The 72089-nt window shown below is 41.2% G+C and overlaps 3 long non-coding RNA genes across 3 annotated transcripts in view; 2 read left to right on the forward strand and 1 right to left on the reverse strand.

Annotated features, from left to right (window-relative positions):
• The first annotated feature begins 23525 nt into the window (after window positions 1-23525).
• Window positions 23526-23948, forward strand: LOC143100816 (uncharacterized). The gene is made up of 3 exons (XR_012981945.1): window positions 23526-23548; window positions 23689-23815; window positions 23930-23948. It is a non-coding gene; the product is annotated as an uncharacterized LOC143100816 (long non-coding RNA).
• Window positions 23949-23951: 3 nt separating this feature from the next.
• LOC143100813 (uncharacterized) lies at window positions 23952-24982 on the forward strand. The gene is made up of 4 exons (XR_012981942.1): window positions 23952-23995; window positions 24397-24480; window positions 24614-24684; window positions 24811-24982. It is a non-coding gene; the product is annotated as an uncharacterized LOC143100813 (long non-coding RNA).
• A 45592-nt stretch (window positions 24983-70574) lies between these two features.
• The window catches only part of LOC143100814 (uncharacterized), a 1807-nt gene continuing 292 nt past the window's right edge, over window positions 70575-72089 (reverse strand). The window contains exons 2-4 of the long non-coding RNA XR_012981943.1: window positions 71919-72089; window positions 71577-71630; window positions 70575-71149 (exon numbers count right to left, since the gene is read on the reverse strand). The exon at window positions 71919-72089 is cut by the window's right edge and continues 112 nt beyond it. This is a non-coding gene — a long non-coding RNA (uncharacterized LOC143100814). The remainder of the gene's footprint in view (window positions 71150-71576; window positions 71631-71918) is intronic.

Raw genomic sequence — 72089 nt, forward strand, 5'->3', positions numbered from 1 at the left:
GGAGGAGCCTCCACCACTCTGAGAGCGGCCATCTGTTCTGCTGTCAATTTAGTCAATTAGAGACTTGCTAAATGCAGCTTGTTTCCTCTCATTCAGAGTACTGACACACAGCCCATTCTCCCCGGCACACACACACACATATATGTATAGGTGTGCCTCCGGAGGAGTCCATCACCACAGGCAGGAAAAAAACCTTCTTTACCCATTTCCTGGCTTTGTTCTTCCCCAAAAAAAAAAAAAAAAAAAAAAAAAAAAAGCTCTTGTGGGAGTAGGATTGTGGGGGTGGTGGGTAGAGAGGGTGGGAGGGGAGGGAGGTAGGGAAGGAGGAGGAAAAGGTGGATTGTTACAGACGGGCTTCCTGGCCTTCAGCAGACCAAACACACTAACGGGTGTCTCTGGCACATTCGGCAGAGAGCGCTGACTTCCACACACCAATGACATGCGGGCATTTAAAATAGACACAGTAACACGAAGGTAAACAAACACAAGCTCATGGTAAAGCTCCAGAGATTATACTTTGACAAAGCCAAGAGGATGTAGACCTACACTAGATCAATAATTTAATATTTTTATCACAGAAAGGAGAAAAAAATACGAATATATCACTCAACTTGGTGCAGTGTTGAAAGCAAAGCATTGGAAGCATGTGCGATATTGTATTCTGTGAAAAATAAAGGAACACAAAATCATGGGAGACAGAGACAAATCTACTTTTTGACAAATAGAGGCATCAAACAGCCTCACTTCTTTTTTTGTGGCCTTTTTATGCCTTTAATTTACAGGATAGTAGAGAATGACAGCCTCACTTCTGATAACTCCAGTAATACCTACCCAGTGGCCTCTTCAGAACAGCTTCAACAAAACAGAACGCTACGACCTCTCCCCGAGATGTCTGAGGATCTGAGAGGGGAACTTTAGGTACAATTGGAAAGCTCAGGGGAACTGTAGAGTCAAGGCCATGCAGTAGCTGTTGAAAGACATGAAAAAAAAAGCCTTGGCTCACTCTTCGAGGGGTGTGGTAAGCACAGAGACCCAGTCAAGCGAACTTCAAAAGATTGACAGGAAGGATGAGGAGTAGCTCGAAAGTGTCTATATTTACAGAGGAGGGGAAAAGAGCTTTTCAAACAGGGAATGGTGAGTTACAACAGAAGTGGACAACCCAAGGCATCTCGTACACCCATGCCCAGCAATCTGGCACTCTTGCACACACAGTTTCACATGTGCTGCCCACAGAGGGCCAAGGGGGTGGAGAAAGATGGAAGAGCTGCAGACAAGCAGCTCTCTCCTCAGCCAAGAGAAGTCAATAAGAAGTGAAGTTATGAAACCCTTCACTGAATCTGTTTGCCTGCTTTAGGTCTTCCTCTTGAGGCATATTTTCATGGAACACATGGCTTCCGCAGATTTTTAAATCTCATAACTAAAACCTCTCTCTCTCTCTCTCTCTGTGTGTATGCAAACAAAAACTTTTATTTATTATACATTGTGGTACCTGACAAGCGGTATACCTTCTTTACAGTCTGACTACGCCAACCCCTGATGATGGAGGACCCACAAATCTTCCCTGAATGTAGTGTGGCTAATTCTATATTTTCCCCGCAAAGGGACCGTTGACAAGAGGCAGATATGTAAATGTATTTCAAATGTATTACAATTTAGTACAAAAGGTGTAGAAAAGTTATTAGGATAGATCTAAAAAATAGTGGCATAAATAACTGGTGGATTTTCCCCAGTCTAGGAAGGTCGGATCAGCCAATGCAAAACCCTTGCTCAGGAGGACCCTGGTGAGACAGAAAAACAGGAGACAGCAACCCAACACCAGACGAAGCATGCAACACAGCAAGCACTACACACTCAAGATCTTCAGATACCACTACAAAATATCACACATGTTGTTCTGTTGCAGCAAGCACTACACACTCAAGATCTTCAGATACCACTACAAAATATCACACCGTGTTGTAGTACACAACCACGACAGTGTCTCTCCCAATGTGGTCCCTTGGGAAGAAGCATCAGTGTGGATCCGGCCATGTACAGGGATAGCCTAAGCAGAAGACATAGTTAGGGAGGAGAACCACCAGCATTAATCGCTCCACTAGTTAACGAACAATGCTACTGTGAATGATGCACATGGGTGGTAGGCCCAGAGGCAAAATCACACAAACAAAATCACACAAACAAACAAACAATGAAGAAATGCGTATTAATTACAGAAAAACAGTGGCTGGCCTGGTCCCTTTTCAGGAGAAAACAAGCATGTTAGTTGCCAGCCTCATTAAAGAGCATAGCATAGTCTACTCAAACATAGCTAGAAAATATAGGCCTACTTTTCAGCAGTGTTGTAGTCAAGTCACTATGCCTCGAGTCCGAGTCCAGGTTCCAGTCCTCAGTGTTCAAGTCCGAGTCAAGTCCAAGTCATTAAAAAAAAATTCCAAGTCAAGTCCGAGTCGAGTCCACTACTCATCCGAGTCAAGTCCGAGTCGAGTCACTATTGATCCACGTCGAGTCCGAGTCGAGTCCCTATTGATCAAGTCGAGTCCAAGTCCAGCACTAAAGTAAGCATAGCCTACATGTCGCTATCTCGCTTCTCGCGTCAGTCAGGGAAAACACTGCTCACCAAGTCACGATGATCAGCTATCCAGCAGCAGTGTGTGTTGTTTAGCCTAGGCTGAGTGTAATCTTAGGTAATGTTATGTCATGTATGAGAACTAATATTGCCTGGCAATAGCCTACTACATTGAAATAGCAGCGACCATATCTCCAGGCATTTTGGTGTTAAAGTTAACGTTAGTTTGCTTTGCATGTGAACATGATGTGACTTGCGATGTAGCCTACGACACGAAGCAGTAGCCTAACATTCCCTTGAACTAAAATTAGTATTACGAATAATTTAGATATTAAAATCATATAGCAAATTATAGCCTAATGACATACTACAATTATAGCCTTATTACAAAAAAAAGTCGAGTCCTCGACGAGTCATCGCGAGTGCGAATGCACGAGTCCGAGTCCAAGTTCGAGTCATCAGTGCTCAAGTCCAAGTCAAGTCACGAGTCTCTAAATTTAGCTAATGACTCGGACTCGAGTTCGAGTCTCAGACTCGAGTACTACAACACTGCTTTTCAGTATGCTGTCCCACAGCTCATGGACATATGAAGACAAAAGGTGAACGTTCTGTTGCTACGGACAGAGAAAGTAGTTTAAAACATGTTCCAATGCAGGTATAAAACATTCAATGGAAAATGTGCATATTAAGGCATTTACAAATGCAGCCCAGCAGCTCAGGTCACAATGAGGTGATCACAACAATGTTAAAACTCTATGGAGAAGCCTGTGTCCTCCGTGAAGAGTAGACACACGCTTCTAGAAATTACCCTGATAAAATGAAATAAATAAGTATTAATATTCAAATGGCAGTGATTAAACATGCCCTACCATGACCAACAGTACCTGCACCAGTACCTGAAAAGGGAGCCCAACAGTGTCCAGCACCAACACAAAGAGAATCTGTCTTGCAGCCAGCAAACACTTCTCACTTCCTAATTGGTCATGTGACTTCCCAAGACATCATGTGATCCTGGTGTTGTGTGAATGTGATGCAGCTATGTTGTGTGCCTGCCTGTGTAGATCCCCACAACATCATACATCGTCTACATATTAGGTACAAAAGAAATATTTCAATTCTAGTGGGTTCTAAGAAGGCTAGGATATGAAATTGGGGTGGTTCCCCTTTTCCTCTCCAATTTCTTAGCTCGTCTAGACTCTCTAAACCCTGCTGCCTGAATGGCCAAGTATTACTCTCTGCCCTCGTCATCATTTGCCCCATTAAAAGTTTTCACAGCACAGCACATGACTAGGTTCGACTGGTCATTCCTTCCAGCGTCTTTCTTCCCCAATGGTAAACAAGCACTGTAAAGAGCCTTGCCTGGAAGCAAACGTTCCTTTTTCGTTGCCCAGAGGAAGACCGTGGAAACTTCCGGCAGTGTGCTGCAATTAATCTGTCTCTGTCAAGCTAGAACAGTGCACTCCCTCCTTTTGACCTTCTTTTTTCAGACTGACAGTTTCTCTTATGCGCTGTGACCTTCTGCATGGGTTGTGCATTGGCTTTTTTCCCATCTGAAGTGGGAGTTGTGCGTGCTCATTTTTTAAAGCTCAGAAAAGAGACCTCAGTGATCCACACCCACACATGCATACACACAAAAATGATGTTATCGTTGGCTGGCACCACCCAAGATAAAACTCCAGAGGATAGGCTGTGCAGTTAGAATCATAATCGATTTAATTTTACAGCCAACATCAAAGTGTTTTTTTTCAATGGCATGCCTTACAAAAAGGACCAATGTTAGAGCAAAATATCCACATAAAATACCGTGGAAAGACTGGAACGGTGTTCTTGTGCGCTGTCGTAAAGAATAGAGCTTGTAACTAAAATGTATGTCAGCAACTTCAGCTCAGCATGAATGACTCACTCATGTATACATATAGGTTATGAGACTGCCTTTTTAAAAAATGTTTGGTAACACTTTAACTTTAGGTTTCTACATAAAAGTGACATGACACTGTCATAACCCTAACACTAAGCCTAACCCTAACTTGTCATGACAAAAACCGAATGACACTTGACAGAAGCGAGTGACAGAAGTGTTATGTCATAAACGTTTATGACTTGTTTATAATGTTTTATGACAGTGTCATATCACTCTTATGGGGATACCTTCAAGTGTAACCAAACATTTTATTCAGGGACATACGTAGGGTGACCAGACGTCCTCTTTTGCCCGGACATGTCCTCTTTTTGAAACCTAAAAATGTGTCCGGGCGGAATTTCAAAGTCGTCCGGGATTTTGTTATTCTAGCCTCAAACATGTTTAGATGCATGTTTGTGTTACCTGCAAAGCAGGCACTTATACGCGTCGGTCGCAAATAAAGGTGCCAACGACCTACAGGTAGGCTACACAATGTTCAGCAAAGCATCGAACGGCATCGAGGGGTGAGAGCTCATCAGCTAAAGTGAGTTTTCAGACCTTAACATTACTTCTCCAAAATCATTTTGATGGCACATAACCTCATAACCATAGACTGTAGAAAATATAACATGAAGAACGGCACTTCTGCCATTGTCTGAGCTATTTATTTAGCTGAACCTTTAAACTGCCTTTAAGGGATAGCCTGCACACTGACAACAGCAGATGTCAATAATCCTCTATCTACTGCAGCCTATATTCAGGTGAATTAAATATGTTGGCATAACATGAGGGATAGATGTAGGCCTATTTCTTTACAAAAGAAATATCTAATAATAATGGATTGAAAAGAGGTAGGCTTAATAATAGACCAGACATGATTGAATAGATATAAGACAATGGACAACATATCCACATCAGTCCCCATCAACACAACTGTTTTCAGCTACTGTAAAAGATTCATGTATTTTCAGAAACACCTTGGATCAAATTTAGAGATAGGCTATGCAATATTAAAGATGGGTCGCCATCCAAATGTATCTTGCGAGTATAGAGCTCAACAGCCCTGCTGTTATTGTAATTATTGTGTATTAAAACTTTCATGTTATCAAAATAGTCTTTTGAGGCCAGACACAAACCCCCCCCCCCCCCCCCCGCTGAAGTGTCCTCTTTTTCACAAACCCAAATCTGGTCACCCTAGACATGCGTATTTCTCAGGTGGCCTAGCTAAGCTTACTGGACAGGTTTGGTAAAAACATTATTATATGGAGAGTGGTGGCTTTGTCCTTTGTAGTGGTTCAGAAGGAATTAAGATGTTGAAGGGACAGGAAAAAGAAGGCAGATCATTTGAGGGAAACCAAAGGGTGACATGTGAAAAATACAATCAAGATGGCCGGAAATATGATGGGCCGATTTTCGCCCAGGGCGCCTGAAGTGTTTGTGTAATGAGGGCATGTAATAGAGTGGGTAGTAAATGGAACTGAGATCAGATCATGAGGACGCAGAGAAATGTGTTGTATTGTGGGCAAGTCTGGTAATAGTAATGCCTTAGGCCTGATGAAGAATCCATCCCTCTACCTGTTGTTTAGCATTGCTGGAAAGGTGTTGAATTACAAATAGTTTACCATTAGAATCGAAAACATATATTCCATGGAATAACAGAAGATATGCAATATACTGTAGACAACTCTGATCTCCAATGTTTGAAATGAAAGCATAGCAGACACTTTTTCATAACAACACAATAGTGGATGGGGGCAAACGTCTGCTTTTCTGTGAATACATTAAATGCTGCAGCCTAACATTTCATAACACAATAACAATCACGCGGCTTGCACCACTAGTGGTCAGCTATGGAACGCTTCTCAGACCACTGCAACGGTATGGTACAAGGGGCTTACGTAAACTTTGCCTATGATTCACTTAGCAGGCCTGTAGTATGGCGTGATGACAACTGTGTCAAGTGAAGCTGTTTTTAGAACACATGCACTCTGACCCACCGTGTCACAAACACTTTAGGCCTGCAGAACCGTGCTCAGGCAATTGAGCAGTAAATAAAGTCAGCAATGTAGAAATCAGTCCAGCCTGACAGATGAAGGCATGTGTGGGAGGTTTTCATACACTTCAAGCATGCCGCACGGCAGCCTGGATATAGGGAAGGTAGATAGCACTTCATAGAGAGGTATTTTTAGCATCTGAAAAAGAGAAATGTTCAACTCTGTGTGGCAGAAGATGGCATTATCATGGGAATAATGTGGGCAGGACATAATGCAATAGTCCAATATTTTTTTTTATCAAAAATATTACCATAGAGGTCTTTGATCTCATACTGTCATTGTTTCACCCCCCCCCCCCCCCACACACACACACACACCCACACACACCGCCCCTTGGACCCCCACCTCACACATTCCCAAGTCTACAGCAGGTGTATCCAATCGTCTATATTTGGCGAATACAAATACAGTCTTCAGCATTCTAATTTTAGACATTTTATCTTGATGGGATCCATTCATGCAATGGTTTTACCAAAGAAACACTGTAAAACTAAGCAAGATGGCCATAAAAAAAACAGATATCCTTGAGAGATTGCTGGGCTTCTTCAAGAAGACACCATGGCCAAAATGTGGAATGTTGCACATTGCTTTGAACAAAGAATATCTGTCCACAGGCGCACACACAAAAAAAAATCTTCTGTCTGAACCCTTTGACTCATAACCGAAATAAACGATGCCAACCTACAGTGAGACATCTGTTTTTGACAGTGAGTAAGGTTCTTAGGCAACCCATTGCACGATGGGCATATCAGCCCCACAGAATGGAACAAACAAAATAAAAAAACTGGAACGACAGAAATCAAAGCAATACTGGCCCCTCTCAGGGCTATAGCTTGAGAATTATTTTGTGAAGTCACCAACACCAGATAGAAAGAACTGAATGACCTGCCAGAACAACATCTGTCAGCAGCTTTGGCTCAGAGTTTGTTTTATGGCTTTGATGCAAGGTAAACACACAGCCTTTCTAATGGGGTCTAATGCAGTCAAACAGACATAGTTTAAGAGGCAAAGTAGCTTGGGGAAAGGAAGTCTGAAACTAAAGTATCTTTTTTCCATCACTATTTTAGGGGAAACAAACTATGAGGTGTTTTGGGAACACAGCACAGTGAAGACATGATGCTTGTAGCAGGCTGTAAGTCATAAGCAGTATAAATGGAAAGCATTAAAAATATATTAATATCATTAATTAATGAATTAATTACTTATTTATTATAATTATCAGAACAGAGAAAAAATCTCAACTTTTTAGACTAATTCAAGAAATGAATGTGTCAGTCTTTGAGTAAATATTTGGCAGCACACATCTAGAATTTTGATTAAAAATGTATTTCATAGAGATAAACAATGTGCTAGTAATTACCATAAATGGGAGGATAGGATCAATATTTATGCTCAATGACAAAAAAGTTCCATTTACAGTTAATATTTATTTCCCTAGTGAAATGCCAGAGGACAGAAAACAAAAACAAGAAAACAAATCACATCCATGTCCTCTAAAGCCCTGGATGGGGAAAGAAGAGGTTTGGTAAACAAGCAGATACTTCCTCCAAATGACAGGCAGGCTTTACAACACAACACAGAGTTGCTTTGCTGTCCTGCAAGTATGATTCCATCTATATGGCATAGGCCGCCTTTATATACTGTATAGCGAGGCAAAGCAGGATGATGATTAGAGCCACTTACCATCAGCTCAATTTGATGTTCCACACTCCTCTGATTATTGATTTCCCTATTAGGCCTATACCAACCCCACAGCAGAAACATGGAAAATCTACCATTATCCTATGTCACTGAACAAATGACATAACCACACAAACTTTTTTTTACATTCACTACAGAAAGAAAATCTGCTTAAGATAAGAAAATACACTTGAAATGCATGAATGATTATTAGGTCTTATCAGGTCCACTAAAACGGTACCTACATAATAAAAGACAAAGACGTCAAGTCTTCAAGATGTTTAATAATGATTGCCTTTGAGAAAGCTGACGAATGAGACATTAATGCATGGCTGAGTGAGGGCCGTCCTCTCATCTTCAGACACTAATTGCACTGCCACAATAGCAAGCAATTTTCAGCCTTCCAGCTCTGAGATAAATAAGTGGGATCCTTCATTATTAACTATGATCAACATCTGTGACAAAGCTGTCATGTTTTTTAGATAATACATAATTGTCTTGGGATAATTCTCTAGGATCCTTTCTGTGACTAAGAACATTATTAATCTAAAATCCACCTAATATCCTCCGAACATCAGAAACTACCTTGGTTACCTAAGATACACTGGCCTCATATGGAGATACATTCACTGATTCCAAAAGAAACATGACAAAAATGTATTTGTATAGATTCATAAAGAGAGGTGTAAAAAATGTATGCTGAAAAAGTCAAACTCATGCCTCCTGTACCTGTCTTCTGAGTCACATGTTTTCCACATGCCTCATTAGATGAACCACCATGTGCAAATTACCCATAGTCCAATGGATAAAATTAGAAGCTTGGTAGGCATCATCTTAATTCATATGCACAAGGTAACGAATGGCAACAAACCCAAGATATGGAGGCTCTGAAAATAGTGCATCACTGGCATATGAAATGCCCATGTTTATTTTGCCACACTCCTCTGATTATTGATTTCCCTATTAGGCCTATACCAACCACACAGCAGGTCACTTCAGCTCTTGACTGACCCTTTCACAATTGCATAATGAACTCCTTGTGTTTCCTGTTACATGCTCGGCTGTCGTACACAGAGAAGCAAACAATAGAGAGTGAAAGGTGTGGGAAAGAGACAGACTCCCCCTAAATGCCACTAATCAGAAAGAAGGCTGCGGGCACTCGCTTCCACTGCGGACATGCTCTCAGTGCTGATTCTGGGCAGTGGCCAGTTTGTGTGTTCCTGATAAGCAAGCCATTCGAGTAAATGGGATCGACTGGGGTTTCAATCAGTGAAGGATGAGGGAATTGAATACATATTTCAGCGATGATCAAAGCAATGATAGAGAGGGGGGGGGGGAGCAGTGCTTCATTTAAGGAAATGTAATGTTCTGCTTTCCCTCACTGCACAAACATGTCATTGATTCAGTGCAATTACACAGTCTAAAAAGCCCCAACATCAAGGCTAAAAAGGGAAAAAAGGGAGAAACCCAAACATAAATGTAAAATTTAAGGATTGGGAGAGACAGGAGTATGTTAGCGTTAGCGTGAGCGGAGATGCCGGCCCCTGGGGCCAGACGGGGGCCCCACTCTCTGCCCTTACCCCTGGCGCTCTGCTGCGACAGGCCCATTCTCCTGTGGATAATTTACGCCTGGCCCTGCAGCGTTGTTGTTGCAACCTGGCATGCCACGGCATACAAATGGGATAAACACGGCGAGCTGATTGGACGTTTCACACTCCAGGTTACACCTCCCACCCACCCATCCACCCAACACCACCTCACCCTCCACCTCCAGCCTCTGTGCTGCCATCACGTCTGGCTTAATCTGAGGCAATTGAGGGAAAAACGCATGATTGTGGAGTCAGTCGATTCCATTAAAGTCTGAGAAAAACCATGGGGACTGTTTCCTCTCATCACATGACCCCAAGTCCCACCCCATTCATCCTCTGTTTGATTTGAGCCAGGGCAAACAGAGTGAGCCCGGAGCGTTTACACACCTTCAGCTGGACATTTAATAACGGATCTCTCTAAAGACGCTGATACCCATGTAGAAAGCATTTGGGGAGCTGTGTTGTTTTGTATGATTTGATTTGCTTTAAAATGTGGCATGGCAAATCTCTGAACCGCAATGTTAAGAATTTACTTGAACATGTAAGTCATGGTTAGACTGTTTTTTTTTTCACTTGCCCTTGCTGTTTTTCTTGGGTCAATGCAAAGACATACATCAAGTTAAGTACAGTTATGTTAACAAGAAGTCGTGGGAATTCTTTTAAGTTGAGAAGTAGATTGATGCAGAGAAACTAGATTATGCAATTATATTTTCCTTTTTCCTTTGTATTGTGCTTAATTATTAAATGTCAGCATCTAAAACGTGTGATGGAGCAGCCATCTATTGGCTGAAATCCAAAGCAGAGGCTTTACTATCACAGACAGAGTATAATGCTGTACAAAGTTGACTGTGACTTAATACCCTGGGGGACTGTCAACCGGTGCAAGGCGAGGGGTAGTTCTCATGCTTTATTGCTTCATGGTATATCCGCGTTTTCTGCCTCTTATGTTTACTCCTGTGGGTACCATTACTATGACTTCCATGGGAATCCTACAGCAACCACTTGGAGAACATGCATATGCTATATCTAGGGGAAGAAACCTCTCCAGGACCGCTCGAGCTGGTAAAAGTGATTTAAAACAGACTGTATAAACCATATTAATGTATATAAATATTTAAAAGATAAATTAAATAAATTGATAAATACATACATACATACAGCACTTACATACATACATACTGTACATACATACAGTACATACATACGTACATACATGCATACATACCGTATTTTCCGGACTATAAGTCGCACCGGAGTATAAGTCGCACCAGTCAAAAAATGAAGAGAAAAAAAAAATATATATAAATATATATATATATGTTGCACCTGAGTCGCAGGACTGGCCAAACTATGAAAAAAAGTGCGACTTATAGTCCGGAAAATACGGTATATGCATGCATGCATTCCATGTATGGATACATGCATACATATTACACATTTATAATCAGTGTTGGGAGGGTTACTTTCAAAACGTATTCCGTTACAGAATACAGAATACATGCCCAAAAATGTAATCTGTAACGTATTCCGTTACGTTACTCAATCTGAGTAACGTATTCTGAATACTTAGATTACTTCCGCATTGAATTGCATTTTATAAGTGTAGGAATGCGGCCATCAAATCCTGCTTAGGCTTAGTAAACAGACCTATTCTGGTGTGTTCTTCTGTTCCAAATGGCTGAAGTGTTAGGCCCACATAGAAGAATGTAAAGTCAACTAAGCTTCCTGATACAACTTTAAAATAGCAAGGTGACCACTAAAACTACAGCAGGCAACTAGGCTAATTAAAACAAACTAAATAAATAGGCTACTTTAAGGGCGTACTGCAAAGGAATGAAATGCCCGCACTCTGCTAAAACTCCCATATATTTAATGTGTTGCAACGTTTCGACCCGACTGGGTCTTCCTCAGGCAGCCTACTTTAAGGGCGTAGCCAGAAATTATAATTAAGGTGTGCCTGTGAGATTTTTCGGTGGTATCAACCCAGTACAAGTGAGGATATGACAGGTGGAACGCAAATGACCTGTACATGTAAATATGGGCTACTGTATATCAGTGCTCTCAAAATGAACGTGATCGCTTAATAATGACAATCAAAAACCGTTAACGTTAACGTTAAAATATGCTAGGCCTACTCGCAAGAATAATTCTTCAGAGGCTGCACCATATAATTAATTTTAAAACGTAAATGTAGATCGATCTAATTAGAAAAATAATAATCCATAAAGCTATTTTAAGTTAGAATAAAAAACGTAGAATGCAGTGCCTATTTTAGAGATTGGTTTTATTGTAGGTCTGAACTAGGCTTTGCTTAGGCCTATTGCTTAGCAAACTGTGTAACCGATTGGCTGAAGTAGCCTGAGCTATTAATACTTAGGAAAATATCCTTTGAACAGACATCATGAACCACGATCAGTGAGGAACAGGAGTTACCTCCACTTACTTTACTCCTAATTTTCTGTGCAAACAGTCATTTCAGGGTCTCCGATGACGCGTCCATAATGCGCGCTGGCTGCATTTTGAGGCTAGTGCAAGACGGCGGGGCTTGGATTTAAACATGTAAACAATTTCATCATAGATTGCTTTCAGGAGCTTCTGAGTTGCTTTAATTCATTTAGAGAGTGAGCAAACTTATGAAACAGAGAAGTATCGTCATGTAATCCATTGATTTCAACAATGTAACTGTATTCTAAATACCAACTATTTAACTTGTAACTGTATCGGAATACAGTTACTCATAATTTGTATTCTGAATACGTAACGCCGGTACATGTATTCCGTTACTCCCCAACACTGTTTATAATGCACAGAAAGTACTTGTACTTAGTACAAATGTCAGTACAGTAGGAGTAGTCAAGACAAAAGTCAAGAGATAAATGGTAACTATGGCAATTATTTAGGAGTGAGTAAGAATAATTACCTAGAAATTCACAGCAAGGATCATCAGTTACAGAATTTTATGGGGCAGAATAATGTAATGACATTCTGGAATCAGTATGCAGCGTGCTGCCTGCCGTGGCCCTGCGACACTCATGCAAACGCTCAACGACTTCCTCCTGACATTGAGACAAAAGAATCTGCGGCAGCAAAAATGCTTACCTCAACATTTGCCTGAGTCTTTGTATTCCCTCTCAAGTCCCTTCCCTGCAGATTTATGAGGACAGGTACTGGGTTCATGCTGAATTTTGGTGTGTGAATGTGTGTGTGTGTGTGTGTGTGTGTGTTTGTGCGTGGGTGTGTGTGTGTGTGTGTGTGTATGTGCGTGGGTGGCTGTGGCCAACTGATATTCATCTTGATCAGACACTTACGGACTTTTAACTTTCAAGGATGTTCCAACAGGGGGAAAAAAAATCATATTAAAAAAAAAAGTTGTACAAAATTTGCTACATGGGCTGTCGGTGTGCTCTTAAATGTCCTCTGTGACCTGTGCCTTGGTAGGGAGCATTGAAGATAACCCAGTGTTCTTCCAAATCTGTGCGTTTTCCCTCAAGGGTACCCAGGTATCTACCTAGACAACCCATTAAAACAATGTGTAAGATGTGTGTAACTCAATCTTCATCTTTATGCTGCTATGTGCCCCCTTCACTGTCAAAACTCAAAGCAGATTTGAGGACAGACCAAAGTAATTGCTTTAATTGGAGGCATTTCTGCTGGGTCAGTGTGAGTTTATAGTGAGGGCCTACCCCTTCTGTTATGAACAGTGTGGGGCAAAGATAATGATAAGCATCCAAAAGTATATTCTTTGACAAGATTTAATGAGCTGTGAATGAGCACTGTGTTCACGTTTATAAAACGCTATGTTCACACTGTCTAAAAAAATCTTCTCTTCTGGCCTTCACCCTGAAATAAAGGTTAAATAACTAAAGGGCACCTTCATAACTTTTTCTTAGAATTATGGATTATTCATGTAAATGTTTATGTTTGTGTTCTTTAAGTAACCATCAGCAAATCGTCTGAATCCTACTAGCTGACATGCAGTACTTCTAGGTTATGTGAAGCAATTTTAAACAGATTTCATGAATTAAATCATTATTATTTTTAAACCTTTCCCAGCCCATAGAAGAATAGACGAGGACCATTTACATCCTTCTGTAAATAAAGATGTCATTTCCTCTCGATTATCACTTGTGTGTTTGACAGTTACAATGATGCACAACAGCAGGACTCTATTTTTAAGCTATTGAAGAATACAATAATAAACACTAAGTCCACCACAATTAAGAATGATACAACAATGGTTTACTGTGGCGGGTAACTGTGTGAACTCATGGGGACATTCATTCAGTTCAGTAATGACCACTGAGGGGACAGCAGAGTAAGGAAGATGCCCACATGTCGGACACAGAGCCCTAAGCAGATAATCATAGTACCTCAGCATGTGCTACACATGTGCTTAATGTCCTTTCCCACCAAGTCTAACACTCATTCAGTCTCAAATGTATTTTTCATCACTACGAATGTCATCCTTGGTGTGTAAATACTTTTTAGAACACATGTATTCTATTACCAGCATGATTTCATTTGAATATTTCAACTTCGATGTGAAAGGACCTTTATCCAACTGGCTATGCTTATCCATATAGCTCTTGTGTACAGTGGAGAGGAGGACTAAATATTCAGTTTCAGCTCTTCCAAGTCTATATAGAGTTTCTCTACGTGCTCTGCGTTACATTCTCTATGAGACCTTCAGTGTGCAATGTTTGTGTTTCATGCTAACTATCCTAGCACCGGCCCTTTAATCTGTACCGCCTTGCTCACCAAGACATAAGAGAAAAAGCTCTGTATGTAAGCTATTTATGTGTGTTTGTTTTCTATAACAATATCTATTAATATCTAAAATTAAAAAGCAACAAAGCTCAGACAATCGTGATGTTAACTGTTCATTAAACTATGAGAAAAAGCGAATGAAAAAGAGCACCAATGAAATCACATCTGTGGACACAAAGACCAGACACTGATAACTACTGTAATGTAATTTAGTTATTAATAATATCCCCGGAGCTTTGGCCACATGGGGCTGTAGTCAGAATCATTTAACAGCTATGGTCCTCAGAGTACATTAAATTATGTTTACGTCATTAGAGGGAATAGGAAAACAAAAAAATCCAATTACATCATTATGGAAACAAGGAGCAATAGGATGAGGGATAGTTACTGCAGAAGACTTATGCAACATATGCACAGTGAAACAAGCGATTACATTAAAGAACACTTTACTCAAAACATCTCACTGGGCCTTAAAGCTGATAGTATTGAAGGAAAATATTGTTTGGCCCCAAGATTTAGGGCTAAATTTGTATTTTACATTAGGAAGAACATGTTTCAAGAATGATTGATAACCCTGCTGAAAAAAACAGCCTGGTTTGCTGGTTGACCAGCTTGTTAACCAGCTTGTTTGACCACCCTATGATGGTTGACCTGCTAGACCAGCAAAACTCTTGTGAAAACATACCTTCAGCCGGTTTACCCATCTTATGATGGTAATTCAGCTGGTTTTGCTTGTCGTACCACCTCAAGCTGGTAATTTTAGCTGGTGTTGCTGGTCTATAGTGCTGGTTTAACTGGCCATGCCAGCTTATGTTGGTCATTCTAGCAAACCAGCATGACCAGCTTGACAGGCTGGTCACCAGAATGACCATCTTGCACCAGCTGTATCCCACAAGACAGGCTGGTCACACCAGCATGACCAGCTTCCTCAGATGGTCACGCCAGCATATCCAGCTGGTGGCCTAACCAGCTACACCAGCAAAAACCAGCAAGAGCTGGAAGAAAACCAGCAAAGACCAGCTAAAACCAGCTACCAGCATAAGCTGGTTTCTAGGTGTTTTTTTCAGCAGGTAAATTCTCGAGAGAAAAATTCATGTTTCATCTCAAGTTATTTTGGGCATAACATTTTATAGCCTTTTAGAACCAAACACTCAAACCCTACTTAGGTTTATGGTCTGTATCATTTCAGCGTACATGTGTTTATTGCTTTTACGACTTCTCTTCCAGAGAAACATGCAACACTTCAATTGAGACCAAAACGATTTCTATTTAAAGCACCTGCATGTACAGTAAGTGCTGGTTAAAAAGTCCATGCAGATGAAAAAGCAATTTACTACTGCTAATTATGTATGAGGCTGTGGGTTATATAACTCAGTTTAACTGTAATAACTGCATGCATGAAGTCCTTAAAACCTGGTTTTAATAAGGCCAGGGGCAGTAGCAAAGCAATGAATTCATCATGATTATAAATTAAACTGATAATGCACTGCTCATTTGGGCTAATCGCTTGTTGCACTTGTGTCTGGTTTGTCTTGGGGAAGTATAATTGAGAGTGATGGGGGGAGAAAGGGCTGTATCTTTAGAGACCACAGGCCAGAGCAGGGACGTGGGGTGAAAACAAAGAAGAGCATGCTGCCATTGATGTTCTGGGAAAGCGTTGGGAAATGGTGAGCATGCAGCTGTGGAGTGGATCGTGTTACGTCACAGGACTTGTCTTGTGTAATTTACAATGATTTTTATCAAGTGTGTAAACTGTCATCAAGTGGAAAATAATAGTGCACTGGGTTTTTTTTCAGTGTACTGTTACTTCTGCCTGCACCACACATGTGCGCCAACATGTTGCTATGTTTATACACTTGTTGTTCCATAGTTATAGGACCCCATAATCCCTCCCCAATCTTTACAAACACAATTTCATTGCATTTCTTATACCTATGGTGTAACTATTAAAGGAACACGCCACCCAAAATCAGTAGTAATATATGTTCTTACCTTAACTTTCACGAGTTGAGTCATACCTCTCCCGCGCCGGTAGGTGCACTCAAACGTTCTGTCGCGCGGCGCGAATGTGTTAGCATGTTGCTATGCTAGCGGGCTCTGCCGTGGCCGTAGAGAGAGGAACATAGCAGTAATCAAACACCTCCACATTTTCCCTACTTAAATACAGTTGCACGAGTAGTTGATAAAAATGTGTACGTCATACAACATGAAACGTGGCGATTTTCCAAGCGAATAAACAGGAGAACTACAATGTGTGGCGCAATAGCACTTGGGAGTACTTCGACCTAGCGTGGTAATATTATTAACACCTAATTCAGCCATCACCAAATGGCGGACCGCGGTCCAGGTCCGGACCGTGGCATGATCCTATCCGGACCCAGACCATAATAGCCTAATTTAGATTTTCACGTAAGATTTCAAAGCTGCGCTAAATGTTTCGTTGGTTAGGATAACAGCATTTACTTCAGGAGCTTCAGGAACCATCATTTCGCTTGCTGCTACTCAGCCAGTGAAATCTGTGAATTCTGATAAAGTCGAGTCAGTGAGTAAAGTAGCCTACTATGGAGAAGAGACTGATAGCCTGAAACGAGCGAGGAGAGGAGACGGGACGAGAAACAATCAGATGGATATCTAAGTTAACGATAAGTAAGTTCTTTTAAAATCATCGATTGCTCAAAGAGGAGAAAGCTAGACAGCGAGAACAGAGCTTTATATAATGATACGGGGGCAATACCACGCAAAACTGTCACGTCCGTAACGCCAACTAAATATGGGTGTGACAGTTTTGCGCGGAATTGCCCTGGACCTCTTCTATATATTCTGAGACAGGCGATTTTAAGCGCCAATTTGAAGCACCTCTACTAGACAAAGCATTTGAAGCACCTCTACTAGACAAAGCATATATTTTGAGCAAGCATAGGGTAGGCTAGGCCCATTCAACAGTGAACTGAGACCACAGAATATTTTACGATTTAAGAAGGCAATATGATTGATCCACCACAATCTAGTTATGCATTCACTGCCCAACAACGTGATATTCCTGGGTTTCCAGGATTTCGGGTTAACATAAAAAAAAAAAAAAAATTTAATTAAACTTGCTGATTAATGGGTTCAAGGAACCATCTGTGGAATATCCATCCTTGTCTCAGCTCAAATTGTATTTTAAGTTCACGTTAAGATCTTAAAAATAGCCAAGGCTACTCAGTTTTTCTCCCCAATTAGGCTACTCTTATCTTGCCTTATTTCTCCTCATTTCGAATGTTGCCTTTTAGGCTACTTATTTTATTTCACATTAAACATTAGGCCTAGGCCTACAATCTTCTATTTCTTGAATTTCCCCTTGGGGATCAATAAAGTACCTATCTATCTATCTATCTATCTATCTACAACTACCATCCATCCATCCTAATATTATAAATACATACATATACATAGCCTAAACACGCACGTTAAACATTATGATGCTCTGGACCTTTGCTTTTTTCCGTAACTGGACCTCGCTGAAGATTAATTGAATACCCCTGACCTAATTGTAGATCCTATCCACCACAGAGTTTAGAATCCATGCTGGATCGACCCTCAGCCTCTCCCTCCCTTCTGAGCGAGAGAGAGGCACACACACTAGAGATGCGCTGATGGGCTATTATTATGACCGCCGCTAGCGAAGCTAGCGAAGCGGTCATATAGGGATTGTCAAAGTTTTTTTTTTTTTTTTTTTCGTCATCTACTTCCTGAATTTTTGGTCAACGAACCACCGGGGCACATGAAATTTGGTGGGTATGTAGCCCCACTAGACTTTTACGGAAAATTTTCGTTTCGTCCCCGGGGGCCACTCCCTCCCCGTGCTGGGCCCCCCTAACCGCAAAAAAAACATTTTTTCCTAAATAACTACCTGAACCGTGGCACTGAGGATGAAAAATCTTTTATGGTATGTTGGTCTCAAGGGCCCACATCAACCTGGCCCATAATCACTCATTTGTGATTTGCACCCCCCCGGAAAAAAATGAAAATGCAATATTATTCTGCTTTAATTGCCCCTATCTTCAGTTAAGATGTTCAGAACTGCACCAAATTTTATGTGTATGATTGACCTGGCATTCTCTGGGGGTATGCCAAGTTTCATAGAATTTCATCCATGGGGGGGTCCTAAAAAAATTAGGTTATGTGTACATTTAGTGACTGTACACTCATTGGCCTGTAGATGGCGGTGCACACATATACACATGCACACACACACAGGCACCCACATACTATCGGTATTAGAACGGCCAATACATAATTACAAATTCAGTAGGATTAAAAGAAAGCCAAAATAAATAAATAAATATTCATCATCATCATCATGGCTGCATTTCCAGTATTGGCGAAAAGTAGTCGTTTGTCCACTAGATGGCGCATCGTTGCAGTGAGACGTAATTTTGTTGGAAGTTAAAAGTGGGTTGGAAAACAATGGACCTTCCTACAAGGACTGTTTACCGCAGAGAACGTCTAATAAGGATAGGACAATGTTCACATGAAATGTAATTCCCATTTCTTCTTGAAGCCGAAATAAATCTGAGGATGTTTATCGGACATGCTTGGTTTTTACTGCAGGTACGTTAATCGTATAATATCAATAAGGACCTAGGTAATGTTACCGTTAGCGTTGGTTGAGTGATGGAGGCCAATTTGATTGATTGCATTTGTAGAAAACTATAAATGTGGTTATACCAAGCAAATTGATAGCAGCACTGTAATTGTATCTTTCGACTGTCATTTGTTGCACGTGCTACAAAAATCATTCTGTGCAATGGAAGATTTACCAACGTTACACCGGTCTGATACAGTTTTGCCTACATGCGTGAGACTGAGACGCCTGTTTATTTTGTTGTGCAGGGTGTGAGAGGGGAATCGATGTGCTTTGATTCCAGCTTGGTAGTTGTAGTCTGTGAATTTAAAAAGCACGTGTGTGTGAAGTATCCAAACACCTTCATTTCATTATGGCTGCTTTAGCATCACACCTTAAGCTACTGTGTAGTGGGTCCCATTTAGAAGTGGCTACTTCATTCGCGCTTTCCTTGACTCATGGAGCTGCGTGAATTTTATTACAACTTTTCGCCACGATATGGCAGTTTAAGTCCGCTTGATACTGTAAGGCGTAAGCCATTGGTTTCCAAAGAAGATTTTATTTGTGTCGCCAGCGCCTAGCCTATTGACAATTTATGTTGTAAATAGGCCTACCTTATAAGCCTACCTGTGGAAGCTAACAGCTTTCTATTAGGATCTAGTTTGTTAGTTACAGTTTTGTCATAACTCCCTGATGCATTTTTGCATTGAGAATAGCCAGAGCGTGGATATCTCAATCGGAGAATTAAACAATTGGGTGCCTATGGACTAGGCTGGGTGAACCCAGCCTGATCTGCCCGCTATTTATTTTTTGATTTCTTAAAAGATTGAGCTTGGTCTGGTGAAAGCCAGACTAGCCATGGAGCTCAGTTACACAATGCAAGGGAACATGAATCAGCCTATATTTGCACAAACAATAACGGACAACAGCTCTTCAACTTTGGCCAGTTAAAATGTGTATGAACAGTCTAGCGACGCATTTCATCAAGGCCCATTTGGACATGTCAGTTATTTGCACCACTAGATGTAAAACAGCATTTCGTTTCAGACTACTGTTACTTAATTTGTGCATTGACAATAAAGTATTACATGAACTAAAGATGACTAAAATCTTATGTAGAAGAAGAAACATTCACAAAAAAATCCATCCATCCAAAAATGACCTTTGTTTTTTTTATAGCTGTTGAAAACGGCATGGAACTGACAGAGATGTTTTTGTAAATAAATAAACAAATAAATAAATAACATTATGCTGATACCTTTTGCTTTTCCCAAATACAATGTAGCCTACAGGTGTAAGTGACCTTTCATCAATCCAGTTGCAATGGATGAACTGTGATGAACTGCCCTACTTGTGATTGTTTAGAGATTTTAAAGGTTTTATAACAATGCTACATCTTCTTAACCTGGCCCTAGCCAGATGAATTTCGCTCCGCCAAGCTCCACTCATCCATCTGGAACCGATCCATTGAAGTGTTGCTTCAGAAGGCTGGACCTAATCAAAAAATGCTTGCATATGATTGAATAAGCCACTTGTCCGTCATCTATTGACGTTCAACCACTCTCATCGAAGCCAACCCGTGACGCTGATAACAGTCTCACAGTCGCTTCTACGCTATGTCACATCTATGAAACTCCCGCCCTGCGTCCTGATTGGCTAAACCATAAAGTTGGTTGGAGAAATCACTCTCAATGGAAGAGGTTCCAGATGGATGTGAGTGAAGCTAGGCGGAGCTAAGCGGAACGACATTCATCTGGCTAGGGCCAGGTTAACATCTTCTTTGGCTATTCTACAATCTATTCACCTTTTCAGCACCAGTAGGGTACTTTCTGTGCAGCCGCACACACACACTCAGGCATGCCAAACAAGCATACACAAAAGTTTCAAGAGTGGGGGATGGAGTAAAATATGGAGACAAATTGAAGTGTGATTTATTTTCGCGGAACGGATGTAAAGGACTGAGCGGTGGTCATATTTTGTACCGCTATGCGGTACATCTAGTTTCAACCATAACTGCATAGCAAAACTTATCATCCATTAGCCATCCATCAGCACCAAAGTTTGTTGACCAATTTTCAAAACTGCACCCGCCCACCATCCGTTGGTTGTTTTAATGTAGGCTATATGGGTGATGCAGCGCTGCTGACGTGAGGCTAGAAAGCCCTTGCCTGTTCTAGAAAGACTGATCTAATGCAGCAAATATATTAAAAGGCTGAAGTCGTACATTGGCTAGGCCTATCCCCAGAATATCAGCAGCAAACTCAGTCTCTGTCGCGCAAAACAGTCTCCAAATAAAACGCACATCGGCCTGTTGCCTATTCTGCCATGCAGCTTGTGACAATATATCGTCCAAAATGCTTGATTGCATTAGCCTAGAAATCTAGACGCACCCTAGCGGCGGCAAATTAATTTGCTCAGCCTGTACGTCTAGTATCGAACCATAGGAATTTCTATTGGCTTAACACCGTGGATGTTCTCCAATCACAGCGCTCTATTTCGTTAGAGAGTCTTAAGGCGGGCTTAACAGGATAAGGACAGTCCTGTGACGGTGAACAACAAGGAAGGTGGCTATGGCGAACGAAGAGCGGTTGTTTGAATCGGCGTTGGCGTCAACTTTGGAGGAGTTGGACTTGTGCTTTTCTTTGAAAGTTGAGCAACACAATGCACTTAAGTCATTCCTTTCTAAGAAGGATGTGTTTGCAGTTTTGCCTACCGGATACGGATATGGTCGTAGCGCTGGCCTATTGCATGCCTAGGCAGTTTGAAAGACAATTCTCTGCCCGCCCCTTGGATTAAGCGAGGTGAATGATTCGATGCCAGACTATACATCTCAATGATATAGGATGGCCCCGCCAGGCTATGATTGCATTGCATTCTCCACATTTTTAGCTAAATTTTCATGTACCACATCAGCATTTTTGTTCAGTGAATCTTTTGTAAATTGCTTTACAATTACCGTCGGGCCCTTGTCAGCAGACTTCGGCTTGCTTGCCACTATTCACTCCTTGTCTTTCGATGTCATTTCTGAGTCATCTACAGATGTTTACACACATTCACCTCCCTAAATAGAACCAACTTGACGTTGACAACCTGTGTTATATCCTGTGTTATATCCTAGATGAGACTGCCTGGGTTATTTTGTTTAGATATTAACCTATATATAAAACACATAATTGTAGACCATTCAGGGAATAGGCATTTAAAAGAGAGACAGAGAGTGATATGACTCAGAAATGACATCGGGCGATGGCAGTGCTAGTAGACTCCTAGGCGGATCCGCCTTCAAGTCGCCAAACCCGCGTGACTGTCGCATTCGTTTTGGTGCCGCACAGAGGATCAGCTCCGCCTCCAGGCGGCCCCCTAAATTCTACTGTCAAACCGCGGATCCTGAGTGGACCCATGTCGGATCCGCGGGCGCGGATCCGACGGTTGAACGGTTGAACATGACTGTACACCAAGAGCCAAGAAGAGTCATACTAGTGTATATTTTCTTTGCTGGGACACGGTTGCGCTGAACCCTCTCGAGTAAGTGATATTTATTAATATATTGCGACATTCACAATAGCTAAACATTGGCCTTTGTGGTTTTATAATCATCATGTTTATTGATTGTAATGACGTTGTTTGATATTAGGACTAACGTTAAGGTTAGTGCAACCAGAGACGTTTGTCATTTTGTGCAACAGGCTAAGTTAACGTTAACGTTATTGTGAGCTGTGATGCTCATATGAGTCTGTAGCCTATCTGATTTAAAATGGGATAGCAATTTCAGCAGAATATGTTATGGTAGTGTGATTTAAAAAACACACATTGTCTGGTCTTGTCTGTTTTAATGTGTCGCTGTTGTCCATATAGTGCTACTATGCTAGCGGCATATAGCTGCTAGCTAGCATGCTGCTAGGCGCAATTGCATAAGTTATTGCTAATGTCTATTAGTGCTATACATATATTGAAATCACGTTTGCGATGCAAACCTTGATTAAGGTGATACTGACACTGGTATTTCAGTCAATGAAGTCAGTGAAGCACTCGTCTGCTATGATAGCTACCTACAACTTTAGCATGTTGACTCACTGATAATGGTTTAGCCCTAGCCTCTAGCTAGCTGTGCATTAACGTTTGCATTTTGCCAAGTTTGGTCTCATACGTAACTTTAGTGTCTATCTGCCATCTTTGTAATGAAAGCCTCGGCATTTTAATCACTGTTTAAGTCGGTTCAGACAACTATTGGCATCTGTTTGTGATTTATTATGCTAACGTAACTTAACTGTATGGAACTTGGTCCCCATCTTCTATTTTGTTTGTTCTGCAGCGTCAACTTTTATCGGCTGGATTCTTGCATCTAACGTTACGATTGCCTCTACTCTGTTGGGTTTGCTTGATCAAGTAAGATACTTTCTGGGTTTTTAAAATGTAATGTGAACACATTCCCGTAGCATTCCAAAATAGACCAGAGATAGTTGTACTATATGCATATTTGGACATTTTGGGATTGCAATAACCATAATGATATCGTTATGTAACAGCCATCGTTTCGGGGACTCTGATGACAGTGAAGAGCCAGAAAATGGTGACTTTGCATCTCTGAGGTACCTTCCAACTCGCCTGGTATATCAGTTGAAGCCTCAAGCCCAAGCCAATTGCACTGGCAAAGTAAGTAATAATCTCTTAACATTGAAATAACTAAATCATAATATTAATATTAGAGATATGGTTAACATTCTTAGTGCTAAAGACATTCCCCTCTCTTTGTATCTATTCCTCCAGCTCCACCATCTCGCCGAGTGCTAGGCAGCCGAGTCACTACCCCTCAACCTGGAGAAAACTGTTAAGGTAAAGACTGATCTCTGAAATAATATTGAATACAGTGGCCCCATCTATATTAACACAGCAGTAGTCACGCCATTTCAGATCAACAGATTGCATCTGCATTACCATCTCAGATTTTCTGCATACTTTATCCATTACTTTCAAAATCTCAGCCAAATATTTTGTCAGTTAAAACATCTGCATTCATGCAATATTGCCTGAAAAGTTCATTCATTATTATCAGATTGTATTGAAACACATTGATTTCAATGTCAATCCATTCATGGAGTTGATATAGATAGTGCATACCAAAATATTGAAACATACAAATTCATGTCCAGAGATTTGTTTTTGTTTGCCATTGTTTGGCCCTGTAGCTCTCAGCCTACCATGGTTAACAGATCACAACCATTTATCTCCCTTAGCACCTCACCATGGGGCAGGACCGCAACACTCTTCACCACCTCAACTCCCTGCACCTGCATTTAACATACGGAGAGTTACTCAAGGTAGGGACTGATCTCTGAAATATTAGTGAATAGAAAGGCCCCATGTGTATTATCAGTCATGGTTAACAGATAACTACCATTTAATACAATTAGTTTCCCCCTCTCGCACACCACCCACCTCACTATGGGCCAGGAACGGCAGTCCCTCCTCAACTCCCTCCACCCCCACACCAGCCCTCAACGTGCAGCGAACAGAGGAGCTTTGTAAGTCATGTTTCTTTTTAAATTTAATCTCCTTAATACCTATCTCATATATTGTATTGTGTAAGCATACTTGGCTTTGGATGCTACATACCATAAATATAAACATATCTGTCTGTTTGATTACAGGTGCTGTGAGGAAAAACATGGTGACACGGTCTGCCACGGACACTGAGGTCACCAAACACGCAATCAGGTGTTTCAATCGGCGGTGGATCGGGCAACGAGGAGATGTGTTCCGCCTCCATCCACACAAATGGAGTAATAGGAGAAATAAGCATTAAACAATCTTTTTATTGAACTTCTTGTCATTCACCAGTTATTCATTTTCTGATATTTTAGCTGTGCATAGCGCAGTATTTCATTGAAGTTGTAGCCTATTAGATAAAATATTTCATGTCTGCACTGACCTAGGCCTATAAAGCACTAAATTAGGTTTTGACCACAAAATGAATGTAAAGTAGCCTAGGCAATGTAGGCTACTTAACAAAAACAGAATAGCTTATAACCTGTAACTTTCCATAAATGTCCATTTTATATTTTCATTGAGTAGTGATCACGTTTGTACAGTAAATTGATGTCTTGACTTAAACCTTTTCTGTTAGGTTTATTGACAGTATTGTTAAGTTAAAAATACGAGGCAATGCAGATTAATCGTAGGCCTATATTGCTGTAGTAGCCTAGGCTAGGCCTAGTGATAGTTTTACTTTTATCCTATAGTTGCCTAGTTTTATCCTACAGCCACAACAGAAGGAATTTTGAAAATGAGATAAACGGGTCCAAAACGGACCCGGGCCAGATGAGCCTTTGAGTCCGTTGCGGGTCCGCGGCGGATGTATGTATCAATTTGCGGATCCCAAACGGACCCGCCGCAGAGGTAAGGTTTTAATCGTGGATGCGGAGTGGATGCAGTGCGGAGCCACGGCGGGTCCGCGATCCGCCTTCGTAGCAGATCCGTTCCTGAGAGCATCTGGACTCCGATACGGGTCCGTTTCTCGGGTCCGTTCCTGAAGCCGTCATACCTCCGCTTTAAAGGAACACGCCACCCAATGTCAGTAGTAATATATGTTCTTACCTTAACTTTCACGAGTTGAGTCATACCTCTCCCGTGTCAGTATGTACACTCAAACGCTCTGGTGCGCGGCGCGATAATCATAGCAAAAATGTGTTAACAAATATTACTACGCTAGGTCGTAGTACTCCCAAGTGCTATTGCGCCACACATTGTAGTTCTCCTGTTTATTCGCTTGGAAAATCGCCACGTTTCATGTTGTGTGACCTTACACATTTTTATCAACTACTCGTGCAACTGTATTTAAGTAGGGAAAAGGTGGATGTTTTTGATTACTGCTATCTTCCTCCCTCTATGGCTACGTCTGAGCCCACTAGCATAGCAACATGCTAACACATTCGCGCCGCGCACCAGAGCGTTTGAGTGCACGTACCGACACGGGAGAGGTATGACTCAACTCGTGAAAGTTAAGGTAAGAACATATATTACTACTGACATTGGGTGGCGTGTTCCTTTAATGTCTATAAACTTTGCGCCTCTGACCATCCGTTTCTGATTCCCAAAATAGGGCCCTTAGTGTTCCTTTGTTAGCTGACTCATAAAGAAACATTTGTTCCCCTAAGAATTAAGGAAACAACAGCCATGAAGATCAAGTCTGATTACAAGGATTGCAGGCATGAACATATTTCCCAGCAGATATGAATACTTGACTTGATTTGCAAGTCAGATGGACTATGAGATGCCAACATGCATATCAGAAGCTCAAAACTGCATTGTGTGAAGCAGTGCCTGAGTTTGCCCGTTTCTTCAACCCTTTTAAATTGTACACAGAGGTGGCAGGAAGGTACTTTATCAGTCTTGGCCCAAGAGAGGAAAGAAAGAGTGTCAGAGCAAATCAATAACATCAGTCTTAGCCATCTGATTTCAACTGAAATCAATGTATAAGGGATAATGTGTTGTCTGCTGGTCAATAATTTTTGGGGGCAGCCGTGGCCTACTGGTTAGCGCTTCGGACTTGTAACCGGAAGGTTGCCGGTTCGAACCCCGACCAGTAGGAACGGCTGAAGTACCCTTGAGCAAGGCACCTAACCCCTCACTGCTCCCCAAGCACCGCTGTTGTAGCAGGCAGCTTACTGCGCCAGGATTAGTGTGTGGTTCACCTCAATGTGTGTTGAGTGTGTTTCACTAATTCATGGATTGGGATAAATGCAGAGACCAAATTTCCCTCACGGAATCAAAAGAGTATATACTTAATACTTACTTATACTTAATGGATAATAAGTCTCGACAGGGCAAACAGGACCCCAATGTGAAGCTGAGACAATAGACATTGCCTTATGGTGCTTCACAGAACTCATTAGAACTCAGAACTGCATTATATGTGTATGTGTATGTGTATGTGTAAAAGTTTGGAAGGGATTGTTAAGTGAAAACCAGCTGCAGGTAGCAGGGGGCTGCAACACCTCACAGTAGAGAGTCTATAGAGCGGAATAAACGATACATAAGGAGAGAATAGCATTAGCTATTATAATAGGCTGTCTTGTATAACTATATGAAAGTGTAAGTTATAATGATGGAGAACAATTCTCACGGCCAATTAATGTCACAAACAATAGTCATTCTATAGATAGATAATTTACTATTTTTTTTAGTTTTGGTTCTTTGGTTGGGCATTCAGGCAACTGGTAGCACATTTTATGCCGTGATCAGGTACAACACGCAACAAGTTTGTGAATGCTGCTAGCCAGTTTTGTATTGTTGTATTTCATGTCCTGTTGTGTAATCTTAAATATACTTCGTTGTTGATTGTGGTAGGGCCTGTTGTACCGTGAAGGAGTGTCTTTACAGATCCTGACTACTGTATAACATGCTGCGCATTTGCAACTGTCACAAGCAAATTGTGAATGGTGATTGAATTTCGAGTCATGCTGTGCAATGTAAAATAGGTTTGGTTGTTGATTGGCCACTGTGGAAATCCCCGACCTATAGCACAAGGAATGTAACTCCTTATCTGAGTATGGTTGAAAATAGAGGAGAGGGAGAGCGAAGTTAGGACACAGATTAAAATCAACATGTTGCAGTAGCCAGACATCAGAGAATTGACCAAGAAACAAGGGAGGGAGAATGTGACAACACATTGCCTCACATCAGAGATTGCTCAAACAAAACCGCTGTAAGAACTGGGAATGAAATCCAGACAGGCTGTGGCCAGACCAAACAAATAAAAATTCAAGAAAACCTTAATTTATTGATCTCAGCTCTACTGTTGGAAGAAAGCAGGGGAGGTCAAGACCTCATGTTCACAATAATCCAGATCTCTGCTTGCTGCCTACAGTACTTCGCAAGGAGCACTGACCTCTTTCACAGAGAACATGTACAGCACACATGAGCATCTTGTCAACGCTTGCCAGAGCAATGCTGCTTTAGGTAGTAATACATTTCTAAAAAAATGACAAACGTCAGAGTCAAATTTGCACTTCAGCTGAGACGGCCTACAGCTGATGCTGAAATGACCTGAGCTAAAGAGATGAATTTACAGTTGAGATAAGAAAAAAATCAACACCAAGAAGAGATATGCTTATGATCACCTTAAAACACACAGACAGTAGTACAAAGACTGGAAAATAACCATGTGCAACTTGACACCATTTTTGTGGAAATGGGTGTGCACATCCAAAATATGGGCTTCAAGAAATACTTTATTTATTCTAAAAAGACAACGTTTTGAGATCGAAATGTCCTTGTGTTGCTGATATTTTGTAGTTTCCTTTGCTTCTGTGTTCTCAGTGGATGCCTGGTCTCAAAAAGTAGTTCAATTTATGCATGACACATCAACCTTAAATTAAATCCCTATCATCATTATCACGATGCTGAATCTCCTTTCCATTAAAAGCTATGTGTAAACACAGCACCACAAACAATCCCCTGATGTCTTCTCATGGTAGAGGGCCTTGGGGGCCGTTCAGTAAGACTAAGAAATGTTTAGTTTTGACAAGGCACACTGTGGCAGAGCAACACTCAACACACTCGAAACAGCTGAGTGATTAAAGCACAAGCGCCTTCTTCAAGTGGCAATCCCTGTAGGGAAAGGCAGGCTTGCAGTGGGCACGAGTTTATCTATTGCCTTTTTCTCCCCCTTCTCTCTTCGTCGCACACTCCAGTCCCCATGGAGATAAAGGCAGGCGTCATTACCAGCTGTGACTGTGGGTCTTTCACACCATCATTCTCTTCCATCTGCTTCCAAAGAGCAGGCTCTGTTTCCGAGGGGGATGGTGGTCTTTAGAAAGAAAGCTATGCTAACAGCAGACAGGCACATGGGATGTACAGTAGGCCCACAAGCTGAAGAGTTTTGAGAGACAGAGAGACAATGAGGTTCTGGAAGACACAGGCGTGCAGAAAAATGGCTTCTGCTATCTTTCTATACTAGATAAAGCCTGACAAAGGATATTCACACATACTCTGCGGATTACAGCAGAGCCTTTAGTTAAATATGTAGAGTCATCCTTGATCATAGTCATTATCATATATTTATGTGCAAGGGAACCCTCCAATGAAAACCCAAGATGACTTTTTCTTTGGATTTGGAATGTGCCATTTGTTATGCCATTTGGTGTTTGTTCGGTGGAATGTGCGGTTGAAATATTTTTCAGGAAGACAGTTTTAACTACACCTATCCATCACGCAGGAAATAAGCACGGAGCTTAGAGAACAATTGATTAGCGATTGTGCAATGAGCTGCTTAGTAATCGCTTATTTGCATGAATAGATTTCCTGTCAGACATTTTCTGCTCTATAGCCAAATTCAGCACATCGTTTGACAACTAGGGTTTAAAATGCAGGACTGTGGTAAAAAAAGAAAGAAAAAAAACATAAAAAAATGTTTTAAACTAAATCTACTTGGTTTGTCAGATGTTAGGATGATTTATATCAGGCCCTGGAGCAAGTGGGACAGAATTAATCCACAGAGGCTTGCTATTTACTTATGTTAATTAGAGGAGAGATCTATGAAGTGATGATGAAGTGTTTGTCTAGCCTACTTTTTGTACCCTATTTTAATATCTGTTCAAGGTAGTTGCCATATAGTGATGGGACTCCATGGTCGTATAATGACGTATAATACTCCATTCGAGCATATAAAGGTCAGTCTTTGCATTCAGTTTATGGGTGTTGCTTCGAGTTTTACCATTTTTATAGTTCAACTCTTATGGGTCGAGGGAAAATTGAACACCTTTGATTGTGGTTGTGCTTCTACTTGTTTATTTGTCTTCATTTGATAATGAAGTAACGTTAGCCTACATTGAATGATATGCTCTTTGTCAAAAGAAAATTAGGAAGGTCTGGCATGTCCAGAGAATTTATACAAGTATAATGTGATATAATTTGAAAAAAATAATATGAACAATAATGAGTTGATGCAGTTGATTTTGGATTTCGTGATCGTGTTTTTCTTAAAAGTGCACTTGGACATGGTTAATTGGATATCTTAGGGACAGCTGTCTTATGCCTCCCACTGAACACCATGTCAGTGCCTTGAGGTAAAGATGACACCACTAGTTGTCACTCCCCTGATTTGTCATTCAAGTTCCACTGCAATATTAATGCAGGATAAAAATAGGTGCACCTTAAGTGCCAACTAGGGTTGATTGTTCTCCAGCATCACCCTTCAAATGGTTTCTAACCTCCAGTCCTGTTCCATGTCAACAGAATCAGCCAGACAACACAGCAGGGGCCACACCGATGTCTGGACACTGCAGCTTTCCCTTGGTACCATTCACATCTGGGCAAATTGTTCTGTCTCTGCATTATGATTTGCACAGACAGCTGATATTGTCAATGGAGTATAAAAAATGGAGATATGCTGCAACTTCTCTATATTTTACATTGTAAATCTAATGTAAATTGTAAATATGTCATTGTAAATTGTAAATTGTAAAAATGCTCAATGTCACTGACCAGAGAGTAGTATTATTATATGTCTTATGTTATTTAATTTAATGTACTAACTGGTATGTTAAAATTACTCTGTCTTTCCGACTCTGTCACTAAGTCTTTCCTTTTTTCCAATGGCTTAAATATGTAATGAAATAATCACGGCTCCTGGACAGAAGATTAACTTACCATCATGTTGATACTCAATAGGAATGAATAGATTTCCCATGCAGTCTATGTCCGAGAGGATTTCCCTTTTTTAGACACAGAGGACAGAGGGCACCAAACCTTTCCAGATGGTCGCCTCATCAGAGACACGATGAAATGTGCTGGCCCGTCTCCAGTGTGACTTAACCCAGTGAATATGCCACTTATGCCACTAAACTAGACTGGCCAAAACTGTGAGATTGGAAAGGCTACATTTGCATTCGGAGATACTCCTGTGCCCCCAGAGTTGCAAATATGGGCTTTCATAAAATTGTAAAGACAGACCAGTGTCCCCATGCAATCAAAATGGCTGCTTGGGTAATTTAATCACAATGGCTAACTGCCCATAAGCTGTTTGTTTTAGTGATTTAATATGTATATGAATTACCAACGTGTGTTGTATTTTTAAACGCACACACATGACATGCACACAAACACACACAGATAGAGAGAGAGAGAGAGAGAGAGAGAGAGAGAGAGACTTTGACTTTTAAGGTTCCTTTTTTGGCAGTCAAAAAAGGAAACCAGGTAACATGAAAACCAACCCATAATAAAACCTCCCTCCATCCCCCCACCCCACCCTCCCCAAACCCACACCCACAAAATATTTAAAAAAATTACCACAAAAAAAAGAAAACCAAAAGAAAAAACAAAAGAAAACATCAACCAAACAGACAGACCAACCTAGCTATCAGTCACTCATCATCCGGCTCAAAACTTGAACAGTAATTCCCCTCTTTCATCCAGTGCACAAATACAACCCTCAACCCCCCATGTTCCATTAAAAGTCTCAAGATCACCAATTAATTGACAATACTTGTACTCAATCCTCAGCCTTGTGGTCAAGGATAGTTTTAACAAAGGCACCGGCTCTGTTAAGCCTGTCCCTTCCACCCTGTTTCTCCGGGACAGCCACACAGCTATCTGCTGTCTGAAAAGAAAATTCAGAAGAACCACATGAGCCTTCCTAGCCACAGAGTATTTGGAACCAAAAATAAACAAACCCCACGAAAAAAAACTCTCCCAATCTCCCACACCAGTCCTTCACTAAATCAAACAACCCCCTCAGCCTCTAGAGCATTCTACAAACAAATGTAGCAGTTTCATTCTCCCCACAAAAAACCCACCCTTCCCCTACCCCTGGTTCTAAGTGTGCTCTGTGTCTGTTCATAGCTAATGCACCATGTACAATTCTCCACTGGAGATCACCCGTTCTTTTTTGAATGGGACATAGACCGCCGACCGCCTTTCGGATAAGAACCCAGCCCCAAAAAACCCCACCACCTAGACTCCCTCACACCAGAGAGGGCCTGAAGATTCCTGACTTTCACACAGATGTGATAGAGTGTCTTCTTGCTTGCACTGTCTGAACTCCAGCTGTGGTGTCGCGAAGCTGAGAAGCACACCTTGGCCCTCACACCACTGTCCGACTGCGGGTCTCACCCGCAGCTCCGGGAACCAGTCCAGCTCACCCGTGAACTCCATCGGGGACAGGAGAAAATGTTTTGCATCCTCAGGGATAATCCTGTGAATGTCCGTCATCACCCTTGAACAAGCCGGACTGAAAAAGTCCCTGAAAGTCCTGCCACCTCCTCTGCAGAGCGCCAGAAGTCCGCCAGCACTAAATCCTTGAGCTTCATGATGCCAGCCCGAAGAAAACTAGCCCTCAAAGTGGGGGACTGCAATGCCACCACTGGTAGAGCTGCATTGTGGAAAAGTGGTTCCTCTCCCACCCACATACTGGGTACAATGACCCTTCCCTGAGTGCTTAAAATGTTTCAAGCCCGTAGGACTGACTGGTAGAAAGGGGTCAGCCCTGAAAGACCCCCCCCAAGTCCAGGTCCATCAAAAACAATTGCCTGTCCATCCCCAAGCCACCGGCTTGCCTCAACAAAGCACAAGCAGTCTGTGCCCAGCTGACCTCCGGGACGTACAGCAGTCTCTGGGCCGCCTGCAGCCAGAAAGCGTCCTCTCGGCTTCCTATGTCTATGAGGTCTTGGCCCCCCTCCTGCAGCGGGAGGTATAACACAGCCGCTCTGAGCCAGTGCTGCCCTGACCAAAAGAAGTCCACCATCATACGCTGGATCTCCACCACCAACTCCTTGGGTGGATCCAGAACAGACATCCGGTGCCACAGTGCCGAGGCAATGAGGTTATTCAGGAGAGAGAGAGAGAAAGACATTAACACAGACACACATACACACTTACTGCACGTGGAGGGAACCAGAAATTGATCTGGAGCTGATGAGCAAGCATCTAGGTGATCCTTTCCATGCCCCCATCATCGCCACTTCCCCATCTTAGACATTTCACATAAGCAACCACCAAAAGAGAATAATCACTGCCTGCCTTCCTCTTGTTAGCCTCAGATGGCATGACTTTTATGCTTCACTCTACTCATCCCCAACCTTTTGCCAACATTTTGCCGCAGCTCAAGTGAGTCATAGAGACGGTTTGTCATGGCTGATGCCGGCCCTCACATTGCCTTGTGTGACAGGCTGAGACGGGGGCCTGACATGAAGGCAGTGGGAGGACAGAGCCTGAAAGACTATCTGTCCCAGAATGCTTGTTCATTTGAATGGGGAATACCCACTGAATATACATATTTCATGAAGGATCGAGCGCTAAGCACGAGGAATCAACTGTTCAAATTAGATGGGGGACTAGGGGAACATACGGAGGTAAATGTGGAATGTATAAAGTGCTAATGAAAAGAACCAGAATTAAAGGACATTGCGATGAAAAGCTAGGTTTTGCTTTAATCATCATAAAATGTCCTCCATCAAAAGGAATAGACATTTGGATGCTTATTACTCCCGAACCTGCTTTTGTCATGACTACAAAGAGTAGCTATTTGCTGCATCCTCAAAGGACAAAGAAAGAAGAGAAGAACTCAACTCCATGTTCATAGTTCACACCACAAATAATATCTTTACAAAATCCATGGAGGAAGAACAACCAGTCTCCAATGCAATGATTGTGCAGAGAAATATATCATTTTTGACTGAGCCTCAAACATACTGTACACTTTTCACACCAAGATGAAGGAAGACTAAATATGACTCTGTAATAGAGGACATGATTTCTGAACACACATCAGAATAACATCTAATAATGTCATTCCCTATTCATGAAGTAATTTGAAGGGATTGGTGGCTATGAAGTGTGGTTCAGGCTGGTAGAAGATTTTTGCCTCAGTCGTAGGATTGGGCAAGGCAGAAGCCAACTTTGACCCAGACAGACTCGGCCTGTTTCAACAGCTGTAATGATGAATCTGAGCCACACTCAGTGGGATGCTGTCATGGGAAAAAGGCATGTCATGGCGCATTATGGAAATATGGGCATCCAAAAATAATTATTTTGAAGACAACAAAATGCTTTTAGCTATTCAACTTCAACAAGTTTGCGTAAAAAACGCTGGTACACATTGCATTACCGACACACCACAAAGGAAGAAATTAGCCTCTATGCAAACTTGTTAGATTATTTATCCCAAATTACGTATACTTGGATAATGTGGTTATATGGTTGTTATGGTTATGGTATTTCACACTTTTATCCAAAGTGACTGGACAAAGAATTTACAATGGATAATATACACTTGCATTAGAGGCAAATATACTGTATTATTTTTGGAATTATAGATGAAGGAAAAAGGCATTGTAACAAACATAAAAAGGCTTGTCCTATTTAGACAGCCATGTTAACACATAGCTTAACACAGCGTGAAAGGCAGCTGTTCTGAATGTCTCTCCTTGGCCAAATAAATGCTGGAACACATTCCAACGAGGGAGAAAAACACACACACACACACAGCCATCTTGTTTCATCCTTGCATGCATGTGTATGTGTTTATATGTTAGTCAGCTAAACCATTTGCACTTTGAAATCAGGACCATAAATCAGATGGGCTCGCTTTGAAGTCCATATAGGAAACCTTTTGATCCTCTTGGTCTGTCTCGCAGATGCCAGCCACTCTATAACCCTCACAGAGAAATTCATTGCTCCCAGAAATTCATCTGACCAAGCCTTTCTTATCAGGGAAAATGGCTACTGACACTTCTTTAGAGAGTGAGTTTAATAATGGGCTTAAAAATATAGCAGTCCACAAAAAAAAAAACATTACATTATACATGCAGTTAGTAATGCAGGTATTTCAATGCACTGTATATTGACAGTCCATAAGTGAATATTTGAAGTTCTCCAGACATTTGAAGTTCTCCAGACACCTCCTCATGAGCACATTTGACATTCATGCTTTATAAAATTATAGACAAGCAACACTGAAGCTCACAATCACAGACAATGGACCCTCGAGAGTTTCCACCCTGGTGACCTTTGGAATGCCCCATCGCCTATCAAAGCGTGTTGCCAGTCCTGCTCAGAAGCTGTGGGAAAAAACGAAGGAAATTGAGTCTAAAGAACGGGGGATATCCGTGGTAACAGACACAGAGCCGCTGTGATTTCCATTGCAATCAGACAGAGACGGCCCTCCGGTCTTCACACATCCTTGTCATATTGATTGTACTTCAATTGAACATTTGCACTACATTCAATGAATGTCAGCAATGCCTCCCAAGGATACAAACCATGGCAGTATAATACAGATCTGGAGAGAGGGAGGAAGTACTAACCCCTCATTTCAAGGGCCCATGCCAGCTGGGATGCTAACTGGCTGAAGGTAAGTTAACCCTCCAAATCCTCTCCCCCCGGTACAAACCCCAATGCCTCTTCTAAATAGGTCCCTTTCCCTTTCTTCATCAAATGACCCTGAAATGGAACCACATCCCATCATGATCCAATCTAGCTCCATCATGGGAGATAGAGAGGCCAGTTGGTTTACTCTAGTTCAGCACAAAGGAGCTATAATCATGTTCTTAAAAATTAGATTCCAAGACAATCATTTATGGCTTGTTCATTTAAGAGGGTCTGTTACTTATTACAGGGTCCTATGACTAGACGGTTTGTGGTCCCTCACCATGAATTATAGCTCTCTTGCCATCTAGACAGAGGAAATTATGTAATGCAAGGAAGGCTGAGGTCTGCCAGTTGATGTTATCACTGGTGCGCATGCTGAAGTGTGGTCCACAGAATTATCATCAGCTGCCAAGGCAGTGGCATGAGGAAGTGGCAGCTGATTGACACCTGAGAGCTTGTTCTTCACAGACTTCACCCAGCAATGTTTCATATCATATTTCATATTTCATACTGCAGTAATGAGCTCCTGAAAAAAGGCCATTCAATGCTCTGTAAATGTTTTAGGAGAAATGTATGATTCCTTGAGGGCATTGCAATTTATAGCCTGAGAAAGAGTTACCTGACAAGAGGAAAGTTTTAGCAATAGACCTCTTAAGTTCGCCTACAAAAAAGAACCAAAACGGCCATCTTTGCCCATGTAAGGAGATCTGGTTGTTAATTGACGCTTACTACTGTACCTATGGCAAGTTGCATTGCAAGTTAGCTCTGGGGTAGCAAAAATCTAAGTATGCTGCTTTCACGTACCGGAGATCACAGTATCCACTCGAAGGCAGAGGACAAACGTGTGTTCAGGAAAACGTCTGCATTTCAGACTTTTTCATCCCCGCGAGAGTTTAACAGGTGCGATAATTCAAAATCCCCATGTTATTTTCCCATAGGAGAAATCGCCAGATACCGGATGTCAAAGATGGCAGCTTTTTTGTAGGCGAACTTCAGAGGTCAATGTGCAATGTGATGTATAAACGTCATTTAAAGTAGGCAGGCACACTTCATAACTAGCCCGTTAGCCAGACCAGCACAGAACAACACGGATATGCCATGTGCTGTGTGTGTGCCTTGCCAAATGTTACAGGTAACAGAGCCAGCATGTCAACCCTTTGCCTGAATGCTCAGTCATTTGGGACAGCTCCATCAACTGATGATTGATCCATGTCTAAGCAAAATACTTGCTTTCCTTGGGTGGGTGGGTGATTCAGGGGGTTCTGCAAACAGCCTGTTTTTACACAGAAAATGGATACAGATTCCTCAGTTCTGGCTGTGCAAACACCATGTTTAGCCAGCTTGCTCTTGTCTGTCAAAAAACATACCCACATGGCATTCTATCATATTTTGTACCTGATCAAAATGCTCAAAAAGATAAAGACTTCAGAGTGAATCACCCTGACTTGTTCCCCCTCCCCTTCCTCTGTGACTGGATTCATACCACGCTCCAAATAGACACTCTTCCCACAGCGCCACGGAACTGCACTCCCACTCTTTTTCAGCATAACATAGTATTGTGTGATGTGTGATGGCTGGTTCTCTCACAGTGTGGGGGAGTTTGGTGGGGGGGGAGTGGTTGGGGTGGGCTCTGAAAGTGCTGCAACAAGTCCACGTATATGCACGATGTTGGGAGTTCACAGGGGGTCGTTATCCATCACTCACGACGAGGGCAGCACAAGATGATACAGTAGGTCTCTCTCTGCAGCGAGCCCTTGCCTGGGCTGTGGGGTGAGTGGAGCGCAGAACTGACAGGTTACGGGGGGGTGGGGGGGTGGAGGAAGATGAAAGCAACACAGGGCAGACGGGACTCCCGGATGGAGCGGGGAGACAAACGATTCCTGATGTCAGGCCCCCATGAGTCAAAGGGTGCATGCAGTAAACAGTAGTAAATAGACATGCTCACACAGTGGTTTAATGGGAAAAAAGCTCAGCAATATGGTACGCTTTGCTATAATGTTTGCACATTTTTTCTCATTTTGCTCATTGGCTTTAACATCATGCAAGTACTCTTATTCATGAGAAAATAATTAGACCTAGTTTCCTGCCAGTCCTGAACAGATGCAAGGTTTCAGGCTACAACTGGGTTTAATCCATTTTTATGCAACCTCTCACTCTCTATTTTTCCAGGAAATTAAAAATAGCTTACAATGAAGCAATGCAGATGGGACTATTTAAAAATAATTTGAAACTATCAGAATCAGTTTTATTGGCCAAGTATATTTACATACACAGGGAATTTGACTTCGGTAGGTGTTGACTGTCTATACAGTACATTCAACAAGACATGTAGTAACTTTTACACTCAGTAGACAAATACTGCTAGAGCTGAAAGCAGCTCATAAACCCCTTTCTTTGCTCTGTAGGACGATCAGTGACATTATGATACAGTGCCACCACAATGCAGTAGAATGCGACAAAATTATATAGAACCATAAACCAATACGCAATACTTTGTGTGATGTTTCCCTGAATCGTTCCACTTGAGTTGTTCTTTTCTTTTTGAGTTTCTGTATTTTCCTTATTTTCCCAAAGGTGTGTAGGAAGAAGGAGGTGTGTGGGTGTGGCTATGGAGCTTTTCCCCACGGGCCGCAAAAGTGAACTCTGACTTGGGGTGCCACCTCACCCTCTGTCTCTTTCTGGGACTGTTCAACAGGACAGCATGTGTGCGTGTGTGTGTGTGTGCTCAGTGAGACTCATTTCCGTCATCATGTTGAGTCATTTCTTTTTAAACAAAACACAACACAGAGTACATTAAGGGAGAGCAAAACACTCCTGTTACAGTCACTGTGACATCAGTCTGCATTAAAGGCAACGTTGCAGTCTTTAGTAACAGAGATGGAAGTAATCAGATGAGCTGAACCCACTCTGTAATAGTCCATGTACTGTACGATGACACTGATTTTATTTCTGCAAAACACTTTGTATCAATTTAAATGGTCTGTCTCTTCCCGACAAGCCAAAGATTTGCATTCTGGCACAGTTATTTTCACTAAGACATAATGTGCACTGTTATGTCAGTGTCAGTATGATGGGGGGAAAAACAGCAACAAGACAGACCATAAGACAAGTTTCTTTGTTATTTACTTAATTATTTTTTTCTTTTCTCTTTCTTTCTTACTTTCTTTCTTTCACAACTCAGTCATCTATTTACAGATCACTGACATTGTCCCTCTCCTCTCCATCAGTATCTGACTTTCTACTGTACATGTGCATTAGAATAGTGTGCACTGGTACACTTTGTACCCTGCCCCTTTATGGTCACTCACAGTCAGTAACCAAAGAGAAACAGAGGAATGTGATGCCTTTGCAAACACATGAATGTCCCTTTCTCTAGTCAAAGTCTATTTGGCATATATCTTTAATGATACTTCAGCCACAGAATACAATCTGTCAACACCTGTTAAACATGTGATTGCTTGAGACGATGACCCTAAAGGACACTATAAGATCTGTGCTGTTACCTCATGGAAACCGTTCAGTTGACTGCCTTCACAATCACTGGATGACTGATGGTGATGGTTGATGGATCAGTAATATGAACTACATGATACCTGTTCCGCTGGCATCGTGGCACAATACTAACTGCTCCCGTTGCATGAAGCTCACCAGGCGAAACTCATCGCACGTTGTCTGAACGGCGGGGTCTTATTACAGTGTCTGAAGTCTCAGACCTTATCCAGGGGTCAGATCAATGGTGCAACTTGATGCATGATTTAGAATAGCTTTCAATTAGTCCACAACATATATGTGGATCAGAATGACAAGTAAAATCAATACTGTCACGCACACAGTGACATTCCGCTGGTCCAAATCAGGCTTTTGTATGAGCCTTTATGAATCTCACAGGCAGCGTTTCAGTCCTAAAATCCATTTAGATCTGCACCTTTGCTGTCCGGTTCCATTGTCTTTTCATGAAAAATACGTGCTTATAAACAATAAACAAAACACTCGTCCAAGAGTCCTCCTCTCTGTGCAACCATGAAATGGTTTTAAGCTCTGTTTGTGTTACTAAGATGTTCACGGACAAATTAGGCAAGGGAGTGCTATCAATTATTTCAAATAAATGGATCCTTTTAAACAATGTTTCTCAACATAACCTCATGATGCGAATCATAACATTTGATGAAAACACTACACATCATGTCATGAGTAAATGAACCACAATTCAATGTCAGTGAAACACTAGATCCATCTAGTGGTGAATACATGCATTTGAAGCTTTCACTAATTCTGGAAATTAATACTAACCACAAATTGCCACTTCATGCAAAAGTGCACGAATAAGAAATGGTTTCACATACTTAAAAAAAATATATATATATTTTTCAGTATCACAAAGAGTTTGTGACAATGTGTGATGTCTGACACCTATGAGCCCTGTTTGTTTCCTACAGTGTAACAGAGCTTACTCATAGCAGAACCTTAACTCACTCTGTCACTGGAAGGCAGCTGTCATGACAACTGAGCAGGAAGCTAACCTAGATAGCCAGTGGGCCTTTCACAGACCAAGGGAATAATGTGTTGTGGAGACCAGTAAAGACTATTCATCCATCTTAATAGGTGGATTCCTCTGGATTACTACATTGACCAATAGTTTTACCTTGTATTTGTTTTTATCTGCACATTTTGCTTTTATTTATGTAAAGCACATTCTGTGAGTGAAGTGGAGTGCTATAAAATCCTGTCATGCACAGAACACTATGGGACACTAACCTTCATTTTCATGCAATTCCAGCCAGTGCTACTCTGGGATGGAGCAGATTCTGTAGATGTGTACAAACAATTACCTCAAGATCTGGCCATGATTTGTCAACAGTGAAGTTAGCCCCCACTACTCCGTCCATCTATTCATCTTTACTAGTCCACCATACATCTGTTCTCTGCTGGGTTGTATTGTTGGAATAAAGGATTCCAGTTAAGCTTGACTTTTTAGAGCTGCATAGCACTGCATCTTTTACAGTCCTCATCAATTCATTGGAGCAATTAGTCTACTATAACATGGGATTTGTGTGCAAGAATTCATGCTCCATGTATCCTAAATAACATTCTATCACTGTTTGGGATATTCTGAAACTGTGAGTGTGGACACAGCCAGTACACCTGGATAGTAGACCTCCTTGTTGTATCTAAGGGAGGTGGTGGTAGCCAATGGGTTTACTCATTGTAATTGTTGGGCACCCAAAACAATAATTACTTTCATTAGGACACATTTATAAGAAAAAATATATACATGCATACAGTACATACCTATAGTCCTTACATACACACATATTTTATTGTTTTAATCAAGAAAGGTGTAGGTTTTAAATGGTGTTTAAATCCAGATTGACAAACAAGCATTATTGTACTCCTTGAAAATTATGTGTTTACAAAAACATCTCTTTATAAAATAATTAATGTTCTTCTCTAACTTTTGTAACTGTAGGACAACTTTTTATGCATCGAATATTGATTTGTAATTGTAGAATATTTTTGTAATGGTAAAATATTGTTTAACTGTAGGATGATTTGTAGCTGTAAAACCGATCCGTACCCGTAGAATAGATTTGTAAGTGTAGGGCATATTTGTAATTTTGACAATTACTTGTACAGATCATTTTTACAGTTACAAATAATTTCTACAGTTTCAAAACGTGAAACACACGTACAAAACATTTAAGTCCAATATTCTTCTATAGATGTCCCCTTATCCAGGGGAAACCATTTGTGTTTTTACCTCACCAGGAATCATGTTAGTAGAAAGTTTCATATTTAGGTGGGATAGATTGGAATTTTGAAATATAATATAATCTTGACGGTGGGATATTCTAGGCTCACCAATTTACGAGATATAGGCCTAGTACTGAGTGAGACAAATATTTTAGGGCCTATTTATTAGGCTAATTGCTTTATTCACTTGAGTAGCCTATTGTCACTGAACCATTGGACCAAGAAAGTGCATGCCGAGACCAACTTTTTATTTTGTATTTTTTATAAGGACAGCAAGTTCATTATTTTGGGTTGCTATTACATTATGGTGGTTGGCAGCTCATTGTCTGCAGCAGTCCTCAAAACTTCTCAAATTGATAACACTCATTGATAATAAACTAATTTCATACATTGTTGACATGGTCCATTGAGGCTCAGACGGGTGTCCCGGGACCTGATGAACACGCGCTAAAAAGCACAAATGAGTGCGAAAGTTGCAGCCGTGCCCGTGACGACAGGGAAAGTGCAGCCACGAGAGTGATGGTCATATAAAATGATCGTTGCTGATGTCTGGGTTACACAAAGCTACAACGACACAATCATTACATTTTCTTAATGACCGACAGTTTAGTTTAGTTTATAAATAAAAAATATTTTTGCCATAAAGTAGCCTAGGCTAGGCCTATAGCGTTACAAGTGTTCGTAGAAAGGCCTGCTTTACACACACTGTTAAAGTGCCATAAGTAGGCTGGTTTACCAAATGACAGACAGTTGAATTTCTGAATAAAAATAATTTTGGTGCAGTTTTGAAATCTTAAACGTGTAATCCCACATAATGGCTTGTTCCGTCGACGCATGCCAGTGGGTGTTCCCGACGGTAGCTATGCAAATTACTTAGTATAACCGTATATACGGTGCCGTCTGTCGGTGCAGCAATAGCTGAACTTCTCAACGCGAGCGGCGGGAGAAATGCGACGCAACGGACCCACAATTCAGTTCAGCAATGGGGGCGGGGCGCACAAGATGGCGGACTGAGCAGTTTCTTTTTTACAGAGCTTTTCTCTATCATCCCACATTTAGTTTATTGTCTGTGAAAATCCACTAAATATTGTCAAGATGAATGCACAAATATTAAACAAAAGCGTCAAGCCAAAAACTGACCTGTCGAATGGGGAAAGAAAATATAGTAGCCATGTGTTTGAGCATGGCTATGCGATGGAGGTAACTGTGCAAAGTAAGAGGGAGTGCGGAGAGGACTCCACACCTTCAACGCCAACGCCAACAATTTGAAACCTGCAGAGAAAAAATCCCAGTCCTTAGATGATTGTGAGACCGCTGAGGTATCCAACACCACAATACTGGAGGCGATACTGAAACTTGAAAAAAAGAGTAGATGAACAGCTGGCTGATTTGACTATGCAGTCAAAGCAAAATAGCATTACGCTTACTAACCTAGCTAAGGCTGTACAGTTTAATGCAGAAGAGATGGAAGAATGCAAAGAGAAAGTTAGGAAGCTGGAAAGACGCAACAAACAACTTTGCAAAGACAACAGCGATCTCAGGGAGCGGGTGAGAGAACAGGAGCGATACAGAATGAGATGGTGTTTAAGGATCAAGGGTTTGAAAGAGCAGCCAGGTGAAGATATCAGAGCTCAAATTATCCAGATCCTTGGCACTGTCGCCCCATGCATGGAAGCTAAGTTGGAGGATGCTGTGCACAGGCATGGGCAAAAGATAGAAAAGAACAGGCACATCATAGTTCTATTTACCCGAAGGCGAGTGAAAGAAGAGATTTGGTGGCGGTCTGCAAGGAAAATGGCATTCGTTTTGTTGAAGTACTTACATGAGAGGAAGAGCGAGAAAGGCTTTGGCCCCGAATTGAACAAGCTCGGCGTGAGGGTAAACGAGCCTTCTTCCGAGGCCCTCATGGATATATTGATGGAAAGCGGATGGAGGAAGTCAGATGAACTCAAAGGTGAATTCTAATGTGCTTAACAATATTTTAGACAGTGGACATTTTAAAGGGATGTAGCTCCAAAAAAAAGTTACCTAAGGCTACTTAGCCTAGCTACTGAGTGGGTTGATTGACAAGTTTTGTCTAATTGTTGGTTTTGTCAGGGTTATGCAGGCGGTTATGCACTGGAAGTGCAAGACTTCTCCAGGCAGAATTAAGAAAAACACACTTTATTTTACGACAAAACCTCACCAACAGACAGGACTACGACAGGGTGAACAGAAAGACAATCCGACAAGCAGGGGTGTGACTTTCAAAACCGACGTCGAAACGTGGTTCAAAACAGCCATGTCATGTGACCACTGCTTCGAAACATCGTTCAAAATCCCCATGTCATGTGACCAAAGTTAAGTGAACCTTCGGTGCATTTCACCGGTGTCGACAGGCGTGCCCGCGCGTTCAATTAACAGTGTAGACTTTTCTTAAGCAATAACCATGAGGGTGTAGTGGTTAGTGAGGGTGTTTTTTGCACGGTAGCCCAGGCTGCTCAAATGTGGTTCGATCCCCGTTTGATTTGTAATGTATTGTTTCAGATCGTTTAAGTAAACTTTCAGAATGGTCAAAAATCGAGAGTTTTTATAAGAAGAAAGTGATTTAGAGAACACTAGTGGCAGCAATAAGATTCTCTTTATTTTGACTTCATGTGGTCTCCCATCCAGTAATTGACCAAGGGCATGCTTAGCTTTTGACAAAGACTGAACACAGGTAACACAGCGAGCCACTAACTTTAAAGACTACATCTCCAATACGAAGCATTTGACAGATTTGTTTCACCCTAAAAAGCTCTGAGGTGTCGGAATTGTTTCGAAGCTTCGGAACAATTCGGCACAATTGCTTCGAACGTTTCAGTGTTTCATAAAGCCTCGCTTTGCCCATCTCTACCTCCAGGCAGAATTAAGAAAAACTCACCAACAGCCATGACTACGACAGGGTGAACAGAGAGACAATCCAACAGAGAAACAGGAGGGTAGAAATATACATACCAATTAAGAGAAAGACAGAGGACTGGACGAAACCAACGAGACAATAACAGGGAACAGGTGAGGAAGCAGAAACGGAGGGAAAACTAACAAGACAGGAAGCACAGACCAAATAAGGAGATGGGGCGGAGACAAAGACAGGTGACAGGCAGGTAAACACAAAGCACATGACAAAACAATACACAGAATGGCCACCGGTGGGGTATACTACGAAGCACGTTAGACATATCTAGGCTATGTAGACATATCAAGGCTTGACAAAGCCTTGACTCAGGGGTATACGTTAAGTGATACTACGATTGCAGTTATGTGATATATTTGTCAAACTAGGCTTTCAGCTCAGATCTGTGCGCGTTCTCGGTGTTGGGATGACTTTGGCCAATCGTGTAACGTGGAGACGCACAAGACCGCCTCTATTTAAAAACAATTACTTCCGCATTCATGAGCGATAGCTTAATCTACACTGCGGTCATTTTTTGTGTCTAACCTATAACATCAAATAAATCAATTGTCATCAGTTGCTGTATGGTATGCACGTCCATAGTTGGATATTTGCACGCACAGCACTATTAAAGCGCATTCGAGCTCCAAAATGTTAGTAGAGGCGGAGCTTTACCTGTAAGATATATGACAGAATCCTACACGTGAGAGAACTTCGTTTTTAAGACAATTGATTGGTCAGTGTGCGGTAGATTACACGATTTGAGCTATAATTTAGCACATAACCTCCTCCCGACCAGTGGGGTGTACTACGAATCTCGATTAGTGGGTTAGCGAGGTATGTTGCGCTCAAAGCCAGGCTATGCTGTGACACGAAAGTGGATCTGTTTTAGTGTCGCTATATCACCATGGTATCTTATGCTGTCAACCAAACCTGGTCGGGAGGAGGTTATGTGCTAAGTTATAGCTCAAATCGTGTAATCTACCGCACACTGACCAATCAGTTGTCTAAAAAAACGAAGTTATCTCACGTGTAGGATTCTGTCATATATCTTGCAGGTGGAACTCCGCCTCTACTAACATTTTGGATCTCGAATGCGCTTTAATAGTGCTGTGCATGCAAATATCCCACTATGGACGTGCATACCATACAACAACTGATGACAATTGATTTATTTGATGTTAAAGGTTAGACACAAAAAATGACCGCAGTGTAGATTAAGCTATCGCTCATGAATGCGGAAGTAATTGTTTTTAGCACAGGGTCGGTATCGACCCAAATCACTCGTTCAATCACTAATCTCAATGTAAAGTATAATCGTAGCCGAGTCATTGTGCTAGCTACATAGTCATGGCATACACCATTGGAAAGCCATGAGCCTCAGGATTCATTTGAGATCCGTGTCGACTGAATGAAACCCATCCCGAACGGCTAAAACCTACAATTTGTATCACTAGTCACGTTTCCAAATGCCCCCACCACCACCGTGTCTCCTCACATTACAGCCTTTGTGTACATCCCGGGCTTCAGGCTACCCCAACATGCTTGGTGTCATACTGTTCACAAGAAGCACGAGAATCCGAATATCCACCGTGTTTTGTCGACATTACGTTTAGAAGATGCATAATTCCACCCAAACAGTACCGTTTAGTTTGTAAAAAAACAAACGATAACTTTTCTCTGACAGAAAACCACATAGTTCGTATGCTTATCCTATGTATCGCCGGGATTCACACCACTCAGCGTGTTCAGGAAGCTCTCCTGAGTACGTAGACACCAGTGACAACTTTGTGTGACGTACCGTTGTCGAGAAGCACGTGTTAGAAGCATGATAGCCATGTGAGCTGGCTAATGGATAAGTTAGCTTTGATTGACAATAGCTCTGGCCTATGACAAGCTACGAGGATGGTTCAAAGATCGTCTTGTAGCCAACGAGTAGACCTTTCGAATGACGTATGGTACAACCACCTCCGGTGAGGGGAACTCTGGGAAATTGAGTCCACCTTCGTTGTGCATAACGATAGCTTACTAGTACGACCGGCTCGTCAGAGGAATACAGTCGCAATTTTTACAGTTAGATAGATAGATAGATACTTTATTGATCCCCAAGGGTAAATTCAAGGATCATTTGGATCTTTTGAAGAAGAAGAAAGCAGAAAACATGCCGAAAAGACAGGCAAAGAAGAAGAACGTGGAGGTTGAACCAGCTGAGCATTTCCACACAAAAATGGCTCTAAAGGGGTCATACTTCATTGTACAAACATTTCCTTAGATATTTATCTTCACAACACCTGGGAGTGGGCCTCTGATGTGTTTCAGTGGCCCTTTTAGGGACTTTCACATCTGAAATGTGGCCATTTCCAGGGATTTACATAACCGCCAGTTTCTAAAAATTCTACAAGGTCTCAGCTTTCAGGGGATACCAGGCATTTGATGATAGGTCACAGTATGAAGACACAGGAGCTATTACAATAGACGCTGTGCAATTTCGGGCAAAATCCCAAAAATAGGCCCATATGCATATCAGGTTAAATAGAGGCGGTCTTGTGCGTCTCCACGTTACACGATTGGCCAAAGTCATCCCAACACCGAGAACACGCACAGATCTGAGCTGAAAGCCTAGTTTGACAAATATATCACATAACTGCAATCGTAGTATCACTTAACGTATACCCCTGAGTCAAGGCTTTGTCAAGCCTCGATATGTCTACATAGCCTAGATATGTCTAACGTGCTTCGTAGTATACCCCACAGGTTTGGTTGACAGTATAAGATACCATGGTGATATAGCGACACTAAAACAGATCCACTTTTGTGTCACAGCATAGCCTGGCTTTGAGCGCAACATACCTCGCTAACCCACTAATTGAGATTCGTAGTACACCCCACTGTACTACGAAGCGGGGTTACTGGCTTATCTGGGTAACTTCGAGAGTAACTTGATGACGTGTGGCATAACTTCCCGATTAACTCGTACTACGAAAGGTGGATAGGTTTTAACCGAGGTATGCTGCCATGGCAATTTACCCTGCATCTCAAACCTGCTCCGACCAGGTTATGTTCTTGGTTAACCCGAGGTTTCCGTTAACCACACCCTTTATAAGTACCACCACCCCTCCACTAACAATTTCTCCCGAGACATGTCGGCGTACATGGATGATCCATACGACATTGGAGCGCAAATCGTGAGGGGTTTTAGAGACCGCCAGATTGTCAGCCGAGGGAATTCGTTATCTTTGTCAGATGTTCTAGGAAGATGTCTCATAGCAATGCCCGTACGTGGACATTCATGTATTCCATTGGTGATGCTGAACATCTGAGCAAGAATAGCCTACTGTATGTGTCGTAGCCTTTACTCCACCAATGACAGGTTCGGACCTCTCGGAGACACAATACCAGACTGAGATAATAATTAACAATGTTAGTTTATTGTACAAAGAGCATGGTCCAACAACACACAATAACAGGACAGGCAGGCTGGTAGAATAGCTAAACCAGAACAGACATTCGGCACCCCTCCTCACAAGGCCCAGGTTGAACAGACTACCACGATAGCACAACCCCCAGATGAGCCCAAAAAAAAATAATAATAAACAGCGATTCTAAACTGATACTACACATATGACTGATGCAACCCAACAAGTTACTTCACCCATCCCAATACACATCAAAGAAATGCCCCCCACTTCACTTTCAATGCATTCACACATGGGATCAGTTTCCCCACAGTAAATAAAGGCCACAACACCCAATAGAGATCACAGCAAGCAATAGAGATCACAGCAAGCAATAGAGATCACAACAAGCCACACATTAGATAACACATCACATCATATGTCCAGCAATCAGTTCGCACTCAGCATAACACAGTCAAATAATTCCTCCCATTAACCATTTCACAGTTGTGCAAGACTGGAGGAAGCCACGGGCAGTTCAATGGATGGTGAGAGGGCTTACCGCGATTCTGTCCATGCCCACCGCTGAAGCTGCACGCTGTTGAAGCCACGCACACACATAGAGTATCGTTGGTCGGCGGCTTTCCCCCTCGCCGACCAAAAAAAAACAAAAACAAAATCAACGTGTCCAACACGGGAAGAGCCGCGCCGAGCTTTGAACGAAGGCAGCGAATCCAATTGCCAGCGCCGCCACACTCACTAGCTTGCTCCACAGGTACGCTCTGATGTAAACAATGCGGCCCGTTCTCCCCTGGTCAGCCGTCGCTCCCTCTCCGTCTCCAATCACACCTCGAAGCAGACAAAAAGAACAGCACTCACAAACATGCAGAGCAAAGGCCAGCGCACTCACTCATAATAAGGGAGAATGGGTTACTTTCCTTTTGCTGGAGTTTAACATGCCTCTCCTCCGATAGCCGTTCCCCTCCGTTCAGGCAACGCGATTCCAACGTAGCGATCTCCTTTTGAAACAGGAACAACTTTCAAGGCCCAAACAGCTAAACCCTGGCCCATTCACACAAATTAGAGTAGCAGTAATAACTTCCCTTGAGTCGGCGTGTAACACGCATCCTCTCAGCCAGCACGCAGTAAACCAGTCTCGTTCCACTCAGCTGTGCCTCCAGACACGCGTCATCAGGTAAGCCACCCCCTGCTCCCGACCTCCGCTGCCCTATAAAAAGCATTTCCCTCCCAATTGCTTCAATAAGCAATCAACCCGTGAGTCCCCCAGTCCAATCAGCCAATTCATTCCATTACGGCGGAATAGTCCACAGCAGTCCAGGGCCGACGTGACAGTCCAGGGCCGATTGGAACAGACACACCCACCCCAAACTAGACATAACCAAGCATCACATAACATTCAGAACCGATTGTGACATATGTCCGAAAATAAATCGGACATAGGCCTACAGTAGCCTATGCTGAACATCTGAGCAAGAATAAATCGGACATATAGTAGGCCTAATAAATTAAAATCACCATTTTAACAAACGTATTGAATTGAATGTCATATTACTGTACCCTGGCCTGCACATAAAGGCTACACATTTCCACAGCACCAGAATCCGACCGAATGCCTCCCTCAACCCCCTCCATAATCGGCCTTCCACTATTATTTGCGATGGCCAACTCCTCTGATACTGTAAAACACTCTGGTGCCTTACAGTAGTGTTCAAAGACACCTTTTTCTTGTTAGCTGTAAAACAGAGGCCAAGTGAAGGCTATAAGCATAGGCCTACATGTTTTCATAATTAAGAAATATTAATGCAAGCTATGACTATATAAACCACTAATCTGAATAATGTGTTTGTGTTTCATTTTCACCTGCTGCCATGTGCGTTTGGCAATGGTGTTGCATCTGAAATGTTCACAGGATTAGGCATACACTAAATCAGTCAATGGGGCTACTTAAACATTCAATTATCCTTATTACTGTAATCAAATGCCCACTTCTAAATTGTGTTGCATCTGTAGGCATTTCTATGAACTCAAAATAAATAAGCAATTTAATTATTTAAACTCATTAAATACATTCCGCAAGCTATTAATCCTCCGTATTTGAAGAACATGTGGACATAAAACTTTACTTTTAGGCATTACCCGATCTGCAATACGTTGCCAACAGCCTTGCCTTGCTTTGTTCACTGCCGACGTATTTGATTTTTGTCGTAGAGTGGGTTTTAATTCCTCATAACTTGTCATAATAATTGTGCATTCCTCATCCGTAAAATAAGGTGAACGCGTCATCACTGAAAGTGGTGATTTGCACTCGCCCCTTTTATGTGAACGCGCACAAACTCCAATGAGGTTAACCCCGGCTCAACAAATCAACTTCATAATCAGCGTCGTAGTACCGATTAACACCACTAAAGATAACCAGGTTTTGTCAACCGCAGTTTAACAAAGTAACCCTGGGTTACATCTGGGTAGGTTAAGCTCCCTTCGTAGTACAGGCCCCAGGCCAGATCCTGACAGGTTTGTCTGTTAGTGTTACTATTCATGGTGAATGTTCAAATTTCATTTGGTTCTTTAAATGTTAGGGGCTTGAAAGACATTGTTAAGAGAAAGGCACTTTTTTTATTCTGTAAGGGACAGAAATCTCACTGTTTGTTTCTACAAGAGACTCATTCTTCCGTTGCTGATTCACCTTTTTGGTCTAATCAATGGGGTGATAAGATTCTTTTTAGTCATGGATCTAATCGTTCTGGAGGTGTGGCTATATGCTTTAACAGATGTCCAGGGGAAATCTTAACACATAGAGCTGATGTAGAGGGGCACTGGTTAACAGTAATGTTGAAAAGTGAAAGCTTGCTGCTTATTGTCACGAATGTGTATGGGTACAATAATGATGGTCAGAACAAAATATTATTGCAGAACATCACTAACGTGATAGCAGAACTGAAAATGTTGTATCCCACTGATCATATTTTAGTAGGAGGTGACTTGAATATGACACCAGATGAATGGGTTGATAGGTGGCCTCCTCGCTTAGGAAGGTTACAGTGTAATGACATGGTTAATAGTTTTGTGACAGATAACAATTTAATGGATGCTTGGCGGGTATTTAATCCCTGAGTTGAGAGTTATTCATGGTTTAAGCCTAATGGCGGATGCAAATCGAGAATAGATTACTGGATGGTGAGCGATAATATTCTGAAGTGCACTTCTCAATCTAAAATCTCCATAGCGCCCCTGACCGATCATTGCTTTATAGATCTGATATTAGAACCCACAAGGAAGGAATTTAGAAACAAAGGATATTGGAAATGTAATGCCCATTTGTTAAAAAATGAAGATTACTGTGATAAGATAACAGGAATAATAAGATAAACTGAAAATAATGATTCTATTGTAGGTAATATGTGCATATGGGAATTTACTTAATTTAAAATCAGAGAATTTACAGTATTTTTTTCTAAGGACTTAAACAAAAAAAAGAGGGAATATGAATGTAAGCTGCTTCAAGATATTAGGTACTGTGTTGTAGCAAGAGTGAGCTAAATAGCCAGGAGAAAAACAAACTGTTACAAAGTTACAAACCAAATTAGATGATTTGTATCTTGAGAGAGCCCAAGGTGCTTTTATAAGGTCACGAGCCAAATGGATTGAGGCAGGAGAGAAGAATTCCTCATATTTTAGTAACTTGGAGAAAAGTAGACAACAGAGGAATACAATCTCAAGTCTTGTGTTAAATGGGATTGAATGTAAAGAGGATAGAAAATGAAGTTTTCACATTTTGTTCTAAGTTACACTCATCAGATTATTCAATAGAAGGTGCTGATGATTTCTTAGAAAAAATCTGGAATCATATCCCATATATTGAGGATTCAAAGATTTGTATGAGGGAGAGGTTAGAATTGAGGAATTGGATACAGTTATTATGAAGATGGCTGCAAATAAATCTCCAAGAACGGATGGGCTCACTGCTAATTTTTAAGTTCTTTTGGTAAGATCTAAGATGTTTCCACATACACAGCACACTATCCCATCTCCCCTGTCATCCCCCCAACACACACACCAAACCCCTGGCAGTTGGGTTAGCCCCTTGAGCCGTGGATCTGCCCAAGGTTTCTTCCTTGGTAAGGGAGTTTTTCCTTGCCCCTGTTGCTCTTGGGTGCTCCTTGTTGGTGCCCCCCCCCATCCCAATCCTCCCCCACCTTTCTCATGCAGCCCTTGCCACTTAATCTACTAAACCCCTCTTCTACTGCACTTTTTACCCCCCCCCCATAAATGCACAAATAGGCTGACACCAGACATAATTTCACTGCATTTCTTACTTCCAGTAACTATATGCATGTGACAATAAACTGCTTTGTAACCTTGTAACTTGTTTACTGTTTAAAGCTTTAAAAGAATGTATAGAGGGTAAAGAACTGATCTCAAGCATGAAACAAGTGTTGATTACACTTATTCCAAAGTCAGGTAAAGATAAAAGAATTTTAGACAATTTAAGACCGATAACTTTATTGAATATAGATTACAAGATTCTATCAGGGGTTATTGCTGCGAGGTTGAAGAAAGGCGTGTCTAATATAATTAATTAGTGAGACTCAATCAGGTTTTTTGAAGGGAAGATCAATTCATAATAATGTTAGGCTAGTTTTGGATCTCCTAGACTAAAATGACATGCTTCAAGAGAGTGGGTATATTTTATTTTTAGATTTTTATAAAGCGTTTGATTCAGTTGAGCATAATTTCATACCAAAGACTTTGAAATGCTTTGGGTTTGGAGAAAGGTTTTTAAATACTGTGGGGATGTTGTACAACAAGATCAATAGATCAATAGATCAAAGATCTAGTCTTTAGAACAGGGCACTTGTTCTAGATTTGAAGTTAACAGAGGTGTACGTCAGGGATGCAGTTGCTCACCATTGCTGTTTATTATGGTTGCAGAGTTGTTAGCTATTTACATAAAGAACAGCTATTGAGGGATTAATTGTAATGGATAAACAGATAAGTCAGTTAGCGGACGACACAACTTTATTTTTGAAAAATGAAAGTCAGTTTCCGTTAGCCTTACAAATGATCAGTCAATTTTCCAAAGCATCTTAAATAAACTTAAATGAATGTGAAATAATGCCACTACATGAGTGCCCCCTGCAGTCAGTATGTAATATAGCGATCAAAAGTGAAGTGAAATACTTAGGCATTAAAGATAGAACAAAATCTGACAATAAGAATATAGGAGATAACATTGATAATTGTAAATCAATTCTAAATAGATGGCTGCAGAGGGATATCTCTATCTTTGGAAGAATTTTGTTAACAAAGATGGACAGTCTATCCAGACTAATATATCCAGCATTTTCCTTACCCATCTCACAAAAAATGATCAAAGCTATTAACAATATTTAACGGCACCAACAATCAAAAAATCCAGTGGAAACCAGATGGCAGAAGTATGTAGGCCAATCGGCCCACCAGCTTTTTCTACTTTGCCACCTACAGAGTTTGACAGGTACGATTTTTCGAAACGCCATGTTATTTCCTGTCGCCATGTTATTTCCTGAAATCCTGTCGTATCCCTTCGCCTCCTCTAATATGCAGATACCTCGACATTAATATTTCTGCGTGAGAAATGCAAGGTGTGAGCGTGAGAACTTGTTGAATTGCGTGTGTCTCACGCCCATTGCGTGAGACTTGAGAACCCTGTGGGACATTGGTGATAATGGGTAAACTACACTACAGTACATAGTCAGACCAATGATAGGATTCATTTGTGCCCATGTAAAACTAATGAGAAGCTAGCATGCTATTTTAAAAACCTCATCAGTCACATGGTTACAACTTTGATTTTCATGTTGATACACATGTGGTCTTTTAAATAGACTCATTTGTTGCGCTCTGGCAGATTGTGGCCAAGTAAAGAGAGCCAGAATCCTATGTGGAAAGTAGTAATGAGACAGAATACACAAACTACCGTATAAATGTACATAATACATCTCAGTAACAACAGTAATAAATACTATAAATCCCCTGTATATGTTGAAACAGCAACATGCATAGAATATTATGCACTTGTTACCGGACAAGTAAGCATTGTTAGCGTTGTTAGCAAATTGTGCTGTATAAGTGACATTTGTGCTGATAATTCTCTCTGGTGTGGACTTTAATGTGCGCCATGTTGTTTTTTCAGTTGTTCACCACACATGTAGCTTGCTAGTTGAGCTTCATGAGAGGCCTCTCCTCCTTCATAAGCCACGTGCTCCTCTTCCTGTCGGCCCTCCTCTTGTCTTTGGGCTTCCTCAGGCGCCGCGGGGACGGAGTGGACCTGGACTCGCTGTCCTCCTGGGCACTGGATGTGTCAGCGCCGCCATCCTGCTCCTCGGGGATGTCGGGGATGGCCGCTCCGGCGCCGTCCAGGAGGCTCCGCAGGGAAGGGTCCTCCGGAGTGCAGGTGGCGGTGGTGGCACTCTCGCTGCTGCTCAGGTCCACGTCGTCGTTGGCGCTGCACAGCCGCTGAGTCCTGCCACCGCCGCTGCTGGGGGCAGTGCTCCGCACGAACGTCCTCTCCCGCTCCATCTTCATGATGAGGTTCATTTAAGAGGGCCTGTTACTTATTACAGGGTCCTATGACTAGACGGTTTGTGGTCCCTCACCATGAATTATAGCTCTCTTGCCATCTAGACAGAGGAAATTATGTAATGCAAGGAAGGCTGAGGTTGGTGTTACCACTGGTGCGCATGCTGAAGTGTGGTCCACAGAATTATCATCAGCTGCCAAGGCAGTGGCATGAGAAAGTGGCAGCTGATTGACACCTGAGAGCTTGTTCTTCACAGACTTCACCCAGCAATGTTTCATATCATATTTCATATTTCATACTGCAGTAATGAGCTCCTGAAAAGAGGCCATTCAATGCTCTGTAAATGTTTTAGGAGAAATGTATGATTCCTTGAGGGCATTGCAATTTATAGCCTGAGAAAGAGTTACCTGACAAGAGGAAAGTTTTAGCAATGTGCAATGTGATGTATCAACGTCATTTAAAGTAGGCAAGCACACTTCATAACCAACCTGTTAGCCAGATCAGCACAGAACAACACGGATATGCCATGTGCTGTGTGTGTGCCTTGCCAACAAATGTTACAGGTAACAGAGCCAGCATGTCAACCCTTTGCCTGAATCGCTTGGGACAGCTCCATCAACTGATGATTGATCCATGTCTAAGCAAAATACTTGCTTCCCTTAGGTGGGTGGGTGGGTGATTCAGGGGGTTCTGCAAACAGCCTGTTTTTACACAGAAAATGGATACAGATTCCTCAGGTCTGGCTGTGCAAACACCATGTTTAGCCAGCTTGCTCTTGTCTGTCAAAAAACACACCCACTTGGCATTCTATCATATTTTGTACCTGATCAAAATGCTCAAAAAGATAAAGACTTCAGAGGGAATCACCCTGACTTATTCCCCCTCCCTTTCCTCTGTGACTGGATTCACACCACGCTCCAAATAGACACTCTTCCCACAGCGCCACGGAACTGCACTCCCACTCTTTTTCAGCATAACATAGTATTGTGTGATGTGTGATGGCTGGTTCTCTCACAGTGTGGGGGAGTTTGGTGGGGGGGGAGTGGTTGGGGTGGGCTCTGAAAGTGCTGCAACAAGTCCACGTATATGCACGATGTTGGGAGTTCACAGGGGGTCGTTATCCATCACTCACGACGAGGGCAGCACAAGATGATACAGTAGGTCTCTCTCTGCAGCGAGCCCTTGCCTGGGCTGTGGGGTGAGTGGAGCGCAGAACTGACAGGTTACGGGGGGGTGGGGGAAGATGAAAGCAACACAGGGCAGACGGGACTCCCGGATGGAGCGGGGAGACAAACGATTCCTGATGTCAGGCCCCCATGAGTCAAAGGGTGCATGCAGTAAACAGTAGTAAATAGACATGCTCACACAGTGGTTTAATGGGAAAAAAGCTCAGCAATATGGTACGCTTTGCTATAATGTTTGCACATTTTTTCTCATTTTGCTCATTGGCTTTAACATCATGCAAGTACTCTTATTCATGAGAAAATAATTAGACCTAGTTTCCTGCCAGTCCTGAACAGATGCAATGTTTCAGGCTACAACTAGTCTACTGGGTTTAATCCATTTTTATGCAACCTCTCATTCTCTATTTTTCCAGGAAATTAAAAATAGCTTACAATGAAGCAATGCAGATGGGACTATTTAAAAATAATTTGAAACTATCAGAATCAGAATCAGTTTTATTGGCCAAGTATACTTACATACACAGGGAATTTGACTTCGGTAAGAGCAGCTCATAAACCCCTTTCTTTGCTCTGTAGGACGATCAGTGACATTATGATCTTAAATAAAGCAGGATACAGTGCCACCACAATGCAGTAGAATGCGACGAAATTATATAGAACCATAAACCAATACGCAATACTTTGTGTGATGTTTCCCTGAATCGTTCCACTTGAGTTGTGCTTTTCTTTTTGAGTTTCTATATTTTCCCATGGGTGTGTAGGGAGAAGGAGGTGTGTGGGTGTGGCTATGGAGCTTTTCCCCACGGGCCGCAAAAGTGAACTCTGACTTGGGGTGCCACCTCACCCTCTGTCTCTATCTGGGACTGTTCAACCGGACAGCATGTGTGCGTGTGTGTGTGTGTGTGTGTGTGTGAGCAAGCAATAAATTCACTCAGTGAGACTCAGTTCCGTGATCATGTTGAGTCATTTCTTTTTAAACAAAACACAACACAGAGTACATTAAGGGAGAGCAAAACACTCCTGTTACAGTCACTGTGACATCAGTCTGCATTAAAGGCAACGTTGCATTCTTTAGTAACAGAGATGGAAGTAATCAGATGAGCTGAACCCACTCTGTAATAGTCCATGTACTGTACGATGACACTGATTTTATTTCTGCAAAACACTTTGTATCAATTTAAATGGTCTGTCTCTTCCCGACAAGCCAAAGATTTGCATTCTGGCACAGTTATTTTCACTAAGACATAATGTGCACTGTTATGTCAGTGGGATTTTTGATGGAAAAACAGCAACAAGACAGACCATAAGACAAGTTTCTTTGTTATTTACTTAATTATTTTTTCTTTTCTCTTTCTTTCTTTCTTTCTTTCTTTCTGTCTTTATTGCTTTCTTTCTTTTTTTCACAACTCAGTCATCTATTAACAGATCACTGACATTGTCCCTCTCCTCTCCATCAGTATCTGACTTTCTACGTGTGCATTAGAATATGTGTGCACTGGTACACTTTGTAACCTGCCCCTTTATGGTCACTCACGGTCAGTAACCAAAGAGAAACAGAGGAATGTGATGCCTTTGCAAACACATGAATGTCCCTTTCTCTAGTCAAAGTCTATTTGGTATATATCTATAACTAGATGTACAAAATATGACTGGCGCCTTGTCAAATTGTGTTCATTTCCTACTTTGTTCCTTTTTTGTGTGTTTGTAATTGAGTGTCTGCAGAGTGTGTGGTTGTTTTTGTGTATATTTGTTTTGTGTGTGTTTTTTTGTGTGTGTGTGTGTGTGTGTGTGTATGTGTGTGTGTTTGTGTATGTACTGTAGGTGTGTTTGTATGTGTGGGTGCATGTGTGTGTGTGTGTATGAGTGTTTATGTGTTTGTGTGCGTGTTTGTGCGTGTTGTGTGTGTGTATGTAGTGTAGTGTGTGTGTACATAAATAAAACAAATCAGGGAACCACCTACTCTTTGTGATAAGTGCCATGGGATCTTTAACAACCATGGTGAGTCAGGACCTCAATTTAACATTCATGCAAAGGAAAACATCTCCTGCAGTACAGTGACCCTGTCACTGCAATAGGACATTGGGATTGATATTTGTTTGGTGGCTTTTGGCCACAGGGAAGAGTGCCACCTACTGGTCAGCCACCAACACCGCTTCCAGCAGGATCCTACTCTTCCAAGGAGGTTTTTTATCCAAGTACTAACTAAGCCTGCTTACGTAGCTTCAGTAATTCAGCAAAGTTATATATCTGCTGGTCTGGCTGCTGGCTAAAAACAAAAGGTGAAAGGCATATAGGATTCTAACTGTCTCACTGAATTGCATTATGCAAACTCAATTCTTGAATTGTGTGCATGTGTGCGTGTACGTGTTAATGTTTGTGTGTGTGTGTGTGTGCGCGTGCATGTGCTTGTGTGCCTGTGACTGTGCATGCATGCGTACATATGTCTACTGCGTGTGTATGTGTCATACATATGATTACTGTGAATGTATGTGTGTGTGTGTGAATATCTGTTTATGCACATGTGTGCATATGGAATGGGTTAACATGACCCCTGGAGGCAAACTGACTCAAAAAATTGGTCATCCTAGGCCCTACGGTTCTCAAGATATTCACAGAAAACTTTTGGTGTACGGTCACTAAATGTACACATAAATTAATTTATTGTATGGCCCCCCATGAACGAAAGTCCACGAAACTTGACATGCATTCGGAGGGTGTCATAATGATCCACTTTCAATTTCGTGCAGTTTTGATCATGTCAGCCAGAGATATTGTGATTACAACACCTCATTTTTACTTTTTTGTTTTAACTAGGTGGCGCTATACCTGAAATGACTGGTTATGGAATGGGTTGACATGGCCCCTTAAGATCAACATACAAAAAAAAGGTGGTCCTCCTAGGCCCTATGGTTCTCGAGATATTCACAGAAAACTGTGTCTGCCCTACCCTCCTTCCGGGGTGTCCAGCGGGGGGGCTACAGATCAAAACAAAAAACGATGGTTCCATGCTATCCATGTGGGGCTACATGGCATGCCCACCAAGTTTCGTGTACCCCGATCTTTCAGTGTCCCGGGAATCCTTGACGAAAATTTGGCCATGCAAAAAAGGAAAAAAAAAAAAAAAAAAAAATCTGACTAAACCACTTCGCTGCGCGGCGGTCATAATGATACTTTAGCCACATAATACAATCTGTCAACACTAAACATGTGATTGCTTGAGACGATGACCCTAAAGGATACTACAAGATCTGTGCTGTTACCTCATGGAAACCGTTGCAGTTGACTGCCGTCACAATCACTGGATGACTGATGGTGATGGTTGATGGATCAGCAGGGGCGGTCTTAAAGGAACACGCCACCCAATGTCAGTAGTAATATATGTTCTTACCTTAACTTTCACGAGTTGAGTCATACCTCTCCCGTGTCGGTACGTGCACTCAAACGCTCTGGTATGTATATATATATACATATATGTCGCAATGTACGACTTTAGCCTTTTAATATATTTGCTGCATTGGATCAGTCTTTCTAGAACAGGCAAGGGCTTTCTAGCATCACGTCAGCAGCGCTGCATCACCCATATAGCCTACATTAAAACAACCAGCGGATGGTGGGCGGGTGCGGTTTTGAAAATTGGTCAAAAAACTTTGGTGCTGATGGATGGCTGATGGATGATAAGTTTTGCTATGCAGTTATGGTTGAAATAATAGCCCATCAGCGCATCTCTAGTGTGTGTGCCTCACTCTCGCTCAGAGGGGAGGGAGAGGCTGAGGGTCGAAAACTCTGTGGTGGATAGGATCTACAATTAGGTGTTAACATTAACAATACTACTACGCTAGGTCGAAGTACTCCCAAGTGCTATTGCACCACACATTGTAGTTCTCCTGTTTATTCGCTTGGAAAATCGCCACGTTTCATGTTGCATGGCCGTAGACATTTCTATCAACTACTCGTGCAACTGTATTTAAGTCGGGAAAACGTGGATGTTTTTGATTACTTCTACGGCTAGTTACGGCAAAGCCCGCTAGCATAGCAACATGCACAGTCCAGCCGCGCACCAGAGCGTTTGAGTGCACGTACTGACACGGGAGAGGTATGACTCAACTCGTGAAAGTTAAGGTAAGAACATATATTACTACTGACATTGGGTGGCGTGTTCCTTTAAAGTGCGTATGTCAGGTTAAAAAATATTTTTGACAAATGAAGGGACATGAAGCAAGATAGTAGTGAGTAGTGATTTTTCTTGAAAAATCAACTTTAAATACAATAGAACAATATTTGCAGTTATTTTTATAACTGAATTTATGAACATTCCAGACACAGTGATGACCTCATAAGAGGGAGTCCAGCAAAGTTGAGCATAGGGGAGAATGGGTTTTAACTGCATTTTCTTTTCCACCGATAAGGCCAAAAATGTTCTCTATGACATACCAGTGGTTCATAAGCATGAGCCTGACTGGCAGGGACAAAGTAAAGATGAATAGGCTACAAAATTTTGGTAAATCATGGCCATCAAATCATCAGTGAGAAATTGATTAGGGGTGTGAGTAGGATCGGATCACTATTAGTATGTATCATGGCTTCAAAATGGCAGTTGTGTCATTTGCCATCACATAGGCTTTCATATACAACAAGTTAAGTACAATCAGTAAGCAAATTAATAGTCTGTCTATAGCTAACATTAGTTGATAAGCAGATGTATAGAAAGAGCAAATGAGTGGTAGCACATATACACTGATGGTTTCATAGTCAGGTGACAGGTCTCTAAAGAAAAGCAGATATGCCCATGGTTGGCGGAACAAAGACTAATGAGTTGCTTACTGATTCTACTTAGTTTAGGCTATATAATGGCCTATATGTGATGGCAAGTGACACAACTGGCATTTTCAAGCATTGCTACTTACCCATATCCTCTTCATCACATTTTAAGATCAATAATGGTTGCCAGTAAAGATAAAAAGGTATCAGGATATGTTTAAGTCAGGCAGGTAGTAGACTCTAGCATGACATACTGGAATGAAGTCATGTTTTTGGCCTCACCAGTGTAAAAAAACCTACTGTATGATCCCTTATCCCATGTGTTTTAATTGACCAACTTTGCTGGACTCCCTCTTATGAGGTCATCATTGTGTCTGGAATGTTTCCTGGAATGTTCATAAATTCAGTTATTAAAATAACTGTAAATATTGTTCTATAATCCGCTCAGTGGACTACATCTCTCGTCTCGAATGATGTACGTCATCAACGTAATTCAACGATAAGATTAGCTGTTATGCTAGTTAACGGTTTCATCTTGCTGCCTGCTATGTCACTTAACAGTATCTAATGTACAGTCTATGGACGAATACAACTTACCTGATGTGTTTAATCCTCTGACTCATGGTATTTTCATCGGCAAGGAAAGCCCAATTAAGACCTGTTGCTGGTATGCTTGTACAATCTAGTGTGGCTGTGAATGAGCTAACGTCACTAGCACGACTGATGGGTTTGTAGTCGTTGGAATTTCGATCTTTCACAATGTTGTAATTCAATAGTTACAAAACAAACTGCAAATGTCTTTACATGAAAAATTGTCTTTAAAATTGACAAACATCATATGGGTAATTCAAAGCACAAGTCAACCGGGACCAGAAAATAATTTATTTTTCGCCATAGACTGCCATTCAAATTTTTTTGAAAGATAGGTCCCATGGAGGCAAACGGAAGTGGCGTCACTGGGACACTCAATAGACCTCTCCAGAATATATCCCGCCTCCTAACTTCCGTATCCATCCAACTTCCGGGCGTGGATTGTCTATGGGAAATAACATGGCGTTTTGAAAGATCGTACCTGTCAAACTCTGTAGGTGACAAAGTAGAAAAAGCTGCTGGGCAGATTGGCCTACACACTTCTGCCATCTAGTTTCCACTGGATTTTTTGATTTTCGGTGCCGTTTGAGTAGTATAGTCTATAGTATACTACTTAAACGGCACCGACAATCAAAAAATCCAGTGGAAACTATATGGCAGAAGTGTGTAGGCCAATCTGCCCACCAGCTTTTTCAACTTCGCTACCTACAGATGTTTTACCGGTATGATATTTCGAAACGCCATGTTATTCCCCATAGACAATCCACGCCCGGAAGTTGGATGGATACGGAAGTTACGGAGGCGGGACTTATTCTGGCGAGGTCTATTGGGACGAGTTGTGTAACACGTGTCCTTGTTAAAAAAATGTGTTGAGCAGGACGTAATTATCGTGTTACTATCACGTTGTTTCACTTTCAACGAGCCAACAGAACCACGTCATCTGTCAAAAAAGCCTGACCTCACAAAATGGCGAGAATGTTATTTGATGCTTTTGATGTGCAATTTTACACTCTTAAGCCTGCTTTGAGTTGTGGGTTAGAAGGAGCCACCTCCTAGCTAGCAGTTTTAGAAGGCTGAACCCCAGAATCCAGAAACAAGAACCGAGCAGGGACGGAGAAAAAAGAAGAATCCAAATGGGAAATGAGGAGAGCCTTGCTACTGCCGCTAGCATGATCATTTTGCTAGCAATTGAGCAAAACATTTTAAAGTTGATTTAACATGAAATGTATTCTGATACAGCAGTTCTCCAGATGTTAGATATTCACTTATATTATAATATAATATTGTATTTCTTTAACCTGATTAAGAGAGGGGTTTAATTCAATAGAGAATTGCAATGTGTGTAGCCCATAATATTAGAGATTAGATTAGGCTAGATTTAGATTAGATTCAACTTTATTGTAATTTAAAAGAGTAGGCTACAGGTACAGAGCCAATGAAATGCAGTTGACATCCAACCAGAAGTGCAAAGAAGCATGTAGACGATCAAGATTAATTATGTACAACAGTTAGATAAATAGGCAAGTTTTCCAGATGACATGTGTACAGTGACAGAAATAGCCTATACAGTGAATATGGAATGTGTGTCTAGCTTATAACAAAACAAATTGATAATAATACATAATAATGATAATAATAGCAGTAATTAAAGTAGGCCACTCGCACTGTTGTTGGTGACGTGTCTGTTTCCTATTGTTCCATGCCACTCTCCTACTGTCTCCTTTACTGTCCTGCGCCACTTGCCTACTGTCTTTTGCCTCTTGCCTACTGTCCAGTACCACTCGTCTACCGTCTCCTATGCTGACCCACGCCACTTACCTACTGTTTCCTAACTGTCCCATGCCACAAACTGTAACATTAAGCTGACACAATCTTGCTGCACGGTTACTTATCTGCATGCAATCACTATTGCCAGCTGTTATGAGTAAACATTATATTGGGACACCAATATATTTCTGATTCACGGGCAGTGTATTTGCTACTGAAGAAAAGGAGAACACATAGTAATTGTTCTTGGATGGGGATTTAGAGTAAGGTTTCTATTGATCTTTTTCAGATAAGGCCTCTTCATTTTCAACTGTGAAGGATCTACATGGACTTGGTCTGGATAGCCTTTCCTGTTTTGATGAGCCAGTCGGTATGTATTTGACATTCTTTAGGATAAAAGGAGCCATATGTTATCAAAAATTCTACACCCATATGTAGAAAAGCTTAGTTGCTGTTTGTTACTGTTGTTGTTGAAAACTACGTTGAATGCAAAGAGATGCATATGTCCCTTGGGAGAGGGATGAGTGTGGATGATTGAATTGTCCAACAGACATAAAAATATGATTGTGTATGATTGTGTTTGTGTCTGTATATGATTTTTTTGCACTTGTTGCATTTTAAGCATGTTTATATACTTTACACCATGGTGGTCTAAATTGTCTTTATTGCCACTTACAGGGTCTAGAGGAAAAACCCTATATGATCCCCAGGGTGAGTAGTGTATAATTACTTTATCCCAAGCTTGATTTTCGTAGAAAGGTGTTCAAACCAAAATCAAACCACAATCTTCTAAAATAATAGATAGATAGATAGATAGATTTATTATTTGTCCTTTCGGAAAATTGTTCTGCACCATACAGTAGACAGTTAGACAAGACTGAATACAAGACGGAATATAGACCAGAATTTCCCTCACCTCAACCGCCCCCACCCTACCACACCCCCACACGTACACAACATCAGGGCAGAAGACACAGACCCCACTACACATTTATAGAATGATAAAGTGCAGTTGTGCATACTGTGATAGTCCAGCTGGAAAGAAAGTGCATGGTCCTGCAGGTAACGTCTTGTTCATCAATGTAATGCTAGTTGGAATGAATTACCTACTGGCTCAATTTGTTTGGAAAGAAGGTAGCCTGAACCTCCCTGATGGCAACACCTCATATGCCTGGTGTATGGGATGTGACATATCTCTATTAATTGCATGACCTTTCTTCAACACCCTTCTTTCACAGGTCGTAGCAATACTGTCTAGTTTTTGCCCCTCAACCTTGCTACTGTATGGCGCAGAACAATTAAAAAAAAAAAATCATATACAGACACAAACACAATCATACACAATCATATTTTTATGTCTGTTGGACAATTTAATCATCCACACTCATCCCTCTCCTCCCAAGGGACATATGCATCTCTTTGCATTCAACATAGTTTTCAACAACAACAATAACAAACATATGGGTGTAGAATTTTTGATAACATATGGCTCCTTTTATCCTAAAGAATGTCAAATACATACCGACTGGCTCATCAAAACAGGAAGGGCAATAGGAAACAGACACGTCACCAACAACAGTGCGAGTGGCCTACTGTAATTACTGCTATTATTATCATTATTATGTATTATTATCAATTTGTTTTGTTATAGGCTAGACACACATTCCATATTCACTGTATAGGCTATTTCTGTCACTGTACACATGTCATCTGGAAAACTTGCCTATTTATCTAACTGTTGTACATAATTAATCTTGATCGTCTACATAACTGCTTCTTTGCACTTCTGGTTGGATGTCAACTGCATTTCATTGGCTCTGTACCTGTAGCCTACTCTTTTAAATTACAATAAAGTTGAATCTAATCTAAATCTAGCCTATCTAATATCTAATATTATGGGCTACACACATTGCAATTCTCTATTGAATTAAACCCCTCTCTTAATCAGGTTAAAGAAATACAATATTATATTATAATATAAGTGACTATCTAACATCTGGAGAACTGCTGTATCAGAATACAATTGTTTTATACCTGATATGTGGCCTAAAACAATGCGCGTTTTCGCAACGAAATCTATTCACGTTCATCATGATTATCGATTATACTGTAGGGGAGACCGGGGCTGGTTGGAACAAGGGCAGGTTGAGACACTGTTAATATCCAGGCTACTAGAGGGAGCTGCAAAAAAATTCCAACACTAAACTGACGGCCTTATTGAGTAGAGTAAACTCACGTATGTAACTGGTCTCCAGGTCATTAACCCTTTAGGTGAGAACAACTTTTTGATTTTGTAGTGTCAAAACTTAGAATATGCACCTCCCACTAAATACATCCTAGAAGGGTAATAGTTAGGGATATATAAAAAATATTCATTATAATTGATTGCTAGGGGACTCATCTATAATTTAAAATGAAGTTTAAAAACCTGAGGTGACCGATATTAGCAGGCTAACAGCATTGGTGCAAAAAAGTTTGACCTAATGTGGGCGGGGCAGGTTGGCACACTGATTTTGGGGTTGCTGGCACATACATTCTCTATGGCTATTTTGTGACAAATCTATAAACTTTGTATTTTACATATAAAAACATCATCAATCTTTATTTTAACATTGTTATTGTAATTACTGAACATAGTTTTACATTTGGAAGCATTTCAGACATTTTTAAACATTTGAAGTAAAAAAAAATCGGTAGGGACCAAATTGGTCTTGACGGTGGGCCCTACTGAAGAAAAACACACAGAAAAGAAATCAGCAAAGCCCTACAGGTAGTGATATAGATGAGCACTTCAAACAAAAGCAAAAGGAGTACTGCAAAGGACTATAACATAGGTGTTCCAACCAACCCCGACTACATGTGCCAACCAACCCCGTGCATGGGGCAGGTTGGAACACGTGCACAACACCACTTTAATCATATATAACTCAAAACAAGGGATCATTTTGTTGACATTGAATGTATACATTTTGTAGCTGAGATCCCAAGCTTTCAGTTAATCACAATTTGACCATTTCAACGCATTGTAAGACGGAGAAATATAACCGAGAGTGAAAAGTGTTCCAACCAGCCCCGGTCTCCCCTACATGCCTGGCTGATAGGCTACCTCTCAGCTGTTAGCTGTAGCCTACACTAACAATATTAGGCTACAATGTTAATTTACACAGACAACAGCTGTTTTACAGATTAATGCAACATTACATCATGCACGTTAGCTAAATTATAAGTTGTGCAAGCCTACTCTGAATTCACAGTATTGTCCATGCATAGGCTACTATTTCATGTTAAATCAACTTTAAAATGTTTTGCTCAATTGCTAGCAAAATGATCATGCATATAGCGGCAGTAGCAAGGCTCACCTCATTTCCCATTTGGATTCTTCTTTTTTCTCCGTCCCTGCTCGGTTCTTGTTTCTGGATTCTGGGGTTCAGCCTTCTAAAACTGCTAGCTAGAAGGTGGCTCCTTCTAACCCACAACTCAAAGCAGGCTTAAGAGTGTGAAACTGCACGTCAAAAGCATCAAATAACATTCTCGCCATTTTATGAGGTCGGGCTTTTTTGACAGATGACGTGGTTCTGTTGGCTCATTGAAAGCGAAATACAACGTGATAGTAACACAATAATTACGTCCTGCTCAACACGTTTTTAACAAGGAAACCTGTTACACAACACGTCCCAATAGATTAATTAACGTGACAGTGACACGTTCAGACGTGAGACTGGGTTGCATTTTTGCAGATACATTTAAAGTACTCTTTTTAAAAGAAATACGTTTTTTTTTTTCACAAAGTCAGTTCAACTTGGGTTTCTAAATTATAAACATTTAATTGCAATAGATTACGATCAGTGATTTGTCATCACCGCAACAAATGTCATTACCAGAACTGCAATGTCATCACCATCACCATGCATATTTTTGCCAATAGATTATGTATAAATTACAATAAATTACATTAATTAGATATTTTTGACAATGTTGGACAGTCTAAATTGCCACTGGATGAAAACAGATATGATATATGGCATTTATTTCAAATAAATGAAATTCCAAGCCAGGGTCGAGTGAAAAAATAAAAAAATAAGATACTTAAACGACTATAATTCATGTTGTAAGTAAAATTCAACAATTCTAATAAGTTCAAGATAAAATAGACTTCATGTGAAACCATAATTGATCATTGATTGATCATTGATTGACCATTTCATCTTTAAAATGTACATATTAGATGATGTGATGGTAATGACATTTACCTGAAAAATTAGAATTTTATTTTTCAAAATTTCAGTTACCCAAATAGGCCCGAAATCTGAGAAATGCCCAATTACGTCCTGCTCAACACGTTTTTAACAAGGAAACGTGTTACACAACACGTCCCAATAGATTAATTAACGTGACAGTGACACGTTCAGACGTGAGACTGGGTTGCATAAACACAAAGGACGTCTGGGAAAGTGTTGGCAACACTTAAGTGACTTTTGGCCATCCCTAGCAAGAAAAAAAGGCATCTAGCGACTAGCGACAAATTTGCTTAATTCTTGCAACGATGGCAAACTCTGTTTCGTCGTTGAAACGTCAGAAAATCTCCCCTCATGCCAGTTTTGTTAGTGAATTAGGCCTACATCCCGAATTCGCCCAAAGCGTTGCCCCACGATAATAAAAGTTACGACTGGCTTATGTGGTATCAGCCCGTGTCATTACACGGACGTAGATGTTCTATAAATCTAACAGCTCAGAAAACTTCACTGGAAGGTGCAGCAACAACGAGACGAGAGTAGGGTGACCAGAAATTCGGGACGCTTTTTTTTTTTCGCGGGGTGGGGTTGTGGGCCTACATAGACTATTATAAAAGATAATGAATTTTCAAACCTGTACCAAAACACATTTTTATTCAAACATCAAGTCTGCCTCAAAATACAACAGAGAAATCATGAACTCAAAAAATGTCATTGTGGGGAAAAAAAACAAAAAAAACAATGACTGCGTAACAGTGCAAAAACGTGAGAAACACCAAACTCTCTTCTACACACTTTGCAGAATGCTTTCATATCGTCGCTTAAGGCTTTGTCAATCCACGGGTACCTCCCCACCCACTCCTCCCGGTACCTGCAGACGCTTTTTGCTTTTTAGCGGCGTGTTGGGGTTCCGGTAGGCTACATCAGCCATGTCAAGGAATTAATGAAAATGAGCTAAAATCAGTGCATATTCGCGCTTAATTATAGAACGTCAAAAAAGAAACTAAGTAGCCAGGGCTGCATCCAGACACTTAGCTGCCGTCGGGGGCTGCATGCAGTCGACTCAACCTCTCTACGGACAGTTTTTAATGTTTATCAGAAAATAACTACTCAGTATTCTGATTGAGTATAATTTTCGGGACAATTAGGGCCGGATTCGGGATTCGGGATAAACATTTAGATTTCGGGACTGTCCCGAATTGCTCAGGACGTCTGGTCACCCTAGACGAGAGCAATGACATGATGACAGGGAAACAGGGACACGCTTGCCAGCATCGTTCAACAAGCACATTGAACAAAGGAAAGTAGGCTACAACTTCATTCACAAAGTAGATAGTTTAAAATCGAGCATACAAGTAAAAAAAAGTAGAAAAACCTATAACATTTGTTTAGCTATGCAGCATGTTGTCAATGCAGGACAGACTGTCGGCTGGAGTAAAAAAAAACAATTATCTCGGTCTCTCCGAGTGACATTTAAGCCTATAGCCTATATCCAAAATATAGCCATTGCCGGTTAAATTGTGTAGGCTACCCTATGGTGAAGTTATAATCAGATGTCATGCAGTGCAAAGCAGATGCAGCAGTTGGGAATAGGTTAGAAATGACTGCATTTCAGCCACCTGATGCTCGTTCTGGTGTAGGCAGAAAAAAAACCCGGATAAGATAGTATACATAACTGTAAAGTGTACCAATTAATACTATATACAAGTATTAAAACAATTATATTTCAAGAAGTTGCCTATAAAATAGGAGAAAAGCAAACAGGCGTAAAGGGGAATTAAAGGGCCATCACCGGGGTTTTTTAGGTGGTGGTGGTGGGGGGTGGGGGTCGGGTTCTCTGGTGGGCTATCGTGAGTATTAGTTTAGTGCTACACTTTGTGTGTTCTCTGCTTTCCATCTTCATTTTGGAGTAAAGCAGGGTTTAAAGGGGAAGGTTTTTTTCTCCTCTCCAACCTTTACTTTCCCGTAGATTAGCTTTACCTGCCTATCCACCATTCAATAGGCTACATTTTTTTTCGTTCTCTTTTAAAGATCGGATGGGGGGGGGGCCATACATACCTTCGCCTTGGGCCCCCAATTTGCTAAATCCGCCACTGTGGATCAGTAATATTAACTACATGATACCTGTTCCGCTGGCATCGTGGCACAATACTAACTGCTCCCGTTGCATGAAGCTCACCAGGCGAAACTCATCGCACGTTGTCTGAACGGCGGGGTCTTATTACAGTGTCTGAAGTCTCAGACCTTATCCAGGGGTCAGATCAATGGTGCAACTTGATGCATGATTTAGAATAGCTTTCAATTAGTCCACAACATATATGTGGATCAGAATGACAAGTAAAATCAATACTGTCACGCACACATTCCGCTCGTCCAAATCAGGCTTTTGTATGAGCCTTTTATGAATCTCACAGGCAGCGTTTCAGTCCTAAAATCCATTTAGAACTGCACCTTTGCTGTCCGGTTCCATTGTCTTTTCATGAAAAATACGTGCTTCTTATTAACAATAAACAAAATGGTGATGATGGATGACACTCATCCAAGAGTCCTCTCTGTGCAACCCATGGTGTGAAATGGTATTAAGCTCTGTTTGTGTTACTAAGATATTCACGGACAAATTAGGCAAGGGAGTGCTATCAATTATTTCAAATAAATGGATCCTTTTAAACAATGTTTCTCAACATAACCTCATGATGCGAATCATAACATTTGATGAAAACACTACACATCATGTCATGAGTAAATGAACCACAAGTCAGTGAAACACTAGCTCCATCTAGTGGTGAATACATGCATTTGAAGCTTTCACTAATTCTGGAAATTAATATAACCACAAATTGCCACTTCATGCAAAAGTGCACAAATAAGAAATGGTTTGACATACAGTACTTAAAAAAAAAATATTTTTCAGTCTGTCTGTCTAACACCTATGAGCCCTGTTTGTTTCCTACAGTGTAACAGAGCTTACTCATAGCAGAACCTTAACTCACTCTGTCACTGGAAGGCAACTGTCATGACAACTGAGCAGGAAGCTAACCTAGATAGCCAGTGGGCCTTTCACAGACCAAGGGAATAGTGTGCTGTGGAGACCAGTAAAGACTATTCATCCATCTTATTAGGTGGATTCCTCTGGATTAGCCTATACTACATTGACCAATAATGTTTGTTCTGTGCTTCCTTTTTAAATAATTTACATGAATTTACATTTTAATTAATAGTTTTACCTTGCATTTGTTTTTATCTGCACATTTTACTTTTATTTATGTAAAGCACATTCTGTGAGTGAAGTGTGCTATAAAATCCTGTCATGCACAAAACACTATAGGACACTAACCTTCATTTTCATGCAATTCCAGCCAGTGCTACTGAGGGATGGAGCAGATTGTGTAGATGTGTACAAACAATTACATCAAGATCTGGCCATGATTTGTCAACAGTGAAGTTAGCCCCCACTACTCCATCCATCTATTCATCTTTACTAGTCCACCATACATCTGTTCTCTGCTGGGTTGTATTGCTGGAATAAAGGATTCCAGCTAAGCTTGACTTTTTAGAGCTTCATTGCATAGCACTGCATCTTTTACAGTCCTCATCAATTCATTGGAGCAATTAGTCTACTATAACATGGGATTTGTGTGCAAGCATTCATGCTCCTTGTATCCTCCTAAATAACATTCTATCACTGTTTGGGATATTCTGAAACTGTGGACACAGCCAGTACACTTGGATAGTAGACCTCCTTGTTGTATCTAAGGGAGGTGGTGGTAGCCAATGGGTTTACTCATTGTAATTGTTGGGCACCCAAAACAATAATTACTTTCATGAGGACACATTGATAAGAAAAAATATATACATGCATACAGTACATGCCCATAGTCCTTACATACACACATATTTTATTGTTTTAATCAAGAAAGGTGTAGGTTGAAAATGGTGTTTAAATGCAATCAGCTAAATCCAGATTAACAAACAAGCATTATTGTACTCCTTGAAAATGATGACAAAAACATCCCTTTATTGAATAATTAATGTTCATCTCTAACTTACTGATATTGTTCCCTTTTTTAAAAAAAAGATTGTAAGGAAAGTTTTAAGCTAACTGGCTTGTCTTAGGCATCCTTTTTATAAAAACATATAAAGTATTTAAAAAAAGTCATTCATTCAATTAAAAATACCAATTTCAAATTTCATTTTTGATATTTTGCAATCAAATCCTGCAGAACGTCCTTCTCATTCATTTGAAGGGCTTTGAACAGTATCTCTGCCTGATTTTTGACGGTTATTCTATTCAGGATCATCCTCATCTGGGCTTCCTTAGTCCTCTCTGCTTCCACTTCAGAGATCATTTCAGAGTGAAAACCCTCCTCCTTCAGATGGTCTAGAATGGGCATGAGGTTTTTCACTGACTTAATAAGAGAACTGCGATTCTTCTCTAAAAATTTATTTTTTTCTAAACAGAAAGAAGAGAAGACACCAAGAAAAATATATTAAAATAATTATCCCACATAATCCATTTTAGTTACTCTGACTAGTGTGGCATAAAATAGTCAGATGTATACTTAATAGTATACAACATGAATCAGATGTCAAACTGCCATATATGCCTGTGACATGCCACACTGACACATTACATCTTCTGGTCATGATATGTGCCAGTCAAAAACAGGTTCAATTGTTTGTTCTAATATTCATTTCTAAACATGCCACAATATTTATATATTTCTCAAATCAAGCCATGCCCCTAAAATGAAATGTGCTGTACAAAAGAATGTCACCTGTTGATGTGACACTCAAAATAAAGGTGATGCCATAAAATGTACTGTGGCAATGACATAAAACAACTCCTTTGTCAATTGTCACAACTGTTTGGACTTTACCTGGTATCAGGCTATCAAAGTCTGCTGAGACATCTGTTGAAGGCCCACTTCCATCTATGCAGATAAAAAGAACAGGATCAATCAAGTCAATATTTTGTTAATAGTCATGCACTATATTGTTCTATTGTTATTGGTTGGTCAATTAAATACGCCTGCTAGCTGTTGCATCAAAACAACTGTTCCACGGCTATCCTTCTTTCTTAAAACAAGGAACTAGCTATAGGGTCTTATATTTACCATTACAATGCCATTTCATATACTTCGCTACCTATTTCCACTGTTCATTAAGCACAATGAACTAATTAGTATGAAATAGCTTTTATAAAACATCCTATAAATCACCTGATAGGGACGACGCCAACCATTTGGCAAGGTCAGGATATGTTTCCTTAATCCTGTCGTCCTCGAGCGCGCGAAGAAATTCTGCACAAGTATCCTCTCCCTTTTTATACAACATGTCAAGAAGGTCACCATTTGCCGTATATGGGTCTGGGATGCTTTTTATTTTTCTAT

The sequence above is a fragment of the Alosa pseudoharengus genome, unplaced genomic scaffold, assembly GCF_046254945.1.
Source record: "Alosa pseudoharengus isolate Yale_2024_CS ecotype anadromous, Long Island Sound unplaced genomic scaffold, YU_APseudo_1.1 YU_APseudo_1.1_scf_3, whole genome shotgun sequence".
In the NCBI taxonomy this organism is placed as follows: Eukaryota; Metazoa; Chordata; class Actinopteri; order Clupeiformes; family Clupeidae; genus Alosa; species Alosa pseudoharengus.